This window comes from Schistocerca gregaria, chromosome 4 (genome assembly GCF_023897955.1).
Source record: "Schistocerca gregaria isolate iqSchGreg1 chromosome 4, iqSchGreg1.2, whole genome shotgun sequence".
NCBI classification, from domain to species: Eukaryota; Metazoa; Arthropoda; class Insecta; order Orthoptera; family Acrididae; genus Schistocerca; species Schistocerca gregaria.
In genome coordinates this window covers 671,993,976-672,066,064 of record NC_064923.1, presented here as the reverse complement: position 1 = coordinate 672,066,064, position 72,089 = coordinate 671,993,976, and the positions used below count along the sequence as shown (strand labels likewise).

At 42.0% G+C, this 72,089-nt stretch overlaps 1 protein-coding gene across 1 annotated transcript; it reads left to right on the top strand.

The window, feature by feature from the left end:
• The first annotated feature begins 29,175 nt into the window (after positions 1-29,175).
• LOC126268090 (adhesive plaque matrix protein-like) lies at positions 29,176-62,925 on the top strand. The gene is made up of 2 exons (XM_049973595.1): positions 29,176-29,361; positions 61,320-62,925. Exons 1-2 carry the CDS (start codon positions 29,356-29,358, stop codon positions 61,746-61,748), a joined length of 435 nt encoding a protein of 144 aa, XP_049829552.1. The 5' UTR covers positions 29,176-29,355; the 3' UTR covers positions 61,749-62,925.
• The last annotated feature ends 9,164 nt before the right edge of the window (positions 62,926-72,089 follow it).

The window sequence follows — 72,089 nt, the reverse complement described above, 5'->3', positions numbered from 1 at the left end:
AAAAGCGCATCACCTCTATGGAAGACTGATGAGACAAGAAAGAAAATTTTTCGTCTTTTAAAGGATGATGATGGATATACTCCGGTATATCTCGATAATTATTGCACATGCAGTTGCGTTAAGACAGCATCTCACAGAACTGGTACAACATGAAGGACGTCCGGGTTTCGCAATGAGATAAGTTGCACACACAGTTAGCTACAAAACATTTTTGACAAGAATGGAAAAAGAGTATGCAGTGCAGAAGCAAAATAGTATTACGAAATAGACTGCGAAGGAGGTTATAGAAAATATGGAACAACATAGAGCTCTTTGTGTAAGTGTGCACACATTGCACACAGACTGCAGCATTTTTTTTTAATTTAAAAAAGTAAGAAACTACAGTGTGAGGTACTCCTATTGGAGGTAGCACACATCAAAACTGGAAGAAAAATTCCTGTAATATGTCCGGAAACCTGTATCTGGTGGAGTACGACCTAATCTGTGATTCCCATCTCTCTGTTACATGTAAGCACAGGGTCATCATCATCATCATCATCATTTAAGACTGATTATGCCTTTGCGCGTTCAGCCTGGAGCCTAGCCCCCTTATAAAATTCCTCCATGTTCCCCTATTCAGCGCTAACATTGGTGCCTCTTCTGATGTTAAACCTATTACTTCAAAATCATTCTTACCCGAATCCAGGTACCTTGGTCTGCCCCGACACCTCCTACCCTCTACTGCTGAACCCATGAGTCTCTTGGGTAACCTTGCTTCTCCCATGCGTGTAACATGACCCCACCATCTGAGCCTGTTCGCCGTGACTGCTGCATCTATAGAGTTCATTCCCAGTTTTTCTTTGATTTCCTCATTGTGGACAACTGTAAGGTGTCAGGCAAATCCAACACCTTCCATGAAAACTCTGACATAATAAGAGAATCTAGTAGTATGTCACATAACTCCGAATAAATCGTGACATTAAATTAACCAAAGTAATACGAGTAACGAGTGAGCAAATAGAATACCACAGACTAACACAAGAATGCCTAAATGCATGTCGTACCTTCCCACCGTGAGACCGTCGCAGTTCCGAGGGGAGAAACGAGAACAGAAGCCGAGAGCGGAACCGTGTTAAGCTAGAAGGTCCTACGATAAGGGACGGACGGACACCCACGCCACCAGTCTACCTGTACGACTACCACCCGCACGTTTTAGCGTGAGACTTTTTCGCGTCTCAGGTACGTCAAGGACCACCCCCAGCCCATGTTAAAAGCTAGAGCCCTCCAGAAAAACAGTATAGATCTTACGATACATAAAAAGGGCCACTACCACCAGCAAGTTTTAGCGTGAGACGTTTTCGCGTCTCAAGTACGTCAAGGACCATCCCCCCAGCCCATGTTGAAAGATAGAGCCCTCCAGAAGAACAGTATAGATCTTACGATAACACTAAAAGGACCACACCAGCTGCAGGTTTTAGCGTGACACTTTTTAGAGTCTCTGTTACGTTGCAAACTTTAAAAACATTGCCCCACCACGAAAAGTATAACGTTTCTCATTGGATAGACAGAATTTTTGTAGGCGGAGCTTAAGATTAACATTGAGGCCCTAATTGGTCAGATGAAAACATAGCCAGATAGTTTTTTTTTTAAAACTAACTTCGGTAAATGGTAGTAAGAAGAAGTTAGAGGAGAGTTAGTTCCGAGACGGCGAGCTGGATGGCTGGTGCGCCGGCCGCTGTCGCCCTGACACTGCCTAAACACCGACAAGGTAATGAACGCAAGCGATGCCGCATTTACGACAAGTTAGATAAGTAATTAAAGATAATTGAGGGTTACTGTAGACCATTTTGATAGTTTTCTCTTTTGTGAAACTTAATTTAAACCTAGATTATAGATGTGATATGGCATAGGTCATCCTTCGATCCATTGTAGAACTTGGAAACCCATTCAGGGAATATTCGTTCACATTTTTTTTTTGAACGCAGTTGGTTTTTACCATCCTGTATTAAAACATTTCCTTTTATCAATAGTGCAATTTATAAATGATGTTTTGTGAGTAGAATAAAATTTCCAATGGTAAACTTAACTGCTTTTTCGACGTTATTTTACCAGCTAACTAAAAATAGGAAAGCGTTGAACCCTTTCCACTATATTCAGTTAGTATTCAGATTATTTTACAGGGAGTACAGTGGAGCTGACGCTGAGATCATTTAGTATTTGGTTATATCATCGCTAGTCTCACTGAACTCTTCTGAATTCTACATGTGTGGTCTGGCGTCTCCTTACCAGCAACAGGTCCCAGGTTCAAACTAGTCAATTCCCTAAAAAACACGCTCAGAGCGTCGTTCCGCGAAAGTGGTAGGGAGACACGATATAGAACCAACAGACATCACCATGAATGTTTAGACACCCTCCTGCCATTGTTCCCATCTACTAGTACCTGCAATCATCCTAGCTTCTTTCATATCCGTAACCTCAACGTTGTTGATAAGGTAACCTGAATCCACCCAGCTTTCGCTCCCATACAACAAAGTTGGTCGAAAGATTGAACGGTGCACAGATAACTTAGTCTTGGTACTGACTTCCTTCTTGCAGAATAGAGTAAATCGTAGCTGAGCGCTCACTGCATTGGCTTTGCTATACCTTGCTTCCAGTTCTTTCACTATGTTGCCATCCTGTGAGAATATGCATCGTAAGCACTTGAAACCGTCCACCTGTTCTAACTTTGTTCCTCCTATTTGGCACTCAATGCGTTTATATTTCTTTCCCACTGACTTTACTTTCGTTTTGGAGATGCTAATCTTCATACCATAGTCCTTACATTTCTGATCTAGCTCTGAAATATTACTTTGCAAACTTTCAATCGAATCTGCCATCACAATTAAGTCATCCGCATATGCAAGACTGCTTATTTTGTGTTCACATATCTTAATCTCATCCAGCCAGTCTATTGTTTTCATCATATGATCCATAAATAATATGAACAATAGTGGAGACAGGTTGCAGCCTTGTCTTACCCCTGAAACTACTCTGAACCATGAACTCAATTTACCGTCAACTCTAACTGCTGCCTGACTATCCATGTAAAGACCTTTAATTGCTTGCAAAAGTTTGCCTCCTATTCCATAATCTCGTAAAACAAACAATAACTTCCTCCTAGGAACCCGGTCAGATGCCTTTTCTAGATCTATAAAGCATAGATACAATTCCCTGTTCCACTCATAACACTTCTCCATTATTTGCCATAAGCTAAAGATCTGGTCCTGACAACCTCTAAGAGGCCTAAACCCACACTGATTTTCATCCAATTGGTCCTCAACTAATACTCGCACTTTCTTTTCAACAATACCTGTGAAGATTTTACCCACAATGCTGATTAAAGAGATACCTCTCTAGTTGTTACAATCTTTTCTGTTTCCATGTTTAAAGATTGGTGTGATTACTGCTTTTGTCCAGTCTGGTGGAACCTGTCCCGACTCCCAGGCCATTTCAATTATCCTGTGTAGCCATTTAAGACTTGACATTCCACTGTATTTGATGAGTTCCGACTTAATTTCATCCAACCCATTTGTTTTATTGCACTGCAATCTATTGACCATTTTCTCCACCTCCTCAAACGTGATCCTATTTCCATAATCATTCCTATCCCATTCTACCTCGATTTCTGAAACATTACTGATCGTATTTTCAACTACATTGAGCAACTCTTCAAAATATTCCCTCCATCTACCCAAGGCATCCACATGATTCACCAGCAGTTTTCCTGACCTGTCCAAAATACTTGTCATTTCCTTCTTACCTCCCTTTCGAAGACTGCTTATTACACTCCAGAATGGTTTTCCAGCAGCTTGACCCATAGTCTCCAACCTGTTTCCAAAGTCTTCCCAAGATTTCTTCTTGGATGCTGCAATTATCTGTTTGGTTTTGTTTCTTTCTTCAGCATAACTTTCTCTGTCTACCTGAGTTCTAGTATGTAGCCATTTTCGATACACCTTCTTTTTCCTTTTACAGGCTTCCATGACTGTGTCATTCCACCATGCTGTTTGCTTCATCCTACTTTTACACACTACTGTTCCAAGACATTCTTTAGCCACTTCTAGTACTGTGTCCCTGTACCTTGTCCATTCCTTTTCCAATGACTGTAATTGACTACATTCAACTAACTGGTACCTTTCTGAGATCGCTGTCATGTACTTGTGCCTGATTTCCTTATCCTGAAGTTTCTCCACTCTTATCCTCCTACATAAGGACCTGACCTCCTGCACTTTCGGTCTCACAATCCCAATTTCACTGCAGATTAAATAATGATCAGTGTCATCAAAGAATCCCCTGAATACACGTGTATCCCTCACAGCCTCCCTGAATTCCTGATCTGTTATTATATAGTCAATGACAGATCTGGTTCCCCTGCCTTCCCAAGTACACCGGTGAATGTTCCTATGTTTAAAAAAGGAGTTTGTGATTACTAAGCCCATACTGGCACAGAAATCCAGGAGTTGTTTCCCGTTCCTGTTGGCCTCCATATCCTCTCCAAATTTACCCATAACCTTTTCATACCCTTCTCTTCAGTTTCCAATCCTGGCATTAAAATCACCCATGAGCAGAACACTGTCCTTGTCCTTTACTCTAACAACTACATCACTGAGTGCCTCATAAAAACTATCCACCTTATATTGATCTGTCCCTTCACAATGCGAATATACTGACGCAATCCTAATTTTCTTGCTAGACACTGTCAAATATATCCACATCAGTCGTTCGTTTACATACCTTATTGCAACTACACTGGGTTCCATTTCTTTCCTGATGTAAAGCCCTACACCCCATTGTGCTATTCCTGCTTTGACTCCTGGCAGGTAGACCTTGTATTCTCCCACTTCCCCTTCTTTCTCACCCCTTACCCGAATGTCACTAACAGCTAAAACGTCCAGCGCCATCTTACTTGCAGCCTCTGTCAGCTCTACCTTCTTCCCTGAGTAGCTCCCTTTGATATTAATAGCTTCCCATCTCATTACCATTTGTTTGCCAAGTCGTATCTTAGGAGTCCCTGGTTTGTCAGTTAGAGGTGGGACTCCGTCACCTCCAAAGGTCCGAGGCATTTTGCTCTGATTGTTGCCAGCACCATATTTGAAGTACCAGGGAAACAGGTAGCTAGCCTTACTTGCCCCGAGTCCCATTGGGTTTTACTCCTAACAGTTGAGGGACTAACCGGTGGATTTGGTAGTCTTTGTCGTATGAGCACAAAGGTGACCACGATTCAGAATATGTCCGAGATGCCCAGCCTTCTTCCAAAGTAACTGGTATCCCGACTGTCAGGACCACTTACTTGGCCACCCATACGTTGCCCGTGGTTCATGAACTAGGACGTGACTACAGGAACCCACACCATGAGCCACAGGGTGACGCAGACAAAATTAGGCTTTGTAAGTATAAAGGAAATGCAATTAAATTACCGAAACACAGAGCTAAAATAGACTTAACATATATTTACAATGAAAGTGTAGTGAAAAATACATTTATAGAAGATGATGAATTGACCTCAATAGAGAGCTGTGCACGTCTAAGCATTCACATACACCCGGCGTAAATTTCGGATACCGATATCGGCAACCTCACGGCTGATGTCTTTCAGTTCCTGTGTTATGTGTGGATTCGTTTCTCATAGACCTTGCTCTTCAAGAATCCCTACAGAAAAAAGTACATGTTGTTGGATCCGGCGAAAGTGGTGGCCATAAATGTTTTGTGACAGTTTGTTCCTCAGTGAAGACATCATGCACTCGTTCCAAGAATACCCTACGCCATGGCTTGCCAGCGTGTGGTCCGCAGACCCCTTAGGGGTCCGCCGGCTTTTCCTAGGGGGTCTGAGGCCACTTTCCACCAAATCGTGTAAAATAATGAATAAAATTATTGAATAAAAATGTGAAAATCAAATTCATCACTTTTTTTTCCTACGAAAGGTCAAGTGCTCACATCACATACGAAACTCAGCTGATTTTATCAATAGACTGGGGGATCTTCGTCTTAGCAGTGTAGACTTTCTAGTAAGTTTTGATGTGATTTCACTTTTCACAAAAGTTCCTCTTGCAGATTCTTTGACACTGATTGGTAACATGTTTCCTGTTGATATCACTGTTTTGTTCAGGCACGCTCTTTTCTCAACTTATTTTATGTTTAATCAAGAATATTTTGAACTGACAGACGGTGTCGCCATGGGTAGTCCCCTGTCTCCTTTGGTGGCCAGCCTTTTTATGGAGGATTTTGAAGAGAGAGCGCTTGAATCAGCTGCTCTGAAACCAACAGTTTTTTGGCGGTATGTGGATGACACTTTCATAGTGTGGCCTCTGTGAGAAGATAAATTAATGGAGTTTCTACATCACCTCAACTCCATTCATAGCAGCATCCGGTTCACCATGGAAATAGAGAAGGATGGTTGTCTGCCGTTCTTGGATGTCCTGGTTCTAAAGAAGAATGATGGTTCTCTAGGGCATTCACTTTACCGGAAACCAACACATGCTGATTTGTAAACTGCAAGCATCGAGTTGCGATCACCCATCGCAAACCATGAGTTTAGTCCGGAGCCGTGCGACTGCTACGGTCGCAGGTTCGAATCCTGCCTCGGGCATGGATGTGTGTGATGTCCTTAGGTTAGTTAGGTTTAAGTAGTTCTAAGTTCTAGGGGACTAATGACCACAGCAGTTGAGTCCCATAGTGCTCAGAGCCATTTGAACCAAACCATGAGTTTGCTTAAAACACTTGTTCATATAGCTCATACTGTCTCAGATCTAGATAGCTTACCTCAAGAACTAGCCAATCTAAAGACAGAATTCATCGAAAATGCGTATTCCATCCGGCAGATTAACAGGGCATTAACAGTTAAAATTAAGAAGCAGGAAGTAAATAAATAGGACAACATGCCGGAACAATCCTTGGCTTTTCTTCCTTTCGTTGGCAACACTTCGTTTAAAATAGCAAGAATCCTCCGAAAATTTCAGGTAAAAGTGGTTTTCCGCCCACCATCGAAGATTGCGACCTTGTGGGATCAGTTAAGGACAATCTGTTACTACGTAAGGTCGGAATTTACAAGATACCGTGCCAATGTGGTATGGCTACACCACAAGCACCCTGAAAGAACGCTGCACTGAACATCAACGTTACACCCGCCTTTTGCAGCCAAGCAAGTGCGCTATTGCTGAACATTGTATTTCTACTGGAAACTCAATGGAGTATAAGAAAACAATGATTTTGTCCACAGCAACGTCTTTCTGGGACTCCATTATTAAAGAATCCGTAGAAATACGACTGGCGGAAAATCTGTTAAACCGTGACAGCGGCTACCAGCTGGACAGTGCATGGAATCCCATCATCTCCACGATTTGCTCAAATCGAAGTGGACGGCGTGGCAAACAGCAACGCAGAGGGCGACTGAGTTCCGCCATTCCACCAGCGAGGGCGCTGCCGGCGGGCAGTGTGGTTCATCCATCAAGTTTTCGACGCATGCGCAGAGTAGTTACAGTGCGCTATATATTGCGGAACGGAGGACGTTTTCGCCAGTCTGCGTCGGCTCACCTGAAGATGACTGGCAGGTGCCCAATTGAAATATCGTGCGAAGTATTGAACGACGACCAGCTGCAAGCCCGAAATTGGTTTGAACAATACGGGGGTCGTTTGTGCGCCGGCTCACGGCGCTAGATGCGCTGAAACCTTTTACGCAACTGTGGAGCGAGCTTTGTCGACCAATCACAGCGCTCGCTGGCACATATGCGGCCCCAGGCATCATTAAATGTTAAACTTGCTTTGTCAGTGCACTACCTATTTCATAAGTCGATTTTTGAACAGTTTATTACTTCTAACATGGATTGTGTCTGAATTCAGTATCATTGAAGAAGGGTGCAGTTTCTCCATCGCCTTCTCAACAAGGGAAGTTTCCAGTTGAAATGAATGAGAGGGGAGGACGACCAAAGGAAGAACAATCACAAGAAGCTCCACAGCCGGATTTATTATGTGAAAAGGCTGCAAGTACTCCATTGGCTGCAATATCCTGTGGAAGTGGAATAACCAGAAGGCGTAAGTACTATTTAGAAATGGGCTTTATAGAGGCAAGGGAGGGTAGAGCTCAGTGTGTGATTTGTGCGCGAGTCCTTCCGAAGAGTTCAACAGTTCCAGTTAAATTGCGCCGTAATTTTGAAGGTACTCACCCGGATTTCCAGGTTGTTGTTGTTGTTATTGTGATCTTCAGTCCGGAAACTGGTTTGATGCAGCTCTCCATGCTACTCCATCCTGTGCTAGCTTCTTCATCTCCCAGTACTTACTGCAACCCACATCAATCTGAATCTGCTTAGCGTATTCATCTCTTGGTCTCCCTCTGCGATTTTTACCCTCCACGCTGCCCTCCAATGCTAAATTTGTGATCCCTTGATGCCTGAGAACATGTCCTACCAACCGGTCCCTTCTTCTCATCAAGTTGTGACACAAACTTCTCTTCTTCACATTTCTGTTCAATACCTCCTCATTAGTTATATGATCTACCCATCTACTCTTCATCATTTTTCTGTAGCACCACATTTCGAAAGTTTCTATTCTCTTCTTGTCTAAACTACGTTTCGTCCACGTTTCACTTCCATACATGGCTACACTCCATACAAATACTTTCAGAAACGACTTACTGACACTTAAATCTATACCCGATGTTAAATTTCTCTTCTTCAGAAATGCTTTCCTTGCAATTGCCAGTCTACATTTTATATCCTCTCTACTTCGACCAACATCAGTTATTTTGCTCCCCAAGTAGCAAAACTCCTTTACTACTTTAAGTGTCTCATTTCCTAATCTAATTCCCTCAGCATCACCCGCCTTAATTCTGCTACATTTCATTATCCTTGTTTTGCTTTTGTTGATGTTCCTCTTATATACTCTTCTCAAAACACTGTCCATTCCATTTAACTGCTCTTCCAAGTCTTTTGCTGTCTCTGACAGAATTACAATTTCATCGGCGAACCTCAAAGTTTTTATTTCTTCTACATGGATTTTAATATCTACTCCGAATTTCACCTTTGTTTCCTTCACTGCTTGCTCAATATAGAGATTGAATAACATCAAGGAGAGGCTACAACCCTGTCTCACTCCCTTCCCAACCACTGCTTCCCTTTCATCTCCCTCGACTCCTATAACTGCCCTCTCTTTTCGGTACAAATTGTAAATAGCCTTTCGCTCCCTGTATTTTACACCTGCCACCTTCAGAATTTGAAAGAGTATACCAGTCAACACTTTTAAAAGCTTTCTCTAAGTCTACAAATGCTAGAAATTTAGGTTTGCCTTTCCTTAATGTAGCTTCTAAGATAAGTCATAGGGTCAGTATTGCCTCACGTGTTCCAACAGTTCTACGGAATCCAATCTGACCTTCCCTAAGGTCGGTTTCTACTAGTTGTTCCATTCGCCTGTAAACAATTTGCGTTAGTATTTTGCAGCCATGACTTATTAAACTGAGTGTTCGGTAATTTTCACATGTGTCAACACCTGCTTTCTTTAGGATTGGGATTATTATATTCTTCTTGAAGTCTGAGGGTATTTCGCCTGTCTCACACTTCTTGCTGAGCAGATGGTAGTTTTATCAGGACTGGCTCTCCCAAGACTGTCAGTAGTTCTAATGGAATGTTGTCTACTCCTGGGGCCTTGTTTCGACTCAGGTCTTTCAGTGCTCTGTCAAACCCTTTACACAGTATCATATCCCCCAATTAATCATCTTCACCTACATCCTCTTCCATTTCCATAATACTGTCATCAAGTACAACGCCCTTGTATAGACCCTCTATATACTCCTTCCACCTTTCTGTTTTCCCTTCTTTGCTTAGAACTGGGTTTCCATCTGACCTCTTGATATTCATGCAAGTGGTTCTCTTCTCTCCAAAGGTCTCTTTAATTTTCCTGTAGGCAGTATCTATCTTCCCCTAGTGAGATAAGCCTCTACATCCTTACATTTGTCCTCTAGCCATCCCTGCTAAGCCATTTTGCACTTCCTGTCGATCTCACTTTTGAGACGTTTGTATTCCTTTTTGCCTGCTTCATTTACTGCATTTTTATATTTTCTCCTTTCATCAATTAAGTTCACTATTTCTTCTGTCACCCAAGGATTTCTACTAGCCCTCGTCTTTTTACCTACTTGATCCTCTGCTGCCTTTACTACCTCATCCCTCAAAGCTAACCATTCTTCCTCTACTGTATTTCTTTCCCCCCTCCTTGTCAATTGTTCCCTTATGCTCTCCCTGAAACTCTGTACAACCTCTGCTTCAGTCAGCTTATACAGGTCCCATCTCCTTAAATTAAAACCTTTTTGTAGTTTCTTCACTTTTAATCTACAGTTCATCACCAATAGATTGTCGTCAGAGACAAAATCTGCCCCTGGAAGTGTCTTTAAATTTAAAACCTGGTTCCTAAATCTCTGTCTTACCATTATATAATCTATCTGAAACCTGTCAGTATCTCCAGGATTCTCCCATGTATGCAATCTTTTATGATTCTTGAATCAAGTGTTAGCTATGATTAAGTTGTGCTCTGTGCAAAATTCTACCAGGCGGCTTCCTCTTTCATTTCTTAGCCCCATTCCATATTCAACTACTACGTTTCCTTCTCTCCCTTTTCCTACTACCGAATTCCAGTCACCAATCACTATTAAATTTGCGTCTCCCTTCATTATCTGAATAATTTCTTTTATTTCATCATACAGAGCTTCTTGGCATATAAACCCTTTATTACTGTATAAAGCGTGGGCTTCGTGTCTATCTTGGCCACAACAATGCGTTCACTATGCTGTTGGTAGTAGCTTACCTGCACTCCTATTTTCCTATTCATTATTAAACCTACTCCTGCATTACACCTATTTGATTTTGTGTTTATAACCCTGTAGTCACCTGACCAGAAGTCTTGTTCCTCCTTCCACCGAACTTCACTAATCCCCACTATATCTATCTTTAATCTATCCATTTCCCTTTTTAAATTTTCTAACCTACCTGCCCAATTAAGGGATCTGACATTCCACGCTCCGATCCGTAGAACGCCAGTTTTCTTTCTTCTGATAACGACATCCTCTTGAGTATTCCCCGCCCTGAGATCCGAATAGGGGACTATTTTACCTCCAGAATATTTTACCCAAGAGGACGCCATCATCCTTTAACCATACAGTAAAGCTGCATGTCTTCAGGAAAAATTACGGCTGTAGTTTCCCCTTGCTTTCAGCTATTCGCAGTACCAGCACAGCAAGGCCGTTATGGGTAGTGTTACAAGGCCAGATCAGTCAGTCATCCAGACTTTTGCCCCTGTAACTACTGAAAAGGCTGCTGCCCCTCTTCAGGAACCACAAGTTTGTCTGGCCTCTCAACAGAAACCCTTCCGTTGTAGTTGCACCTGCAGTATGGTCATCTGTATCGCTGAGGCACGCAAGCGTCCCCACCAACGGCAAGGCCCATGGTTTATGGACACTCTTTAGCGGAGTGTGAGCTGATATGAAACTTCCTGGCACATTAAATCTGTGAAAATCTCATTCTGGATAAGAGAGTGTTTGTTTGTTTGTTTTCCTAATTTGTTTACAGTTGAGGCTGACTGCCACGATAGTGTCCAAGAAGTTATCAGCTGTGGCTAAACTGTTGCCATGCCGCCTGCCAGTAGCCAGCTACCAGCTGACAGTACACTGTTGCAAGCTGACAGTACACTGTTGCAACGCCGACTGCTAGCTGCCGGCTATGGACTGACAGCTGCCGTTCAGTTGATACGCAAAGAGCTGTTTACATGGGCACGAAAATCGAATGTGGAACTGGAAAACGGCTTTATAAAAGCAGATTTCCATAATCGATTTTGAAATGTTTACCTGACCAACCAAAAGCGTAACCGGGACATCGGCTTACGAAATTGATGCTTCGGGGCTGGCGGGGGGGGGGGGGGGGGGGGGGGATGGAGGTCATTGGGAACATGGCACTTGCGTTAAGAAGCTTTCAGTTCCCATTTAAAGTTCTGTGCTCTTGACTGACTAGGTGGCTAGGGGTCCGCCATGGATTTTCGACTGAAGAAGGGGTTCTCCAGCTGAAAAGGTTGGGAAGCCCTGCCCTACACGTATGGAATGTTGCCCACCTTGTTGGAAGAAGCAGTATAGTCTTTCATATTCAATGACTTGAACACAAAATATGTAAAAAATTTCGCTGTGCAACCGAGTTCAGGGTATCAAGAAATATCGGCCGAATGTGCGCGTTCCTGTTAAACACACTAAACGCCAATTTTTTCAGCATGGAGTGGTTGCTGAGACATAATGTTACGATTCTCCGTTGCCCAGTACTTTCTGTTCTGTGAAATCATATGACCGGATAGATGAACCCATGCTTCATCGCTAATTATGTAATGCAGAAGGTCTAACTAACCATCGTTGATGTTATTCAAAAGCCACGTGCAGTAATTTATACTTTTCTGACAGTCATTCTCCCATACCTGCTGCACTACCGTCACACGATATGGCCTGAATTTAAGGCTTTTCACTATCTGCTGGCAGCTCCTTCTACTTAAATGCGCCTGTTGGCCCAATTTACGTGTTGACTTCTTTGGGATCTGAATAATTCTTCGGTGAATGTCTCCAATAATTTCTGGTGTGCGAACTGAAGGAATTCTTTGTGTTTTACATTTTGCACAGATCCGTAGGTGCCCCCAATTTATACCGACTCTGTATTACTCTTTTTGCTGGAATTCTATCCGGATATTTAACTCAGAAAGTTTCGTGTTTCCTTAATCGAAAATGTTTTCACAAATTCTTCCACAATTTGAATTATTTATTCCACCGAGAAAGCCGTTTTGCAAACCACAAAGAGAAACGTTTAAGTTCACTGATGAAACGAACTGAAATGCAAACAGAAAAATGCTAAAATCGATTACTGCATAGAACTGTCCATTGTTGTAGCTGTTATCTCTATTTCAAAGGCCAAAATACGGCATTTGCATTCGAAGTGGAGGCGGGCTACTTTTAACTGTGCCACTTTATAGAAACTATAGGCAGTGATTCGTATGGTTACCACACATTCTTCAGCCCCTCTTCGCAGTGAATCACGCATTCTTTCAGATACACCTGGCTCCATTCGAAATGCAATACATGTATCGGTCACACGTTCCTGTAACATCCGCGTACTCGATGGGTTGGGCATACACAAATGCCTTTAAATGTACGCAAAGCCAGTAACGTTGTAGTGATGTACTGTCGCACGATGAGAAGAAAATAAGTTGGTGCCCCGTTGTATATAAACTACAGACATCTTTCTACAGTAGCTCTGCAGAAATCGGTGTTACACGACACCCATCAATCCGTTTGTTAAAGCGTATGGCCCAATTAGTATGTCAGCGACATTTCCTGCCCATATTTCGACTGTGAAGAGATACGGTTGCCTCACCTCCATGATTGCTCATGGATCGACATCTACCAAAACGAGTGTAATGTGCTAATTTACTGGGTCACGTTGTTTGTACTCGGCAACATATGTAAATATAACGCAGGTGTGGACCGAAAATCTTAAGCGCCCCATGTATCAACAGGTATTGGTTTCAGTAACATCATCACAGGAAAATTTCTTCTACTGTGTCTCCAGCACGCACAACTTGAAATGGATCAGCAACTTTTCTAGTGACTACAATATCTTTAGAAATACTGTCTTAAGTTGCACAAAATTTATTTATTGATGACCAGTTTCGAACTGTTTGCCCATCATCAAAGTAGCCATCCAAATGTCCACTTGTATGACTGGTATAACGCAAGGCTTACATTTATAGCTGATTTTATGATGGGCAAAGAATCCGCAACCGGTAATCAGTAAACAAATGTTATGCATGTGTAATGTAAGATGGTTTTAATAATCATTATTGTGATTATGTTTCTTTTGGTTTGGCTAGTGGTTGGTTAGTTGATTCGGGGGGGGGGGGGGGGGGGGAGGGGACCAAACAGCGAGGTCATCGGTGCCATCGGCTTAGGGAAAGATGAGGGAGGAAGTCGGCCGTGCACTTTCAAACGAACCATCCCGGCATTTGTCCGAAGCGATTTAGGGAAATGACGGGAACCTGAATCACGATGACCGCGCGCAGGTTTGAACCTTTGCCCTCCAGAATGCAAGTCCAGTGTGCTAACCACAGCACCACCTCGCTGTGTGGTTTGATTAATGCTACTTATTGTACGAATATGTGATCCCACGTTCACATATTCACATATTCTCGCGCTGAAAAGGAATGCCTTCGAATTTTGTGTGTGAAAACACTAACCACTTACGTAAAACAAACTTTATTAGCGTTCTACATCTTTATTCTTCGTTTCTAAGAATTTGCAGCCTTCTGCTGACAGAGGGCTGCTAATTGTAGCGTGTAACATGATAGAAGTCGGTGCGTGAGAAACAGCCTGTTGTAATCGAGTTTCCGATACCAGGAGTTCACGGCAATGCCATACTCCATACGAGCGCTGCGATATCTGCAACAATCATCGATCATTTTTTCATACAGTTCCGACTTGGTTCCATCAGATTTTCATTTGTTTCCAAAACGTAAAGAGCACCTTTGACGACGTCACTCTGACAGTCATGAAGTGGCGCAAGCAGAGGTGAGGTTGTGGCTCCGCAAACAAATTCAAACATTCTACGGAGACGGTGTGAACAAACTGATCTCTCGTTGTGAGAAATGTGTTAGTCGACAAGGTGACTATGTTGTGACACAAACATGTTGATATTAAGAGTGAAGGTGTAGGATGTTAATAACTGTCGTTTTACTTAAAAAGCTTACAGAGTTCTCACACTAAAAAAAATCAGAAACATTACTTTTCACAAAACCTTCTTTTTTTTACTTTAAACAGTAAACTAATCATTTGAAAAGTGAACCAATCATCAGGAATCATTCAGTGCAGCCAAGTTTGACAAAATGGCGTGGTTCAAATGGCTCTGAGCACTATGCGACTTAACTTCTGCGGTCATCAGTCGCCTAGAACGTAGACCTAATTAAACCTAACTAACCTAAGGACATCACACACTTCCATGCCCGAGGCAGGATTCGAACCTGCGACCATAGCGGTCGCTCGGCTGCAGACTGCAGCGTCTAGAACCGCACGGCCACTCCGGCCGGCTTTGACAAAACAGGAAATTAAAAGTACGTTGCATTACAGTATTATCAAAAACGATTTGCATCTTTATCCTTAAAAACGGCAATCAGTTCTTTACATGTTTGTTTCTGCATTAAGTGGTAATAGAACAATTGTACCCCTATTGTTTTTCGTTTCTTCTGATGAGTCAGAGTAGGCTACATGTAATGTGAACTCACAGAACACACGACATCATGCATCAGGAGTCTGAACATCGGTTACATACTTTTTTACATTCTTCTAAGGATTCCTAGAAAGAGTCGTCTGAGTTATAAAAACAAGTCAGTGATATACTTATCAGTTAATGCAACACAGTTTTGAAATATTGTTACATTACAGAGCGAGTATTACTTATAAAATGACCTTATCATTGTATCAAAAATTTCTGCAAAGGTTTATTCGGACTAGCACATAATTTAATGTCATTCATCATAATCGATGTTTTTGGAAAGGCCGTAACTGTGTTACTCGCGATTTAAATAAAGAACGATTAATCAGTTATGTATTTTCTCATACTTAGCAGGGCGCGTTTTGAGAATTTATTCTCACTGTCAAGTGCAATTGTTTACCTAAGTATTTTCTGTGATGCTTGCATGCGTGTTTTCCTTCATCTCTTGCAGTGCAGTCCTCTTTTTGAGGTTATACTCCAATCGAAAAATCGGACAAAATAAATTTTGGGATGTTTTTATACGCCAATGTTTGAAGCAGTTTACTTTTTCTTTCTGTCAACTTACAGGTACTGTGTCTCCGCATTACTGAAAATACCAGACACATGCAATTCAATAGCGCTGTTTGTTTCTTAAATCAAAACGTGTTATAGATATTTTATGACTATATAGATTTGCAGAGAATTTGGATACAATTCCAGGTGTTACATTTTCTGGAGATTACATTATTTACATAAAACCGTCAATTACACATTTGCTTAACCATTACTGACTTTTAAATTACTGATTATGCTTTATAGTCTGTTTTGTTGCAAATGTTGAGTAGTGTCTACGAAAACATGAACATGTTTATGAAATTTAGTACAGTTATTACACAAACGATAAAAATTCGAAAAAATTTATACGAGTTTCTTTCTTGCCAGTCATTCAGAATATTACCCCTTACTTTTGCTGTGTACAAAAATTTCCGACTTCTCCATTGCATGCGATTTCTGGAAGTCTATATTTCGGGATAGATGGCCAGTTTTTTTTTCATGTATGTTGCTATTGTCGATTTTGTGAGTTGGTCGTGTATGTAACAACAAATGTGTTCAGTGCATCTAGTATCAAACATCCTGTCAGTCTGTCCTGCGTAGTCATCTAAGTGTTACATGTGATTTTGTATATTATTGAATCTTGAAATTTATTCTTTTCATTGTTTAATGTGTGTACTAATTTCTGTCGTTTTTTGTTTGTGGAAAAGCAATTGTTACCTGATGAGACCTAAGTAGATTAGCTGTTTTTTTGAGAAAAGTTACTGACATAACACTGGGCTGGCCAGTATACCCACAGTTTTTATTTTATTACTGATTACTTTTAAAAAGTCAGGAGTTACTTTCTTTTTGCTGTCTGTTTCTGCACTTTGTTCATCAATGAGCTGTGGAAAATTTGTGAAGTTAATGGTCTTTTCGGTGTCACCCTTTATTAAAACTAAGGAAGTAAAAAGGTGAAACCAATGACAACAATAACATCATAGGTTTGTTTAATAAAGTACATTCGAAAGTAAGTTAAGCAGCTGAATACCAAAACAGTAATAATATTACTATTGCTGATTTGTACAAAGAAAATCATAACAGACACAATTACAAGCTATACAGAAGGAAGACAACTTCCAGAAACACAATTCTTGCCGCATCATCTCATCCAAATATCCACAGGAAGGCTGCATACAAAATGACTGTACACAGAGCAAATATAGTTCCATCGAATAAAAAGATAAGGAGAAGGAATTAGGTATCATTAAGCAAACTGCCATGGCTACTGACTTACCTAGCTCAATGATAGACAAAATGCAGAAACGAACAGCAAAAAAAAAAAGAAATTCCTGGCTTTTAAAAAAAGAACCATTAACACAAGAGATGTGTGCCCAGCACCCAAATTTAGGGAAAATTTGTCAATAAATAAGTAACCTACATCGGTCACATAAAGCGAAAGAAGCTATCTCCACAAGCAAAAAACTACAACAGAAATTAAATGCACAGCTTAAATAAAAAAAATAGAAATTCTCTGACTCAGGAATATACAAAATCACATGTAAAACTTGCTCAGGCTACTACATAAAATAAATTGCCAGGAACTTTGATAATGGATACACTGAACACATCATCTGTTACACACAGAACCAGCTCACAAAATTAACAGTAGCAACACACTTAAAAACACTAGCCACCCATTCAAAAGACAGAAGAAGAGCTGAAGATACACTACCATATCAAGAAATGTCGTATGATGGGTTTAATGGAGATGCTAGATTTCATAGTACATCACAAAAAGCAAGGGGAAAAATTTCAGTAACCAACACAGAAGTGAATCAATTTTTTTTCAAATGTTTCTCGTTCATACTGTAAGTTTAGTAAATTCCATAAATCTGTCACTTTTGTCATAGACGTTACTCAATATTTATAACAAACTAGACTATAAATCATAATCAGTAATTTAAAAGTCTGTTATAGTCAGTAAGAGTAAAATAAATTTATAAATATATTATAATCCACAGAAAATGTAACATTAACATCTATGACTGTATGTAAACTCTTCTTAAACCACTCTGCTAAAATATCTATATTTTGATTTTAAAAAAAAGAGTGTGGTTAATGAATTGCATGTGTCTGGTATTCTGTGTAATGGAGGAGACACATTACCTGAAAGTAAGCAGAAGAGGAAACATCCCAAGATATTCCGGTTGCAGAGTAATCTCAAAAAGACGACTATAGGCCCTAATGCAAGGGAGGTAGAAAAACACACATGCAATCGTGACGAAATATACAAATAAATGCACTTATAATGAGAGTAAATTATAGGAAGGCGTCGTGCTAAGCATGAACAAATACGTAACTGATGCACTTATTCAGTTTTTAAAGCATGAAGTATGACATACCTAACAGAAATTTACTATCGGTAAGACATCTAATATGAAATGGGGAGTTGCTAAATGCATATGTGTCAGTGTGTATGATCGGTTCTATACAAACGTTAAGGCATGTGATTTTTATAGAAATTGCTTTCGGTCCGAGTGTATTACATTCCATCTAGAGAAAAAATATAGTGGGAACATCAAAAATGTTCTGTGAGGGAGAAACTGTTGCAAAAATACTAAATTTTTGTAGTGATCTCCAACATAAGACATAATTCTCACAGCATGGCAATGTATTTTTCAAATTAGCTTACTTCTAAAACGATTCCGTAACTCGTTAGGGAGATGTGCAGAATAAACTAGTTGCTTCTATCTACACCTGCATACATACTCTGCAAGCCACCTCACGGTGTATGGCGGAGGGTACCTTGAGTACCTCTATCGGTTCTCCATTCTGTTCCAATCTCGTATTGTTCGTGGAAAGAAGGATTGTCGGTATGATTCTGTGTGGGCTCTAATCTCTCCGATTTTATCGTCATGGTCTCTTCGCGAGATATACGTAGGAGGGAGCAATATACTGCTTGACTCTTCGGTGAAGGTATTTTCTCGAAACTTCAACAAAAGCCCGTACTGAGCTGCTGAGCGCGTCTACTGCAGAGTCTTCCACTGGAGTTTATCATCTCCGTAACGCTTTCGCGATTACTAAATGATCCTATAACGAAGCGCGCTGCTCTCCGTTGGATCTCCTCTATCTCTTCTATCAACCCTATCTGGTACGGATCCCATACTGCTGAGCAGTATGCGAGCAGTGGGCGAACAAGCGTACTGTAACCTACTTCCTTTGTGTTCGGATTGCACCTCCTTAGGATTCTTCCAAAGAATCTAAGTCTGGCATCTGCTTTACCGACTATCAACTTTATATGCTCATTCCATTTTAAATCACTCCTAATGCGTACTTCCAGATAATTTATGGAATTAACTGCTTCCAGTTGCTGACCTGCTATTTTGTAGCCAAATGGTAAGGGACCTATCTTTCTATGTATTCGTGGCACATTACACTTGTCTACATTGATATTCAATTGCCTTTCCCTGCACCATGCGTCAATTCGCTGCAGATCCTCCTGCATTTCAGTACAATTTTCCATTGATACATCCTTTCGATACACCACAGCATCATCTGCAAAAAGCCTCAGTGAACTTCTGATGTCATCCACCAGGTCATTTATGTATATTGTGAATAGCAACGGTCCTATGACACTCCTCTGCGGCACACCTGAAATCACTCTTACTTCGGAAGACTTCTCTCCATTGAGAATGACATGCTGCGTTCTGTTATCTAGGAACTCATCAATCCAATCACACAATTGGTCTGATAGTCCATATGCTCTTACTTTGTTTATTAAACGACTGTGGGGAACTGTATCGAACGCCTTGCGGACGTCAAGAAACACGGAATCTACCTGTAAACCCGCGCCTATGGCCCTCTGAGTCTCGTTGACGAATAGCGCGAGCTGGGTTTCACACGACCTTTTCGAAACTCATGCTGATTCCTATAGAGTAGATTTCTAGCCTCCAGAAAAGTCATTATACTCGAACATAATACGTGTCCCAAAATTCTACAACTGATCGACGTTAGAGATATAGGTCTACAGTTCTGCACATCTGTTCGACGCCGCTTCTTGAAAACGGGCATAGCCTGTGCCCTTTTCCAATCCTTCGGAACGCTACGCTCTTCTAGAGACCTACGGTCTACCGCTGCAGGAAGGGGGCAAGTCCCTTCGCGTACTCTGTGTAAAATCGAACTGGTATCCCATCAGGTACAGCGGCCTTTCCTCTTTTGAGTGATTTTAATTGTTTCTCTAGCCCTCTGTCGTCTATTTCGATATCTACCATTTTGTCATCTGTGCGACAATTGAGAGTAGGAACTACAGTGTAGTCTTCCTCTGTGAAACAGCATTGGAAGAAGACATTTAGTATTTCGGCCTTTAGTCTGTCATCCTCTGTTTCAGTACCATTTTGGTCACAGAAGGTATGGACATTTTGTTTTGATCCACCTACCGCTTTGACATAAGACCAAAATTTCTTAGGATTTTCTGCCAAGTCAGTACATAGAAGTTTACTTTCGAATTCATTGAACGCCTCTCGCATAGCCCTCCTCACACTACATTTCGCTTCGCGTAATTTTTGTTTGTCTGCAAGGCTTTGGCTATGTTTATGTTTGCTGTGAAGTTCCCTTTGCTTCCACAGCAGTTTTTCTAACTCGGTTGTTGTACCACGTTGGCTCTTTTCCATCTCTTACCATCTTGCTTGGCACATACTCATCTAACGCATATTGTACGATGGGTTTGAACTTTGTCCACTGATCCTCAACACTATCTGTACTTGAGACAAAACTTTTGTGTTGAGCCGTCAGGTACTCTGTAATCTGCTTCTTGTCACCTTTGCTAAACAGAAAAATCTTCCTACCTTTTTTAAAACTTATATTTACGGCTGAAATCATCGATGCAGTAACCGCTTTATGATCGCTGATTCCCTGTTCTGCATTAACTGTTTCAAATAATTCAGGTCTGTTTGTCACCAGTAGGTATAATATGTTATCGCCACGAGTCGGTTCTCTGTTTAACTGCTCAAGGTAGTTTTCAGATAAAGCACTTAAATATATTTCACTGGATTCTTTGTCCCTGCCACCCGTTATGAACGTTTGAGTCTCCCAGTCTATATCCGGCAAATTAAAATCTCCACCCAGAACTATAACATGGTGGGGAAATCTACTCGAAATATTTTCCAAATTATTCTTCAGGTGCTCAGCCACAACAGCTGCTGAGTCCGGGGGCCTATAGAGACATCCAATTACCTTGTCTGAGCCTGCTTTAACCGTGACCTTCACCCAAATCATTCCACATTTCGGATCTCCGTCAATTTCCTTCGATGCTATTGCACTTCTTATCGCCATAAACACGCCTTCCCCTTCACTGTCCAGCCTGTCTCTGCGGTATACATCCCAATCTGAGTTTAGGATTTCATTACTGTTTACGTCTGGTTTCAGCCAACTTTCTGTCCCTAGTACTATATGGGCGTTGTGACCGTTTATTAATGAGAGCAGTTCTGGGACCTTTCTATAGACGCTCCTGCAGTTTACTATTAGCACATTAATATTGTTATTCCCTGTTGCATTTTGCCTACTCCTGCCTTGCCGCGTCTCAGGAGGCGTCTTGTCGGGCCTAGGGAGGGAATTCTCTAACCTAAAAAACCCCCATGTGCACTCCACACGTACTCCGCTACCCTTGTAGCCACTTCCGGCGTGTAGTGCACGCCTGACCTATTCAAGGGGACCCTACATTCCTCCACCCAATAGCGAAGGTCGAGAAATTTGCACCCCCGATCTCCGCAGAAACGTCTGAGCCTCTGGTTTAAGCCTTCCACTCGGCTCCAAATCACAGGACCGCGATCGGTTCTGGGAACGATACCACAAATAGTTAGCTCAGATTCCACCCCGCGAGCGAGGCTTTCCGCCTTCACCAACTCCGCCAACCTCCTGTATGAAATGAGGATGACCTCTGAACCCATACGGCAGGAGTCATTGGTGCCGACATGAGCAACGATTTGCAGTCGGGTGCACCCCCAGTGTTCACTATCGCCGCCGGCAGGGCCTTCTCCACATCTCGGATGAGACCCCCAGCAAGCAGACAGGGTGAACACTGGCCTTCTTCCCCAACCTTTCCGCTATTTCCCTAAGGAGCTCCATCACTCGCCTAACGTTGGAGCTCCCAATAACTAATAAACCCGTGTGCCTGCTCGGACCTTGCTGAAGGAGCGGCCACATGTCCACTCACAGGCAGAGCGGGCGATGCCACACGGCCAGCCTCCACATTGACCCTCCGCCTCGTGCGCCGCGAACGCCGCTGAACCCGCCACTCCCCTTGCGGAGAGGGTGGCCCAACCGCGCCCGGTACTCGCGAAGATGTCTCGACAGCAAGGACAGTGGGTGAAGCATGTAACACCTGGGGTGTACCAAGCGAGGCTCCAGACTCCCCACTGCCGCTACACTCAAAGGCAGCAGCCTGAAGATGGCTGACCGCGGCCATCAAAACAGTCAGCTGTTCGCGAACAGTAGCCAGCTCCTCCTGTGTCCGTACACATCAGTCACACATCCTATCCACCTTAAGGAATCAATTTACTGTATAGAGTTAATCAACTTTTAAGTAGAGTGCTAATTCACTAAAGGCGGCTGATTGTTGACTAAACTGTAGTTACTAGACACTTCTTGTAGAAAACAATGAAAATAGCACTACCTGTCTCTGGACTGTATTGAATACAAACACTAGCACTTCTGGCACTATGTTCGACTAAAGGGACTCTCTCTGACTGTATTCAAAACAAACACGAAATCTATGGAACACTATTACTAGCACTCGACAATTAAAGCTTCCTAAAAGCAAAAACACATGGAAGAAGAAGTGACAAGTAAGAAAAATACAGTTAATACTTAAATTAACTTAACTTGCTGCACAGCAGACGTGACACAGACGGCAGTTACGACGACACTGACACTGCCGGCTGAGTGGCCGAGCGGTTCCAGGCGCTACAGTCGAACCGAGCGCCCACTACGGTCACAGGTTCGAATCCTGCCTCGGGCATGGATGTGTGTGATGTCCTTAGGTTAGTTAGGTTTAATTAGTTCTAAGTTCTAGGCGATTGATGACCTCAGAACTTAATTGGCATAGTGCTCAGAGCCATTTGAACCTTTTTTTTACATCACTTATAGTGGAAATAGTGCGAACTGCAAACATTGAAACGACCCTTAGGAAAATTATACATGACTGCTTAAACTGACACAATATTATTTTAGCGCAACGCAATCTGACTTGCAGTAATCCCTACAAGAGAATGGCCTTCACTAACATTAACCTATACGTTTCACAAATCACTTACCTCACAAAAATCTTCATTACTCGAACTACTGCAATACAGCGAGCGCCACTACTGACAGCTAAATAAAAGATTCAAATTACGGAAGGCACTAACTACTGAAAGGGATAGTTAGCAAATGAAAGATTTTAATAGAAAACAAACAATGTATTTACCTTAATAGTCATAATATATATATATGGCAGTTCATGACATCCAGTCTTACAACTTTCAAAACTCCGCCATCTCTCTCCCCACATCCACCACTGCTGGCGACTCACCTCCAACTGCGCAACGCTACGCCCTGTTAACATCCAGCTGCCCAACATTACAATGGCGAGTATTACAATAATGCCAACCAGCCACAGACTGCACACGGCACAGCCAGTGATTTTCATACAGAGCGCTACGTGGCGGCGGCGTTACCAATAAAAAAACCTAAACAGCCTACTTACATAGCCCCCATGCTCCCCACAAAAAATTTAAAAATTGTTTCAGGCACTGGCCTATACTGATTTGATAAATTTTGTTCATAATTACAATAACAAAGAAATGAAATACACACACTTATCGATACAATGTTGGTCAAAAGCTAAAATTTTCTCACAGTCCATAAAAACAGTCTTGATCGTTAATCGCAGTAAAATTCAGTGTTTTTGTTCAATGTCCGAGCAGTAAAAGAAAATGCACATGGAAGTAGTGGATTTCCATGCAGTCGTGAAGAAGTAGTGTTGTCCTTCCAACGGAAAGACATGCTGACAGGTAATGGGCCACAACAGAGCAAACCCACAGCAGAGTCAGTCGAAGTTTTGAAGAATATTGGTAGGTTGGTCATCACAGAGCAGACCCAATGTAGTCCTGGTAGAGATTATGTTATTGGTGGGCCACCATAGGTGCAGACCCACTGCAGTCCTTATAGAAATAATGGTATTGGTGGATCATCAAAGGTGCAGACCCACTGTAGTCATTGTAGAGACGGCCAGCAGCCATCTGTTGCAACTGTGCAGGTGCACAATCACCATTGAAGAGTCTTGCAGAGAATACAGCAAGTCCATGAACCACCACTTGTCCACTCACAAAGAATTTGTTTGAAATGTCCTTAGAACCAGCAATGTGGTTATCCAGTCCCTTGCTGAATTATTAACACACGTGCAAACACTATCAGTCCCTACTTCTCACATATTGTCCATATACTATGACCAACAGAAACGTGTGCAGTGAAATGATACTTAATTTGGAGAACTGGTGTCTATATAATTATAAATTTAAAACCTAAAAATTCAATTACAAAGGCACAAAATACATAATTAAAGAACATAACAATACAGATAACATTTGTAGTAATACAGGCTTTACAGAAGAATCGAAATAACATATACATCAGTGTTACAAAAATTATGACTTAAGTACATACATAAAAGATCAGAATAACTTTTCACCCATAAGCATTAGAACAAAACAGAATAAATAATGTGTAAACATCTTTACAAAGTAAATAACATATTATTAATGCGTCCAACCAAAAACTTCATTCCATAGATCGTCCCTCTTATTTCAACATTTGCTCCAGCAAAAAACAATCCTATCCAAGCATGATTTCTGTATTCTGTTCACATCCTCTTTCAAAAATAGTTTTTCTCCACTACTTTTTTGGCCAAACCATTTTCTTATAGCTTCTCAATGCTTTTCTTCCAATTCATCATAGTTAGTTTCTTATATAGTCTATCCCCTCTTAAGCTAACTTAAACCTACTGAGCTCAGATGCTAAACTAAGGGACCGCGCAATGCAGCAGCACAAAACAATTAATACAAACAGCAATGACAAAAAAAGTTCAAGTAAGCAAAGCAAGCAGTAATAAATGTAATAACTTATATCCAAATATGACAAACCCACAAGCAGAAAAAATAGTACACAAAGACAACAACGCAGAGAAGGGAAATGTCCATTCACATCTTAATGTCTATGTAATTAAAGTGGTGCACCACAAAAACGTATTGTAAAAAAAATATTACCATGTACCTGAAAAGAAAATTAAGTATGCAGTAACTGTTATTAATCCCTTCTTATTGTTCTTTCCTTTCCAAGTGCTCCTTTTTCGATGAATGTGGATCATAAAATGATTATTTAATAAATCTGTTGACAGAAAGTGTTCACTAGCAAATGCATTTAATTTTATTTTATAAAACCAATGCTGCAACACAGCTGGAAACCAGATATCAAATGAAATAAGCAACTATGAGAGGAAAGCACAAAAATATCATTCAATAGTCATGTGACATTTCATAAGTTAGTAAAAATTCTCTTGACCCTCGTAGAAAGACGCTTGTCATTATCAGGTGTGCAGATGTAAGAAAGTATCTTTCCAAGTAATGAGCGTGTCGTTTTTGCGATGCTTTCTGCAAAGGAATGTCAATAGCGAGGATAATGGCCTCCTTTTTTTTTCTCCAGCTGTGGCTCTGAAAGGCACACACTAATGGCTTGTTTCCAGGTGGCTGTCGCCCAGCTGGGTGCCCACGACGCATTACGTGCAGGTGGTTACTTATCTTTCTTACCGAAATAATTAAGACACCAGTTTCCGCTACAGTGGCAGTCTCATATAAAAAAAATTCACAGGTCAAGAATTTGCGTTACAAATCTATAGAAACAAAATCCTTTAAATATAATAGTGCCCAAAAATTTTCGCCAGCATAGTGATACATTCACGCATATACACACATTTCATAACTCTTAAAGTACGATTCTCGGTTTCCAACATCCTTTTTCACAAATCAGAGTCCTTAACCACTACTCATTATTCCTTACCGTATTACACATATACATATTCGTCGACACTTCTTCAATATTTCATCATAACAGATACGTAGCATAACCAAATAACTCATATAGCATCAGCTTAAACATACCTAAGCAGCATAGTTCACATCGTCGTCGTAATAATAACATCATAAGACCTCAGTCAAATCACAAAAGCGTCATAGCTTTCTGCAATAATTTCAAAACCTAAAAAAAAAATTCTCTGTGCATGTGAAAAGTGTCATCTACCTCAAACGTACTTTGAAGATCATGATCTCATACCAAATACATCATTCAGAGCTCTCATAGTATCACAATGGTTCCGAAAAAATATGAACATTTCACAAAGTACAGACAAAATACAATTTCATAAGTGTGAAGTTATCCAACTGTGTAATTACGTAAACATGTCACTGACGTAGCAAAAAAAATTGTTTGTTTCTCTGTTAAATAATCAGATAGCTGTGTAATTCTGTGTTAGAGAAATATGGTACCGTTGTGTAAAATTGTATAAGCAAATACCATATTAGCTAAGGCTCCTTGTGCTTGCCAAACACATGATACACAAAGTAAGAGTGTATCCCCCTGAGGATTAATGTAATTATATCCTCCGGTGTTGCAGATTACAGCAATGGAATGAAATATATCAGGGAAAACCTTTGTATCATTGTACTTCAAATATATTTAAAAATAAATGTTTTAAGTACAAATGTTTCTGATTTTGTTCAAGCGTTATGTCTAACTTTTGAAGCTTTTGTCCCATTTGTTGCATTAATTGTAATAACAATGCACTGGTGTCTGAAACATGTTCCTTAGTGCTATTCGGCAATGCATTTGAACCGGCAATATTCGCAGTTTGAAAAACAGAAAATGTGTCTTGACGTATTTGAGAAAACCGTGAGGACGCAAAATCTGAATCTACAGTATATGTAAGATTGTGTCCTGTCATTTCGGAATCCTGAGGCGAGCTGTTGCCGACCGATCGATCGATAATGCTTCCCTGTTCACTAATTGTTTCACTGCCTACACCATTATTTGCAACCCGCTCCATTTCCCTATGCACAGTTACCAAATTACTACTTTGAACATTAGTTAATTCATTGCATGGTGGCGCTAAAACACTGCTTTCGTCTTCACTGTCATTTCTCAGTTTACTTTGGAGCTTAGTATTACGTTTTTCACAAGCCATTATTGTCACAATATTTAACACGATAACACAGAAAAGCACAATTTGACGAGCAAAATAAGAGAGCACATTAACATAGCACTGAAAATAATATCTAGTTAATTGCAAGCGCAGCTGCTAAATACTTGGTGCAAATTTACATGCGTGCCACACCTGTTTTACTGTACAACAGTGAAAGACTGCAACTACAAAGGAGATTCTCTCTACAATTATGCGCTAGCAATAAACAAAAGCTACACTAATTACACAAACTACAAGAAAAAAAATCAGAAGATTCAGGTGAGGTATCCTCGGCTAAGGGTCGACATATGTAACGTCCCCTTTGAACAATTATACAAGACTGTGCTTAAACTGAGACACGATATTTTTTAGCTCAACGCAATCTGACTTTCAGCAATCCCTACAAGAGAATGGGCCTAACATTAACCTATACGTTTCACAAATCACTTACCTCACAAAAATCTTCGTTACTCGAACTACTGCAATACAGCGAGCGCCACTACTGACAGCTAAATAAAAGATTCAAACTACAGAAGGCACTAACTACTGATAGGGATAATTAGCAAATGAAAGATTTTAATAGAGAATGTAAAGGAACTGAAAATATTGTGATTTAATCGCAGAGGTGCTGAAAAATTGTTCCAGTGACACACCAGAGAAGTATCTGGTAAACTTTTTATCTTTGAGAGACATAGGAACAATTTCGCCCTTCGTTTTTTATTTCTTGTATGAACGACTACTTTTTGTTCTGATGGGCTGGTGGGATGTCGTACTGTCTAATTAGTAGTGTGTGTGTGTGTGGTAAATGAATGAGTTAAAAGACACAAGATGTGTTTTATATTATTTTCATCGCACAACAAGCCTTATTCCCATGCCTATGGAGTATTTATGTTAAGCAGAGAAGGCGAGTTTTATATGGAACCGAAGATCTTCAAAACGGCGCTGCTCAACAATAGAGGTACGTGATTGTGCTCTCTACTTTCCTTTCGTGGCCGCTAAAATTACTTCCGATTCGTTTTGCCGAGACATTCAGAACCTGCAATCTTCTTTTTCTTATAAAAATACTAGTCCGATGCAAAAGAAATACTCTTAGATTTAAATAATTGCCATTCTTTTACCCAGGCCACGGGGAATGATAGAACGTACGTGCCTCTACTCTGAATGTACGTTCGCAATCTCCGAGTGTGTTACGACGAAATTATTTCACAATGAAAATTTCTCATCAGACCGCAACCACTCGCACGCGAATGTACGTACCCTCTGAATGTATCTGGTCAGTCACGCGCGTTGTTCAAAAGCTTTACTCTTAATATTCAGTGGATTACATTTCCGAAATTAATTTTTGTTTATGCTGCAAATCGTACTTCAGCGAAGTATTTATTACGTAAGTTTCAGGCTCAATTCAATAAAAAAAAGAGAGATTCCGAATAATAGAAATAAAGAATAACAATCAAACAAATCAAACCTAAATAAACAGAAAGAGGGAACGTTACAAGAATAAACAATGTATTTACCTTAATAGTCATAATATATATGGCAGTTCATGACATCCAGCCTTACAAATTTCAAAACCCCGCCATTTCTCTCCTCACATCCACCACTGCTGGTGGCTCACCTCCAACTGCGCAACGCTACGCCCTGTTCACATCCAGCTGCCGGTGCCCAACACTACAATGGCAGACAACAATGCAAACCATCCACAGACTGCACGCGGCACAGCCAGTGATTTTCATACAGAGCGCTACGTGGCGGCGGCGTTACCAATAAAAAAAAAACCTAAATCGTAACATTACCTACTCCTCGTATTTCAGTTCTGTGAGGAGCACTGAACAGTATGGCTACCTCACGTCAAAATTTCGCCATAATCCATTTACGTTGGTCTATGCTGTGCAGTTCGGGTTCCATGTCTATTCCGACCACCCTGTAAACATGTCACTGTTCTTCATGCAAAAACTCCGCTGTGTTCCATGACTTGCGACCCCGTAATTATCAATTTCAGACGTAAAAAATTACACCACTTTCCTGAACCGACTCACGTTCGCGTGGTTAGCGTACTATCGGAGAGAAGTGACTACTTTGCTAATGAGTGACCTTCGGAATAACCTTCGCCGGTCATTAATGTCGAGCAAGTTCTCCTTATGCCTGCCTCCCTGCCTGCAGTGTTATCAGCGAGGAGCGTGCTGGGGGTTCGCCTTGGCTGATAAGCTGGTGGTACTTAAAAGAGCGCATGTCTGTCGGGGAAGGATATTTGCTCAACACCGCCGTGAAAGCTGAGAGTGCGAAGCACTCAGTATGCAGGTGAGGAAGACTTTTCCCTCTTTTTGTCCTTTTTTTTCATTGTAGTTGGACTATTCTTCTTCTCTCCGCTTTTTTGACAGGAAGGAATAAATGTGTAACTACTTCTAATAGGAATGTACGAAGTTTATCTCTGTCAGTAACAGCTCTAGTCAGAATTGTAGGGCACATGCCGTCTTTTTGTGTGAGGCCGATTGTACATGGCCTTGTACCCTTATTGTCCCTGGCTGTATGCAGTTTCATTTTCGAGTGGTGGAAAGAAAAAACAATGTCCGGTAAGCATCTTTGTAAGCTCCAGATTCATTTTACTGTCAGTGTGTTAAATACAGCGTAATAATGGAGAAAGTAAAATGGACTGAGGGAAGAAGATAACAACACCATGCAACAAAATGTAAATATAGCACATGGCCAAAGAGGTAGCTGCTACAACTAGAAAGGACGAAGATCAAACAGTTTTGAGTGCAATGGTAACACAGGTGTGTAGTGAGTTAAATCTCTTCAATTATTATTTCATATCTGTTGCTACAGATATGAGGGTGTCAGGTTTAACTAATACTGCACTCGAATAACTCTGCCAGCCTTCACGCGTCAGAAACGTTTATATGAATCACCTGTCACCAGAAGACGTAACATCAAGACTAAAATCTTATGAAACAGCAATTAAAGAATTGATTTGTATGGTTGGTAACAGGTTATTTGCGTAGCTAATCATTTATGACTACAGCGTTTCCCCATTGACTGAAACACGCTAAACGTAAGCTTATGTGCAAGAACGGAGATAAAAATTTCACTTTTGCCACCTCTTTTACAACTATTCATAGAAAATATGTTTAAACAGCTTTTCAATTCTATGTGCATAAATATATCTTCCATATCAAAATTTGGATTTGTAGAACGCTACTTACACGAACAGCTATAAAGTATGTAATTCATTAAATAATAAACTACAGACTGTCGACATTTTCTGTCTATTTTCAGAAGTATTTGACTGCGTAAACCATACTTTCTATAAACTAGAATATTATAGTGCCACAGAACTACTGAAAAATGGCTCACGTCATACCTCTTCAACAGGTATGACGTAAATGCGAAAATCGCACGAACGAGATTTTCGCTCGTCATCCGATTGGGAAGTAATTACGCGTCATACCTCTCCAACAGGAAACAAATTACGTAAATACGAAAACCCCATGAATGAAATTTTCCATCGTCATTCGATTGGGAACTAATTAGCTGTGTTTAAAACCTCACTTGATCTCTTTTCTTGTATGCCAATGTTCCATTTACCAGAGATTTATTTCGATAACATTTATCCTCTTTAATTTTCTAATCAGATTATCGCCAGTGAATACTTCATGACTAACAGATTTTCCCTAGAATAACATACAGCTATACCATGTCACCGTTCAATAATATAAGAAACTTGATGGGATATTATTACAGTGATTCAACATTTCGTGACAAATCAGTGACAGGATCTTATGTAATCCGTAAGACTGCGTGAATTCGTATACAAGATAAACTTTTGAAACTTAGACAAAACAGATTTGCACCATATGTTAATTCTAAAGTGAGATACGTCCCAGTTTCTAGTTATGGCATTCGTAAATCTACACGCTACAGGAGAAACGTTTGATTTTGCTGAACGCTGGTAATATCCTCGAACTTCTTACCTTTCAAAATTACTCCGTCAAGCTTAAACTCAGAAAACCTACAGCAAATTCCTTAGCAAAATCTGTACAAGTGACTAAGTAATTAGAATGTAACTCATTTCTCTCGCTCGTGAAGGATCCAAAGGAACTGAAATATCAAGCTCCTCTCTCCTAGAAGAATTCATTGCATAGTGCTGCTACAATGGAGCATACCATGTGTCTAGAAAATGTTTCAATCATTTAGCGAGGGTAGCATGGAACTTTCACGGAATCACAAGCATAGTGGAGATCAGGGCATAATGATAACCAAAATTTGTAATTATCAAAGGATGCAAAAACTGTAACGCATCTATTTGTTTATTTATCGTGTGGTTATAATTAAAGTGCAGCTACTCACAAAAGTCGATTGCTGGCTGTAATTATTGTATGACAGCGAAACTTCGTAGATATTCTGATGCGTTAATGCGGAACCGATTTACGCTGGAAAAAAAAAATTGGTCCCAATTTTGGTCACCAGCTGCATATCTGGCGCTGTAAATGCAGGAAAAACTTAGAGAAATGTTTCCGTCTGCACTTGATTAGGAACAGAACGTGGGCACAAAACATCAAACAAATGAAATGCATAAAGTCGATTTCATTATTAACCTCCACTTACACGAAATGTCCATTTGATCACCAGAGACATCGACGAGATGTATGGCACCAGAGTTTCACCTGCTGACAAAATTGGAAACAGTTTTTTTCCAGTGTACATCGGCTCCACATTAACACGTTAGTATGCCTAACAAGTCTCGCCGGTACACGATATAATGGCCCACACAGGGACTCTGGCGGGCTAGCTGCACTTTAATTATAATCACGCGCTATCTTAGCAATCAATGCGAATTTTTTCAGTTTTTTAGTTAAAAGGAAAATACAGAGAAAAAGTATGTTTAAATATATTACTAAGGATAACTTTTCCCCTGGTTTATTATTAACAGCTGTAGGTAATTAATTTGGCATTTTATTTTTCTGAGAACAATATGTGCTTTATACAAGTAATTAACATCTTTATGCATCACAAAACTGTGCAAATAAACATAAAACAATACAGTAATCTTGAGCCGAGTTCACAAGTGAAATAACCAGATATTAACATATCGAGATTAGTGACTATTGTGGTGTCACCGCCAGACACCACACTTGCTAGGTGGTAGCCTTTAAATCGGCCGCGGTCCGGTAGCATACGTCGGACCCGCGTGTCGCCACTATCAGTGATTGCAGACCGAGCGCCGCCACAGGGCAGGTCGAGACTTCCTAGCACTCGCCCCAGTTGTACAGCCGACTTTGATAGCCATGGTTTACTGACTTCTACGCTCTCATTTGCCGAAACGATAGTTAGCATAGCCTTCAGTTACGTTATTTGCTACGACCTAGCAAGGCGCCAGTATCCGTACTATTGATATTGTGAATCATGTACCATAAAGAGCGACGTTCTCCACTAATGGATTAAAGTTAAGTATTCCATCAGATACGTCCGTTTTTCTCAATTCTAATTCCCTTGTCATGTTCCAGACCTCACGCCAGCCTCCGTGAGCTAAAACGCGTGCATTTCGGCCTCTTTTAGTTATACGGGTTGGCTCTCCTGCCAACCAGAACAACTATCACTTTGATCTTAAGGCATCCAACGCTGAGGTTCCTCCGACAAGTTGGATATTCGTTTTTATAAAACTCACACTAGAACTTATTGTCATGTTCATCGAGCACCGAAGCGTGTTCACCAGTCCTCCCGATACACATCTGACTAGCAGCTAGTGGTCTCCAGTGTGGTAATATCCAAATTAGGCTAATGATCGCGGAGAAATGAATAAATAGGAGTAATGAAATACATCGCTGCCTCGTGGAGTAAAGATTAGCCGATCTCGGGGAGGAACAAGGTAACGAAGAACGGAAGAATAAAACAAACATCTAAAATGAATTACTGAATAAATAAAGTAAAACAAAGATGGTTTTGTAGGATCACTCCAGAGTATAGTGGTGGTTTTTAAGGATATTTATACTCCAGGTAACTGCACCAAAAGAGGTGCACGCTTTTGGCACACAAATGTTCGCTATTGATTTGAGAGGTACTGAGAGTAGAACAAAAATTTTCAATGCCCACCGGCTTTACATCAACAGTCAATGAAACAACGTTTTTTCTTTGGTGAAATATCGAGGATAGGAACCGACTGAAACTGTTTACCGCACATGTGCTCAGACTCAAGCGGACGTGTTTCACTGGATGATGCTAGAACTATGGGGCAGAAGAGATTTCGCGGACCAACAATGTGAAGCTCGACCCTTTGGCAATGTAGAAAACGATGCATGTTTCATGTCTTCGATAGGGGCCTACTCTGCCACCTATTATGAAGGGTCTTCATAAACAGTATGAAAAGATTGTAAAGGTGTTGCAAAGTCGGTTGTGCTGTGAAGTAATTGCTTAGAAAAAAAAATACGCCATTTCCGATTTAATTAGTATTGACGTAACTCGATCAGGTAGTTGCACGGGCAGATTAAGACAGCCTGCCATAGACAGTGTGATCAGTCGTGTTCTTCGTGTACGCTTGTCAAAAGGAAATTTGCATCGTAATTCAGAATAACGTGGGCAATGCAATATCGTATTTATCCGCCACGCCGGGAAAGCGACATTCAAATAAAATGTCTCACTTTTCCGGGAACATGCATAATGGATGTACGAGTGTAGGTCGTAGAGGGACGGTTGACGACATGTGAAGTTTGGGTTAGGCCGTGAGCCGTGCACGGGTAGCAACATTGTGAGGCAACCTCTCGCGATAAGCGAGTGCCAGTCCGGCACACATTTTCATTGTAATTTCATTCTACAACTGATGGTTGTCCATACTCGCAACTGAGAAAACATTTAATGTTTCCTCAAACTGAATAAACCTAACTTTTGCTCAAAAGTATATTTTAGCTGATAATGAGAATTTCAACAAGAGGTAGCTCACGAACCCACAGTCGTCTATGCATTACCGCATTTTAGTGCGGGCAAGTGCTTGATTTTTCGCACGCAACCACATCAATCCTAAATAAATCGGAAACGGTGCAACGTATCGATTTTCTTAACAATTATTTCTCAGCAGAACCTACCTTGCAACACTCTTAAGAGCTTTTCAGACTGTTTCTGATCGCCCTGTAACCGCCCATCAGTTTATTTCCGTAACCTCCCAATACAAATGTGACTAACCTCTTAATGAAAATGTAACTCATATGTACAACCTTTCAATAATTAACTGACTGACTGTGAATCTAAACTGGTAAATCTGGACGTCAGCAATGCTGCGTCGTGGCCCTGAAAAGTCATTCTGAATAAACTGATGATTCTTACCTCAATGAAGTCACCGGATAACAGATATATATCTGCTGCTTTAAGAAATTTTTCTGGCACAGTCCAGTGCAATGCTGGCCGCTAGATTTTATTATGTATAAAAAAACTGATTTTTCTTTAAGATAGTTGGCATGACTATGGATAGGAGAAATTAGTAAAAACTTTAAATTCAGATCAATGACTGTCAAAAGTTATCTTTATAAGAAAGATTATTATTGAAAAATTATTGAAAAATATTTACATGTGACTTTGATACACAATAGTACAAAATGAGTGGTTGCAAATTACATATGCGCGCGGCAATAAACAATAATAATTTTTGCTTTTACCGTTTACTACATCGCTCAGTCACCGCCAACGTTCTCCACGACCGGCCTTGGTAATTCCATACAGGATATAAGTGCTCTCTGTGAGCTATACAACTAGACAACTGCTCTCTAAGAGCGACCTGACCCAACCGTCCGACTGCGAGCTAAAACTCCCACTGCTGCAGAAACTGCTCTACGGTCTGCCATTCTATTGTAGCATAAATATCGCAGGCAGTGTGTGATCAATCCATCGAAGTTACATCTGCTCGAGTGAGCTAGCAAGAAATTCCTTAGTCATGGAGCTCTTACAACCCTATGTGCGCTAAACGGACTACGTGAACAAATCTGTGTGTGAATCTTCGCGTTCTGAAGTCGGAATTCCCGCAACTTTATTTATCAAAACTCAGTAGGTTGTTCTCATCCGTAGGGAATGTACCGTCGAGTACACTGAAAGCAATATGATACAACTGTAAGTATTCAGTAACGTAAAGACTGAAAGCTCTTTGACATTGTTTGTGGACAACAAACATAGGTGGTGTACTATTAAAATATTGTAGTTATTTGTGGGATTCAAACGTTCGAAGCAAACAGTGACAACTGAATGTCAACGCATTAAAATATAATATACAGTTGGTAAGCAGACGAAACTGTTTAAAACCTTGATTTTCGAAAATTAAGAATGAAAATAAGTATCGCATGTTGAGTCAGTGCCAAATAACATAGCCGGCCGTTGTAGCCGAGCGGTTCTAGGCGCTTCAGTCGGTAACCGTGCTGCTGCTGCGGTCGCAGGTACGAACCCAGCCTCGGGAATGGTTGTGTGTAATGTCCTTAGGTTACTTAGGTTTAAGTACTTCTAAGTCTAGGGGACTGATGATGACTTCAGATGTTAAGTCCCATAGTGCTTAGAACCATTTGAACCACTTGACTACAGCCGTTATGAAACACAGGAAATGTATTTGCAGTTGCGAGTATGGACAACCATAAGCTGTTCAACGGAATGACGACAGTGAAAATTTGTGCCGGGCCAGGACTAGAAACCTGATTCCCGCTTATCGCGGGCGGTCGCCGTATCATTTGGCTATCACAACACCCTCGACGAACAGACCCAAACTTTACGTCGTCAAGCATGTGTCTGCAACTTGCAGTCACACATCCATTATATACAATACTGGCCATTAAAATTGCTGCACCACGAAGATGTGCTACAGACGCGAAATTTAACCGATAGGAAGAAGATGCTGTGATATGCAAATGAGTAGCTTTTCACAGCAATCACACAAGGTTGGCGCCGATGGCGACACCTACAACGTGCTGACATGAGGAAAGTTTCCAACCGATTTCTCATACACAAACAGCAGTTGACCGGCGTTGCCTGGTGAAACGTTGTTGTGGTGCACCGTGTAAGGAGGAGAAATGGATACAAAGTTTCGTACTTTGATAAAGTTCGGATTGTAGCCCATCGCGATTGCGGTTTATCGTATTGCGACATTGCTTCTCGCGTTGGTCGAGATCCAATGACTGTTAGCAGAATATGGAATCGGTGGGTTCAGGAGGGTAATACGGAACGACCAACGGCCTCGCATCACTAGCAGTCGAGATGACAGGCATCTTATCCGCATGGATATAACGGATCGTGCAGCCTCGTCTCGGTCCCAGAGTCAACAGATGGAGACGTTTGCAAGACACCATCTGCACGAACAGTTCGACGACGTTTGCAGCAGCACGGATTATCAGCTCTGAGACCATGGCTGCGGGTACCCTTGACGCTGCATCACAGACAGGACCGCCTGCGATGGTGTACTCAACGACAAACCTGGGTGCACAAATGGCAAAACGTCATTTTTTCGGATGAATCCAGGTCCTGATTTCAGCATTATGATCACGCCGGGTGATACTGGGTATTCATTGGTCAAATATATTATACTAGAACTGACATGTGATTACATTTTCACGCAATTTGGGTGCATAGATCCTGAGAAATAAGTACTCAGAACAACAACCTCTGGCCGTAATATCGGCCTTGATACGCCTGGGCATTGAGTCAAACAGAGCTTGGATGGGGTGTACAGGTACAGCTGCCTATGCAGCTTCAACACGAGTAGTGACTGGCGTATTGTGACGAGACAGTTGCTCGGCCACCATTGACCAGTCGTTTTCAATTGCTGAGAGATCTGGAGAATGTGCTGGCCAATGCAGCAGTCGAACATTTTCTGTATCCAGAAAGGTCCGTACAGGACCTGCAAAATGCAGTCATGCATTATCCTGCTGAAATGGTTTCACAGGGATCGAATAAAGGGTAGAGCCACGGGTCGTAACACATCTGAAATGTAACGTCCACTGTTCAAAGTACAGTCATTGCGAACAAGAGGTGACAGAGACGTTCACGAATGGCACCCCATACCATCACGCCGGGTGATACGCCAGTATGGCGATGACGAATACACGCTTCCAATGTGCGATCACCGCGATGTCGCCAAACACGGATGCGACCATCATAATGCTGAAATCAGGACCTGGATTCATTCGAAAAAATTACGTTTTGCCATTCGTACACCCAGGTTCGTCGTTGTGTACACCATCGCAGGCGCTCCTGTCTGTGACGCAGCGTCAATGGTAACCGCAGCCGTGGTCTCCGAGCTGATAGTGCATGCTGCTGCAAACGTCGTCGAACTGTTCGTGCAGATGATTGTTTTCTTACAAACGTCCCCATCTGCTGACTCAGGGATCGAGACGTGGCTGCACGATCCGTTACAGATATGCGGATAAGATGCCTGTCATCTCGACTGGTAGTGATAGGAGGCCGTTGGGATCCACCGATTCCATATTCTGCTAACAGTCATTGCATCTTAACCAACGCGAACAGCTATGTCGCGATACGATAAACCGCAATCGCGATAGGCTACAGTCTGACCTTTTTCAAAGTCGAAAACGTGATGGTACGCATTTCGCCTCCTTACATGAGGCATCACAATAACGTTTCACCAGGCAACGCCGGTTAACTGCTGTTTGTGTATGAGAAATCGGTTGGAAACTTTCCTCATGTCAGCACGTTGTAGGTGTCGCCACCGGCGCCAATCTTGTGTGAATGCTCTGAAAAGCTAATCATTTGCATATCACAGCATCTTCTTCCTGTCGGTTAAATTTCGTGTCTGTTGCGCGTCATCATCGTGGCGTAGCAATTTTAATGGCTAGTAGTGTAATACGTTGTGGTACTTCATCTACCTCAGCCTTATTTTTTCAGAGCAGTTTATTTTTGCCTAGCTTTCGCTCGCATACAAAGGTATCCATCTGGAGCAGTTTAATGACAGAATATTAGATAATTCTATCTGTGTAAAGTAGATGTAACCCTGTAACTTACTGGAAGTTTCCTAAGGGGTTGTATTTTGTTCACAGAGGACGTGAACACTGAAATCTGTCTCTTGACGTAACTTGTTATTGTATTTGGTGAGATCTCCCAGGTTTTCTCAGAATGACTCATTAATAGTGTGCACCCGAGAGTTACGTCTAGTTGTTACTCCTATTTTATGCGTAGTATGTCGGCGAACGACCCTGCATCTCCTTCACACGCTGCGACTACACTTAATAGCATACCTCGCAATAGGGAAGCAACAACAGGGTTGTTATAATGGTGCTCTTATGAAGTTATTTTTGTGGATGTCCTTGCTGCAATCAATTATGAAAATATGTTAGATCTTTGGGAGCCAAGTCTTTACACATTTGTCGTTGTTCTCTCAAACGCTTGAACCAGTTGGTTCAAAGTAACAATGATCAAGAGCTTACAAACCACTGAAAGCAAAAGAGACTAAATGTTCAGCCACTTTGTACGTGGGAACAGTCTCTCACAAAAGCTTAAAATGTATTGATTTGGGCAAGGAAAAGCTATATTGGCACAAGCGAAAGCGAATAGTTGATCCGGATATCCAGAAATGTATTCTTAGCAGGAAAAATAGCAGAGTCCCCGAGTGGCATACAAACAGTATCGGACAGCGTCTTCAGAAACGGCACTTGTTACAATATAGGCATAAAGTGAACCGAATAGTCCGAATAGGTAGGCTAGAATAAAAATGTCTTTGCTACCTGACCGGCAATCCACGTAGCCTCCAGTAACAGCCATAGCAAAAAAAAAAAAAAAAAATACTGTTGCGAAATCTTCCGCAGAACCTTAAGAAGTTTACGTCATATCTTAAGACGGCCCAAATTAGTGCCACTTACTACGGACAATGAGATCAAAATAAATAACAAAACTAACGTTAATTTGATCAATGGTTTCTTTGGCTGTTAGTTCATAAAGGAGAATAAGAAATGTCGCCGTGGTGGCATACTGCTGCAAACATGAGATACGTAGTAAGCCAACGTGTTGGGAAAGAAAAACTCTGCAGTCACGTCCAGAGGACAGCACGATGCCGACCCGCTATATCCTCTACTATATGGTGCCATTGGAAGGGCTTGGGATCGGTACAATGCTCTGCCAATCGTTATCGGTTTTCCAGACGTTGGAACTGCTAATTCTCATTCAAGTAGCTCCACAGGAAGAATCAAGAGGCTTAGTGCGCCCCATTTCTGTCCTCCCACCAAGGAGAATTCCGATGTATATCGGGAATCGAAACTCGGTCCTCATGTCAATTAGACGCGCAGCGCACTCTGCTATAGAGGCGAACAGTCAAACATACTGCTGTTGAAAAGCAGCGTAAATTGCTGAAATTAAACAACACCTCGCACCTCGCCGGAGCATGTGACAGATTCTATGCAGAATTTGTGAATGAATTACCTCTGCTATCGACTATAATTTACAAAAGATTTGTTAAGCAGAGAACTATTCTTTACTCTATCAAAAAAAGCGTTGGCAACACCCCTCCCCCCTAAAAAAAAAAAAAAAGCAGCGAAACGTACACCCAGAACCACCACTCCACGTGACACACTTTTGACAGCCTCAGGTTTATATAATGAAGTCAAAGTGGTTAACACGCCTCTTCTCTGCACGGGAAGAGCGATGGATTCGGAAAATATTGACCACATTGAACCCAACTTGCGATATTCACGCATTACAGCAGAAGAACGTTTGGTACTGGTAACCAGGACAATTCACTGTTTGTAGTGTCGGAAAACTTCCGATTCTGTGTCACACTGGCTCACGTTAATATGTTCAGATTGGATATACAGCTCGGTTTTGCAACCGACTGAGAACGTCATTTTGGAAGTAATCACCCAATTATTTTGAATGGAAAGTCTTGTGCATAGAAGTGATATTGTGTGTACTCCAGGGAAGTATGAGAGGGTTGTTCATAGGGTACAGTAACGAATTTGTCGGTAGCATCAGTCTCTGCAAAAGTTTTATCCTTTGAAAATTACATTTATTTTAGTAAAATATTGAGTCTGGCAATTAGGTTATAACGCAGAGAAATGCTAGGCAGTGTTTGCGGAACATTCGAGTAAGCTGACCTTGGTGCATAGCGAGGATTTAGGTTGAGCAGTAAACTTGTAGACCACGAAAATATTGAACAACACTAAATAGTCACTTTATTGATCCATGAAAATATTTAACACACTCAGCACGAGTGGATCTATGGACAAAGAGGGTAAACCTCATTAACTAATTTAACATTTCATAACAGGAAGAACACTTCAAATTTCACAAATATGCAGTTCTGGCCACTGGGATTCACCTCTTGGACAAAGATACCACAACTGAAACAAAGAGAAGGTACACTAAAATACCTAAAACACAAAATCTTAGGGCCACGCAGAGTCGGCCACAGATAACCTAAATAGTGAAATTCTAAGGGTCCATTTTAACAACTGAGCAACAAGCTCTTAAATAGAGAAACCTAGATAATAAAAACAAGGAACCTTAAAAGAACTAAGCAACAAGTAAAATTTAAGATTTTTTTTAAAATTATAAAATTAAAGGCTTATGATCTTAGCTGTAGGTAATGAACTCTTTAAGAACGTTTATATAAAACTGACATACTGGGAAACTTCATGAATTTAACTAAGCTAAACTTTACAGCAAACTCAATAACTCTGTTGCTGCTCCACACCAGACAAATGATTTATAGCAAAGAGCTTGCTTATTTAGTGCACAAGAGATCACAGTGAGGTGAACAAGATATTCGAGTTCCACATATTACAGTTCCTGCTAAGATTAGTGTTCAACAACCTTCCGCAAACAGCACCCAGCCAAACGACCCTCCCAGCGGTTTGGGTCAACAGTTTCCGCAAATGACCCCCTCACCTGCGGCCACTACTCTGCAGAGTTTACCGTGTCATATCTCGTCCCAAAATAACCAAAAACGTTCGACTTTCAACTAATGACTCAGCTCTACGAAGACCCCACCGCGTAACGTTAAGTCACAACTGATGCCGGGAATGAGTAGACACAGGCTGCCCATAGACAAGACAGAATGAGTTTCGCCCCTTGCACCTATCAGACTCTGGCATTCACGTTACCACGGTTGCACCTGCACTGTTTACGCACACTACATGCAGGTCCACAGAAACTTCACTGTTTCGCTTCCCGGGCCGACTAAGTGCGAGCGCCTCATCTCACCGTCAAAAGAAGCCTCGCCAAAATCCACGGCGATACTAAAGAGCTGCCGCTGCCAACCTTGGGCGAATGAGAGTACACGTAAAGTCGAATGGACCTCATTCGAGATCGAGCCAGCACCAAACTGGCTCAGACCTAATTGTCTTTTCTTTGGAATCAAACTTTCATTTTTTTTTTCAGATTTGGTCTTATGGTTCATCAGTAGCTATGATATTCAATGAACGCGTTGATACAGAAATCACAGCATAAGAGGTGGAATCTGAACTAAATTACTGCCTGGAAGGCTCTCCGAAGAAACAACGGCCTGCCAAGCTTTTTTCGTGAGCACATTCACAGAATTTGGCTCTATACTTGATCACAGAACGAGTCCTGAACCACCACCGCCGGCACTAAGTCGTTCTTCCAATCAATTCTACTTCAGGTAGAAGAGCCTAGTATACAAGAAGAATTTCATTGGCAGTTGGAGCCGGCCGGAGCGGCCGTGCTGTTCTAGGCGCTACAGTCTGGAACCTCTCGACCGCTACGGTCGCAGGTTCGAATCCTGCCTCGGGCATGTGTGTGTGTGTGATGTCCTTAGGTTAGTTATGTTTAATTAGTTCTAAGTTCTACGCGACTGGTGACCTCTGAAGTTAAGTCGCATAGTGCTCAGAGAGATTTGAACCATTGGCAGTTGTAGAAACCCTCTGCTCTTTCCCCACTGTGATGGCCGTCACTTCCTGGCCCAACCGCGCAACCCCTCCCTCTCGTAAATACTTGGAACCAATACCATCCTGCCTAATCTATTAAATGTAAAGCGACACTCTCACTTACCAAACCGAAACTGTGCCCATTCGACCCAGTGGTAATCTCCACTCAGCTCAAGAACTCCCTCAGCAGAAATTAACACCACGAAAAACAAAATTATGTACGCTGATTCCTACTTTCTCCGTCCGAACAGGCCTTGAAAGGCCCAACGGTACTAACCGACCACTGTATCATCCAAAACCGATAGGCGTACTGAATGCAGACATGGAGGGCATGTGGTCAGCACACCACTCTCCGGGCGTTGTCAGTTTATTTGACTGGAATCCCTATTTCTAGCCAAGTAGCTCCTCAACTGGACTCACAAGAGCTGAGTGCAACCTTCTTGCCAAAAGTGCTCGGCAGACCCTAATGGTCGCCCTCCCAAGTGTTAGCTAGGCCCGACAGCGCTTAACTTCTGTGATCTAACGGGAACAGGTGTTTCGACTGCGTTAACACCGTTGGCTTGGTATCCTGAACTACATTCCAAACATCTCTACAGCGTCCCATGGAGTCAAAGGATGTGTTGCTTTTATTGAGAACAACATTCTCAGCAATCTCTTGATGATATTTTAAGACAAGTGAGAAAGAGGCCTGCACTTGGGTTTCCCCCATTTCCCTTTTCTCAGGCTCCACACTATACACCTAGCCATAGCAGAGATTTATTTTACGATATTTGACATCGCTCACACTTTAAGAAGAAGAGTCTATAGTAAATATAAAGGAAGAAGTCATCTACAGTTAATTGTCTCACTGGAATCACGATAAATCCCAACTGCAATTTGTTCCGAGAAAAGAGTATTAATAAATTTCCGTAATTTATTTTTGTTACATCAGCTAAGTAGCCTTTTATCTACAAACGTACAACAGGCTTTATGTGTAATTTTTGACATTTTTTATCTTTTATCGTCACTTTTCAATCCTCTTGCATAAAAATAGGCAAATCTCATATCTTATTTTATTTTTATTCATCTGTCACATTCCGTCGAACAATACAAGCCTAAGTTATTTGGTCATGCAACGAATCAGAACATATTTTGCTTATCAGAAAATTTATCACCAAAAGAGTTTAGCAGGTAATAAAAAGGAAAATTGTGAGAGAGTATGCGAATAAACAACATGTACTGCGAGGAGTTTCTATACTGAACAGAAGAAGTGGTCCACAAGGAAATCTTTCAACTTGCATTTGAATACTGGGGGCTCATCCCCCAATTCTTTCAGTCCTGCGGGAGTGCTACTGAAAATAAAACCTTCTGAATATTACACACCTTGCCTTACAACGCTCGAAGTGAACCGGTTTACGGTCTAGACTCCATTGAAGGACTCCATTGGAAGGAACACTTAGAAAGTCTTCTGGGGAAGGCTAACCAAAAACTGCGTTATATTGGCAGGACACTTAGAAAATGTAATAGATCTACGAAGGAGACTGCCTACACTACGCTTGTCCGTCCTGTTTTAGTGTGCTTCTGCGCGATGTGGAATCCTTACCAGATACGACTGACGAAGTACACCAAAAATGTTCAAAGAGGGGCAGCACATTTTGTATCGTGAAGTATGGGAGAGATGCCACAGAAATGATACAGGATTTGGGCTGGACATCATTAAAAGAAAGGTGTTCCTCGTAACGACGGAATCTTCTCACGAAATTCCAATAACCAACTTTCTCCTCCGAATTCGAAAATATTTTGTTAACACCTACCTACATAGCGAGAAACGATCACCACGATAAAATAAGGCCGGCATCTGTAGCCGAACGGTTCTAGGCGCTTCAGTCTGGAGTCGCGCGACCGCTACGGTCGCCGCTTCGAATCCTGCCTCGGGTATGGATGTGTGTGATGTCCTTAGGTTATACAGGTTTAAGTAGTTCTAAGTTCTAGGGGACTAATAACCTGAGATGTTACGTCCCATAGTGCTGAGAGTCATTTGAACCATTTTTGATAAAATAAGGGAAATCTGAGCTCGCACGGAAAGACATAGGTGTTCGTTCTTTCCGCTCGCTAGGAGAGACTGGAATAATAAAGAATCGTGGAGGTGGTTCGATGAACCCTCAGCCAGGCACTTAAATGTGATTTGCAGAGTATCCATTTAGATGTAGATGTAAAGTGAATGTTTCAGTGTATTCTGAATGAGTCAGTACTGTTAACAACAAATCTCTTGATGTGCATATAGGGATGGCAGATTCAGAATTCCGGGACCTCTGAACGAACTGACACCGTTAATTAGACTGCCGCCCTTTTCTGGGCTAAGAATATTCTTAGTGATTGCACAGAATTGCCCCAAAAGATCAACTTAAAATCTTTTCTTAACAGTGCACGTCTATCATTTTATTACACAAAATAAAGTGTGAAGAATGAAAATCATAAAAAAAACTGCATGTCTCTGAAATGTGTACCTATGTCCATGACAGTTAATATGCTAAATGTTAAAGCGTTTTCAGTCCCCTATTTCTGCACAATTTCTGGTATAAAGGTGGTTTCTGTTTCGTAATGGACAAAATAACAGCAGTGAGAATTTGAACGACTTTTTACATCTGATGGTGGTGGTGGTGGTGGTTAGTGTTTAACGTCCCGTCGACAACGAGATAATTAGAGACGGTTTTACATCTGAATTCAATCCACCCAAATATCGTTTCATGATGAAGGTCGCAAAGGATGACTCCTTTCCCTTCCACGATGTGGTAGTCAGAAGAGAGGTGGATGGTACTTTGCCACATACTATTTGTAGGAGGCCTACTCACACCGACTTGTATCTGCATGCTGACAGTTGTCACTATCCGGCTCAATGTGAAGGCGTACCTTGTACTTTGGTTCAAAGGGCCCTGTCATCTGTAAGTTTGTCAGCGGAGCTATCCCATGTCAAAGTCACCTTCAGTCAGAACATTAATAGTGAAAGACAGGTTAGATGTGACTTGTGCTACTGAAGAACTGTGACGTGGGTCAATGATGATAATACCGAGATGGCACCACAGTCTACTACCTATTTGCCTTACGCAGCATTTCGAACAGTATTGGTAGTATTTTGAGGAAATATGATTTCAAGTGTCTTTTTTGACTCTCATATAAGAGCGGGATGATCTTGACTTGCGTTAGGTAGGTGTTCAAATGTGTGTGAAATCTTATGGGACTAAACTGCTAAGGTCACCAGTCCCTAAGCTTACACACTATTTAACCTAAATTATCCTAAGGACAAACACACACACTCATGCCCGAGGGAGGACTCGAACCTCCGCCGGGACCAGCCGCACAGCCCATGACTCCAGCGCCTGAGACCGCTCGGCTAATCCCGCGCGGCTAGGCGGGTGTCTACAGTATTCCTTGCAGTTGTGACATGTAACATATGTATCAGACTATCAGGTCTGCTGTGGAACAACGGTGTACTGAGCATAAGCGGCACACACACTTACAACTGCCGAGCAAAATTGCCACTGCAGATCATTGTCTTGACATCGGGCATCCTGCCATTCTGGCATAAACTTCCAGCTACTGGGATAGTGATATAGTACATCTACATCTACATTTATACTCCGCAAGCCACCCAATGGTGTGTGGCGGAGGGCACTTTACGTGTCACTGTCATTATCTCCCTTTTCTGTTCCAGTCGCATATGGTTCGCGGGAAGAACGACTGTCTGAAAGCCTCCGTGCGCACTCAAATCTCTCTAATTTTGCATTCGTGATCTCCTCGGGACGTATAAGTAGGGGGAAGCAATATATTCGATACCTCATCCAGAAACGCACCCTCTCGAAACCTGGACAGCAAGCTACACCGCGGTGCTGAGCGCCTCTCTTGCACAGTCTGCCACTTGAGTTTGCTAAACATCTCCGTAACGGTATCACGCTTACCAAATAACCCTGTGACGAAACGCGCCGCTCTTCTTTGGATCTTCTCTATCTCCTCCGTCAACCCGATCTGGTACGGATCCCACACTGATGAGCAATACTCAAGTATAGGTCGAACGAGTCTTTTGCAAGCCACCTCCTTTGTCGATGGACTATATTTTCTAAGGACTCTCCCAATGAATCTCAACCTGGTACCCGCCTTACCAACTATTAATTTCAGATCATCATTCCACTTCAAATCGTTCCGCACGCATACTCCCAGATATTTTACAGAAGTAACTGCTACCAGTGTTTGTTCCGATATCATATAATCATACAATAAAGGATCCTTCTGTCTATTTATTCGCAATACATTACATTTGCCTATGTTAAGGGTCAGTTTCCACTCCCTGCACCAAGTGCCTATCCGCTGCAGATCTTCCTGCATTTCGCTACAATTTTCTAATGCTGCAACTTCTTTGTACACTACAGCACCATCGGCGAAAAACCGCATGGAACTTCCAACACCATCTACTAGGTCATTTATATATATTGTGAAAAACAATGGTCCCACAACACTCCCCTGTGGCACGCCAGAGGTTACTTTAATGTCTGTAGACGTCTCTCCATTGAGAACAATATGCTGTGTTCTGTTTGCTAAAAACTCTTCAATCCAGCCACACAGCTGGTCTGATATTCCGTAGGTTTTTACTTTGTTTATCAGGCGACAGTGCGGAACTGTATCGAACGCCTTTCGGAAGTCAAGGAAAATAGCATCTACCTGGGAGCCTGTATCTAATATTTTCTGGGTCTCTTGAACAAATAAAACGAGTTGAGTCTCACACGATCGCTGTTTCCGGAATCCATGTTGATTCCTACAAAATAGATTCTGGGTTTCAGAAAACGACATGATACTCGAGCAAAAAACATGTTCTAAAATTCTACAACAGATCGACGTCAGAGATATAGGTCTATAGTTTAGCTTATCTGCTCGACAACCCTTCTTGAAGACTGGGACTACCTGTGCTCTTTTCCAATCATTTGGAACCTTCCGTTCCTCTAGAGACTTCCGGTACACGGCTGTTAGAAGGGGCGCATGTTCTTTCGCGTACTCTGTGTAGGAAACGGTTGAATTAAATTAGCAGGTAGTCTTATAAATAGAGATGGTGGTTTCTGTTCAAATTCTGCGTGGAATCCTGCTCTCATTTGTGAAAAAAACAGAGGGACAGAGTTTATGCTATCTCACCTGTCGATTATTAATTTCACTATCGATAACTTCTGACGTCAGTCATCTTTGGTTTTTGATGGCGTTAGTGTTTACAGTGTATGTTGGTTGGTTGAGTTGGGGGAGGGAACCAAAACCGAGGTCAACGGCCACATCGGATGAGGGAAGTATGGAGAAGGAAATCGGCCGGGCCCTTTCAAAGGAACCATCCCGGAATTTGCCTGAAGCGATTTAGGGAAATTAAGCAAAAACCTCAACAAGGACGGCCGGACGCGGGTTTGAACCGTCATCGTCCAGAATATGGGACCAGTGTGACAACAGTCTGCCTGTATAAGGAAATTGTGTTCTCGTTTGTAACTTTGCTACTGTTATATCACAGTCTGCGACACAGAAAAGGAAATTGTACTTTGGCACGAGTGAGGTACGTTCAGTTTTCTCTGAGTATTAAATCATTACGGTACCAAGTGTATTTTCCTTTCATGTGCTACAAAGCAAATAAATTGAACCTCAACAAACATCTTGTTGTACGAGCTCTTAAGGACACAAGAAACGAATCGTTTGGCGCAAGACATTAATGTTCAATACCCCCATTAAATGTCTGAAACTGGCCCCTGTTGTTGCTGAGTTAACAGTGCGTATGATTTACTTTCTTTTACTGTGTTACACCGCACGTAGGCTAGCAGTTCACAGAGCTCTAAAAAAAATACATTACGAAAACGAATACACGAATTCACTGATATCAGTCATTTTCCACCGACTGAAAAAAGTATTTCAAACCAGAGGTATATACTTAGAAATATAGGTGGTGGCCATGATGTAAAGCCCATTTATCTGTTTCTTTTGTAGCAGTACATTCCTTTTGTAGAGCTGTCTGTTAGTAGTTTTTTTATCTGTGAGTAATGGCAGGCGCTAGTGGAACTTTAAGGCGTAACTGTCAAGTGGTTCATTATCCAAATGACCCTTTCAGTGCTAAAGCGACCCAATTATGGCCAACTCGGGGGGAGACCTTGTTCCCTATCTCCGCCGATTGCGACTCGTAACCTGTCCAGGTTGCGTCAGCAAGGAAAAGAGGTCTGATTTATCAGCTGTCCTTGAATGTTGCACTTGCTGTTCCGTGCACGTGGCGCCCGCGGGAAGTCCAGTGGACGTCATTCTAAGACAGGAAAAAAGTACTTCTAGCCAGTTTATTATTGCTCTTACTTTCCTGTTGCTCATCTGAACCTGTTACTCCGCAATATTTTCTTCGTCGATCTTCCAGAACCATTGCGATGTGTATACTAATTATGTTGTATATAGAGCAATCTCGACGCTGGAAAACCGTAGCAAAATGCCGGACATCTATAGATAACGGAAGCTTGGTACAGGGACTGGCATTTGACATTCGTATGCTTGCGCCATTTCCTGGAAATGGGAACAGTCTCATCCACTGAATATCTGGGAATACCCGTAAGGATCAATTTAAAGTGGAACGATAACATGCAATTAATCGCAGGAAAGGCAAATGGCAGGTTGAGGTTCTATGGAAGACGCCTCAGGAAGCTATGTCTACCCATTGAAGTTGTAGCTTACAAAACCCTCGCTCGACCTACATTTGAGTATTTATCGTCACTCTGGGATGCTTATCACTTAGGATTTACCGAGAAAATTCAGAAAATCGAAAGCAGAGTAGTGCGTTTCGCCATAGGTTCGTTTAGGAAGTGTGGAAGCGTCAGATTGCGTTGAACAGTATTGTGTGGTTTACTGCTAAAATTCGGGGGGCCTACACTCCTAGAACAGTCGAAGAATATATTGCTTCTTCTTACGTGTGCCTCGCGAAAAAGCAGGATGGCAAAAGCAGGTACGACGCGTGTTTTATAAGTAAGTGCCGTTTAAAAATTAAAAATGACGTGCTAAGGTGTCTCAATAATTTTATTTTTACATGAAAGCCTGTACCTTAATCTACGCAATGACGCCATTACAGTCTGATTCTTAATTGTTTATGTTGTGTACTGAGTGTTTAAGATGCCTTCAATAATCCTGAGTCCCGCCAACTGTGAAGTTCGGGCTGTTGTAAGATTTCTTAGTGCTAACGGCCTAAAACCGATCGATATTCATCGTGATATTTGTGCTGTTTACGGAGAAAACGTTATGAGTGATGGAATGGTAAGAAAGTGGGTGAGAGCATTTAAAGATGGCCGCAAAAATGTGCATGATGAACAACGGAGTTGGCGTCCTTCGGACGTTAATGAAAGTTTGGTGCAGAAAGTGGACAATAAGGTGAGAGAAAACAGAGGCTTTACGATTTCCTTCTTGCGGGATGACTTTCCTAATGTTTCCCGTAGTGTTTTGTATGGCATTGTGATTGAGCACTTGAATTACCGAAAATTGTGCGCACGTTGGGTACCAAAAATGTCGACGGATGTGCGCAAAACGAAAACGTTTAGACAGCGCATTTACTTTCCTTGAGCGGTACCACAACGACGGTGATGATTTCTTAAGCTAAATTGTTACGGACGATGAAACATGGGTGGTCTACCTCAGTCCATGGAAGTTGAGCAAGGGCATCGTTTTGCTGCAAGACTATGCCCGTCCGCATGTGGCGAATCAGACCAAAGATCCTATCACATCTTTTCGATGGGAAGCTCTAGATCATCCTCCGTACAGCCCCGATCTTGTGCCCAGTGACTACCCTCTGTTCCTGCACTTGAAGAAACACCTGGGCGGTCAGCGTCTTCAAGACGATGACGAAGTAAAAACAGTGGTGATGCAGTGGTTAACTAGTCAGGCGGTGGCCATGATGTAAAGGGTATTCAAAAACTGGTACAACGTTATGACAAGTGCCTCGATATTGAAGGAAATCACGTAGAAAGGTAGATTAAGGTACAGGCTTTCATGTAAAAATAATATTATTGAGATATCTAAGCACTTTTTTTTAATTTTAAAGCTGTACTTACTTAAAAAAAGAAAAAACACTCCTCATAGTTTGGAAGTTCGAGCTCACACGGAGGCCTGCAAACAATCATTCTTCCCGCTTACAATTCGTAACTGAAACAGGAAATTGGGAATTTGCAGTGGTACAGGCCACCCTCCATAAGGTGTGAGACTTGGTGTATACAGTGTTGAAATAGCTTACGGGAATGTAGCCGATAGACGCCGTCGGAAACCGCCGATATTTCGACGGGTGCTCAGTCCCGTCATTTTCAAAGCAAAACTGCAGCAAGTAAGTACTGTGAAATGAAATTTAATACCTCACTTAGCAGAGCAATTCGGGAGGATAACACATATACACACAATGTAAACACTAGAGCCACCACAAAACTAAAAATTACAAACGTCAGAAGTTATCGATACTGAAAACTAATAACCAAGGTATGAAGTAACTTCAACAATATCCCTCTTTTTGTTTGTTTGTTGTTTTTTTTTTACAAGGAAAGGATGAGGATTCCTCGCAGAATTGAAGAAAAAACCTGCATCTATATTTAGAAGGTGACTTACTAATTTAATTTCAACTGCTTCCTTAGTAACACTATCTCAATAGCTGGAAGAGCAGGCCAGAATCTGCGAGTTGTTGTATTCCACAAGATGACTGGTCCCCAGACAATGTACTGCAATTCCAGAGTTCCTCTGTTGTTATAATTGTTGGGGGTTCGGTTGTTGGCGTGGGAGACCAGACAGTGAGGTCATCGGTCTCATCGGATTATGGAAGCATGGGGAAGGAAGTCGGCCGTGCCCTTGTAAAGGAACCATCCCGGCATTTGCCTGGAGCGATTTAGGTAAATCACGGAAAACCTAAATCAGGATGGCCGGACGCGGGATTGAACCGTCGTCCTCCCGAATGCGAGTCCAGTGTGCTAGCCACTGCGCCACCTCTCCCCGTGTGTTGTAAGTGTATGTAAAGCTTATATTCAGTACACCGGCCCTTTACAGTTCTGATAGCCAGACCAACAGGCTGTGTGACATGCCACAACTGTAAGGAATACAATAGCCGCTGACCTTACGGAAACCAGTGTCATCTTTTACGGAACCTAAAAGGAGCCTAATATTAAATGGAGGTCGGAAATCACGTTTCGTATCTTATTTTCGAAAAAACTACCAAATTTGTTGGAAATGCTTCCTGAGTAAGGCAAAAGTGTCGTACACTTTGGTGCCAACTCCGTATTATCATCCCTCACTCTGATCACCGTTAATCTTCGTTGATCCATTATGGTTCGTGGGACGACGGTTTGCATGAACTTCTTGATGCAATAATTTACCAACAGCCGTGTGATCTGTAGAAGTTTATTTTATTTCGTGAACTTCTATGTGCTAGCAGTTTTGGCATTACATTGATGCCATCTTCAAGCCTCAATCGTCATAGTCGTAAAATCGCTATACACGGAAGGTGTCACCTGGCCACGAAGAGCCATGAAATGAATGAGTTCATGAAATAAGTTCGTGGCTTGTGGAAAATAATTTATGTTAAATCACAGTAGGACTCAGTTTTTACAGTTTCTAACTCACAATTTAACAAGAACCGATATTTTGATCAGACAGAATGGGCATATTATAAGCGAGACGGAATAGTTTTTGGTCCATCGATGCACTACATATCTTGCTTTACTTGAAAGAGGAAACATCGCGAGTCTCTGGGATACACTACGCGTCTCCTATTATGTGCAGTTCAGTTTCAGGGTTGTTTGAGCCCTTGAAGACGCAGCTTTATTTGCCATTATGACTAATGGCCGTTTGCGAGGTACGCGACATTTGTAATCTGGAGTGTTCCTGAAGCCTGACGATGGCCTATTCTTCCGTGACATGGTGGCAAGCATTTGAGATGACGCGTGTTGAGGAATAGCAATCATTTGTGATATATTTTAACATTATACACAGTTTCTGTTTCTACTAGCCTGTAAATTTATGCATTAACGTCTGTGAAAACTACAGCACCAGTGTTACTGAACTGACTTCCAAAGTTTCTTTAGTGGCAGTCCACAAAGGATTCGGGCCGTATAAACGCGCAAGGTGGAAATGTGAAATGATCATGTACTGTAAACAGCGCCTCTAAACGTTGCAGAACCCGAGATATTTTTCTTGAGGAATGTCCATTTACGTGATTTTTGTAAACTATCCTAAAAATCATCAATAATCGATGTGGAAGAATAGCAACGACTAAGTTATTTGCCAATCATATCCTAGATATCTCGTTTTATCCGTTGCTGTCAGTGTTACTTTTGTAAAATAAAGATAACCACCTTCAGTCACAGTCGGGATTTTATTTTAAAGCACGATGCAATTCGAGCCCTGGGAGCTCATCCTCAGGTACTTGAACAGTCTACATCAATTTTCTTTCCAAATTTAGATTAATTATGGTCCCGGTAAGATAACATTGGTATATTAGAACATGGGACACTGTGAATATAAGATTATAAAATTATGAAACATCGAAAAATAACGTACTGTTTTCAGCAAGGTATACATGTTTTGGAAGTACAGCATAAGAAAATATATTTATGTACATGTATATACGCTTTCCATTATTCAGGACAATTATTAACAAAACTTAGAACAACTCAAAGTTAAACATGCAGTATTTCTACAAACATACAAATTTTATTATTTCATAGAATATACGAAAGATGTTATATTATTAATTATACATAGATATCATTTATAAGACTAATATTTGTGAATATGTAAAATGTAACTGTATGTTAGCACTGCTAAATATTTTATTTATTTAGGAAAGATAAAATTTTAAAATAACTGGAAAAACTGTGGCTGCTAGGTATGTTTGATCGTCGACGTCTCAGATGACTTGCATATCACAGGAGTAGTGTTTCCATTTGTTTCCCTACGAAGACTAGAAATTATTCTTACAAGTACCTGAGTACTTACGGTTGAAATATTGCAACTGAAACTGATTGAAGAAAAGTTAGTACTTCGTATTCTAAACTTATATGATGTAACAGCTGATTTTCACATTGCTCTCAAAACATGAGTCGATATACTGGGAGGTTATAACTAAACTTTTCCTATTTAAGACGTTATAACACGGAAACTAAATACCGTTTGAGGACCAAACTTGGTAGCATTAACGTTAAGGACATGGAAAAGAAAAATAACGCAGAATCACTTCAGCTGAAACACTTTTAATGTGCTGCTACGGTACATCATACCATTACATGCCGGTACCCTTACTGCTACAAAAGGGGCTCAATATGGCACCCATATGTTAACAGAAGAATATGAAAGCGCAAGATTGCATTCTGCACAGCAGAACGATGCCTGTTCGTAAGTATACTGGGTCCCTCTCTTGATATGCTGCCCTTCAGGAAGCCCCAAAACCAGAAATCATAGGGAGTGAGATCAGGTGTCGTGCCACCCAAGAATTTCGAAACGATCGGCTGATAATTCGATAGTTTCCAAATGTGTTTCGGAGAAGCAGATGAACTTCACGAGCGATGTACCGTGGGGGGCTCATCTTGCAAACAAACTGCTTCCTATAGGTTGGGTAAAAAATACCCTGCGAAGCATATTGCAGTAACGCTGGCCAGACGTAATGAACGTATTTGGTCCTTGAGCGACAACCTGTTCAAAAAAGAGTGGGCCAGTGATTAACGTAGCCGTGAAGCCACTCCATACGATGACACGTTCACCATGCAGAGGAACTTCATGCATAGTGACTGGAGGTGAAATTCCCCACACTCGGCAGTTCTGTTTGTTCACCTCATCCTTCGTCCGCCCAGATTGTTGAGTGGTCAGCGTGACGGATTACCGTCCTACGGGCCCGGGTTCAAAAATGGTTCAAATGGCTCTAAGCAGTATGGCACTTAACATCTGAGATCATCAGTCCACTAGAACTTAGAACTACTTAAACCTAATATAAGGACATCACACACATCCATGCCCGAGGCAGGATTCGAACCTGCTACCGTAGCAGTCGAGCGGTTCCAGACTGAAGCGCCTAGAACCGCTCGGTCACACCGGCCGGCGGCCCGGTTTCGATTCCCGGCTAGGTCGGGGATTTTCTCCGCTCTGGGACTGGGTGTTGTGCTGTCTTCATCACCTTTTCACCCCCATCTGGGGCGCCTCCCGGCCAAAGGCGCCAAACGCTCATTTCCATTACCTCACCCTTCAGTGAACAAAGAGCTTCCTTCGTCTGTCCACAGGATAGTCCAGTACGAGCCCTCTTCAATCCATGCGAGAAAGTGGAAAGTCAACATATCGTTGTGCGTCCTGCGGTGCAAGCTGCTGTACGATATCGATCTTGTACGGATACCATTTGAGAATAGTCTGAAGCTCCTTCCGTACAGTGGAACACGGGATGTTCAGCTATCGTGATGTAGCACGCGCACTGCCTGACGGTCTGGAGTTATGAGCAGCATTGTCTGCCATAGCAACAGTGATTTTATCAACCACCTGTGGTGCAGCCGGTAGTCGGCCTCTTGCCGGAGCGACGTCCTGTTCTCCTGTGTTGATTCGAGCTTTGTCATCTTGCGCAGCACAGCAGGTGGAGACAAAGGACCCTCTCCTTATCTTTTCAGCTGGCGATATTCTCGAAGTGCAGCTGCATCATTATTGTTGTTTTGATAATAGAGCTTCATCAACAATGTTCCTTTTGTCCAAGCTCACGTTGACACGTCAGCAAGTGCACTGTTCCTGTTCAGGTGGGTGAGGCTGTGAATCACGATGATTTATCACGGTACCTGGTGGCGATAGTTGGATTTGGGTGGCGACGCTGTGACGCGTGGAAATCATGCACCCCATATTCTGTACATTAATGCTACGAAGTTTGGTGCTCGTACGGTAATTAGTTTCCGTGTTATATCATGTTAAATAGTGAAAGTTTAATTATAACCACCAGGTAACTTGTTTATCCACTATCGTCCCAAACCAGAACACCGCGGCAGTCCAAAAATTTTCGATACTGCGTCAATGAAAAATGGAGGGGAAATTAAGATGGGGATTTTAATGGTTTAGTGTTCTATATAGCCTCACCTAAACTGATTACAATGCACAAGTCGTTTATTAAACCATATAAAACTATCATAAACATCATTCTTTGGGATGCTCAGCTCACGTTTCACATGGGCTCGAATGACATCAACGTCGTCAAAGCGTTGACCCTTCATGTCAGTTACTGTACTTTCTCATTTTCCGTAGTTTGTGCTGGTAATACGAGGTCTCCTCACTCTTCATGATGTCTCCCAGGGACAAACCTGTCCGCATTTCGTTTTCAGTCATGTCGTGGTCCGTGCCTAAGAGTCGTCGTTGTGCTGTACAAACCTTGCACACCGTTTCCTATCCTTCAAAAGATTCTAATGAGTATCTTGGACACTTGATTTAGAGACGTTCCTCCATTGCAGTTTGTGACCCAAAAACACACTGCGCCAGCAATCCACTACTTAACACAACCTGTTCACAGCTGACTGATCGAATGCACATCTATTGCTGAGAGCTGTTAGTTCCAGCTATCACCCTTAGTTAATGCGTTGACGTCGCTTAAACGCAAGGAATTAAATCAGTCTCCGAACTTTTTGGATGCCTGACATGCACTGAGTTTGGCAAGCTGTTCCAACGTGCAGGCTTCCAGATCACAGTCGCTGTGCCAGCACCTGACTTCTACACTGCCATCACCGTATAGCAGGCCGACGTAGGACTCGTCCGAAAACACTACGTTTTGCCACTTCACAAGACAGCAGCGGCAATACTGAAACGTTCGTGATTTCTCCACAGTGGAAACCGACGCAACGGGACGTGTTCCACCAGACCTGCCAGCGGCAGATCCTAGCTGTGGACGATAGTCAGGTCTACGTGTCAAAGTGCTTCTAATTGACAACATTATTGAAACCATTTGGCTCCTAACGGCCATAAGTACAATATGTCAGTGATCCTGTCGAGTAGTTAAATAGCATGATCCACTAATTGTTCAGTACCATGTACTGAGGCATTCTGGACTTCTATTCCCCAGTTGGGGCATCCAGATTTAGATTTAGATGTACTTTCCGTATATACTTTAATGCGAATACTGGGATACTTCCTTTGGCGTTAGTACAGTTACTTTCCTTCCCCAGTCAGAGATCGAGCTCCATCTCAGACGACCTCATCATCGATTGGACTTAAGCACCAATTTTCCTTTCTTGACTATGTTTGTCCCTCTTCTAAAAAATACATGCATCACTGTTTCAGCAACGTGCCTTGTACAAGCCATCACAATATGACACTCTGTTCCACTAACCCATTTATTCCGCTCTGTTTGAACCGTCACATCTGCTGATATTGTACCCTTTGCATTCAGAACTATGTTTGTTTTCTGCCATTTAGTCGACGTCCAGTTGGTAGATACCCCAATCAACAACTCTTATGAATATACAAGGACTTTCTGGAAGCCAGCCGGGGTGGCCGAGCGGTTCTAGGCGCTACAGTCTGGAACCACGTGACTGCTAAGGTCGCAGGTTCGAATCCTGCCTCGGGCATGGATGTGTGTGATGTCCTTAGGTTAGTCAGGTCTAGGTAGTTCTAAGTTCTAGGGGACTGATTACCTCAGAAGTTAAGTCCCTTAGTGCTCAGAGCATCCTCCGTACAGCCCCGATCTTGTGCCCAGTGACTACCCTCTGTTCCTGCACTTGAAGAAACACCTGGGCGGTCAGCGTCTTCAAGACGATGACGAAGTAAAAACAGTGGTGATGCAGTGGTTAACTAGTCAGGCGGTGGCCATGATGTAAAGGGTATTCAAAAACTGGTACAACGTTATGACAAGTGCCTCGATATTGACGGAAATCACGTAGAAAGGTAGATTAAGGTACAGGCTTTCATGTAAAAATAATATTATTGAGATATCTAAGCACTTTTTTTTAAATTTTAAAGCTGTACTTACTTTAAAAAAAAGAAAAAACACTCCTCGTAGTTTGGAAGTTCGAGCTCACACGGAGGGCTGCAAACAATCATTCTTCCCGCTTACAACTCGTAACTGAAACAGGAAATTGGGAATTTGTAGTGGTACAGGCCACCCTCCATAAGGTGTGAGACTTGGTGTATACAGTGTTGAAATAGCTTACGGGAATGTAGCCGGTAGACGCCGTCGGAAACCGCCGATATTTCGACGGGTGCTCAGTCCCATCATTTTCAAAGCAAAACTGCAGCAAGTAAGTACTGTGAAATGAAATTTAATACCTCACTTAGCAGAGCAATTCGGGAGGATAATACGTATACACACAATGTAAACACTAGAGCCACCACAAAACTAAAAATTACAAACGTCAGAAGTTATCGATACTGAAAACTAATAACCAAGGTATGAAGTAACTTCAACAATATCCCTCTTTTTGTTTGTTTGTTGTTGGTTTTTTTTTTTTTTTTTTTTTTTACAGGTTCGAATCCTGCCTCGGGCATGGATGTGTGTGATGTCCTTAGGTTAGTCAGGTCTAGGTAGTTCTAAGTTCTAGGGGACTGATTACCTCAGAAGTTAAGTCCCTTAGTGCTCAGAGCCATTTTTGAGCTTTCTGGAATGTAACTTCCACCCTAACGTAAAATGGAAACCACTGTGAAAATCCGATGAAGCTTTGCAGAGTTGTGTTGGGCAGTGTCTCTAGTACGCCCGTCGATCGCGTCACGTCGCTCTTTTCAGTTATGAGTGCACACAAATGACCATGCAAAGATGTCTAGGAAGTAGCGCCTGCCGCCAGGTATGAGGGCCTGGTCAGAGATTTCGCCTGATATCATGCAGCACGAATGACACAACTGTCATGCCGTTCCTTCTTCATGACAACTTTCGGCCACACTGTGCAGCTGCAGTAAAGTTGCTCTTGCAACGTCTTAAGTAGGAAGTGTTTGATCACTCACAAATAGGCTGTAATTGGAAGGCCCCTAGTTTCATCTCTGCTCACATGAAGCGCTGGCTTTGAAGGCAATATTTTGGTATAGTCAACAAGCTGTAGACCAGCGTAGAGTATTGGCGGAAAGGGCAGGCGGTTGCCTTCTATGGCGAGGGGATTGGAAGGTTGGTGCAACGGTACGACAGGTGTCTAAGTCGGAGTGCCGTCTATGAAGTGAAGTGGCTGGAAGGTGTTGCTAACTGTTGTAAATAAAACCTTTTTTATTTTCTCAGTGGCTTCCATTTTGCGAACGATCGGAACTTTCTTTTCCAGTAGTCTTTGTATAACCGTTATCAACGTCGTTTTACCAGGACCAGGGACTCGTTTGATCTCTAAGTGATATTGTTGGCAAATGTGACAGCACCTGAGAAGCAGTTTGAAGTGGTTCAAAGGGCTCTGAGCACTATGGGACTTAACATCTGAGGTCATCAGTCCCCTAGACCTTAGAACTACTTAAACCTACGTAACCGAACACATCCATGTCCGAGGCAGGATTCGAATCTGCGAACGTAGCGGTCGCGCGGTTCCAGACTGAAGCGTCTAGAACCGCTCGGCCACACCGTCCGGCTGAAGCAGTTCTGACTTTTCATGTACTAAAGGAAGTAAGACTTGAGAGAAGATCAAGATTCGTTCGTAGGATTTGTCGACCTGGAAATTGTCAAACGGTACAAGACATTCATAATTTGAGAGAATGGAAGTAAACTATATTATGGAATATACAGTATGCACAAGAACCAAAAGGGTACATTAAGACTGGAAGACCAAGATTGAAGAGCTCGGATTATAAAGAATGTAAGACAATGATGTAGTCTTTCGTCCCTACTCTTCAAACTACATCGAAGTAGCAATGACGGAAAAATTTGAGTGCATTTAGAATTCAGGGTGAGAGAATATGAATGATAAGATTGGCTGATGACGTTACTGTACTCTATGAAACTAAGGAAGAATTTCAGGACGTATTGAACGGAATGAATAGTTTAATAAGTACAGAATACAGTCAGAGTAAATCGAAGACAGACGAATGTAATGAGGAGTAACAGATATGAGGTCAAAACCGCGGACCATTTCTGGTAGACTAGGTTAATGTGTTTTGCTGACTTGGAAGCAGAACAACACACTACGGACGAAGCACATAGGACATAAAAAGCTAATTAGACCAGGCAAAAGGGACATTCCTGAGAATAATAAGTCTGCTAGCACCAGACAAAGGTCTAAATTTGACAAAGAAATTTCTGAGAATGTACATTTGGAGAATAGCATTGTACGGTAGTAAATGATAGACTGTGGCAACAATGGAACAGAAGAAAATCGAAGCATTTGAGATGTGATAGTGTAGAAGGGTGTTGAAAATTTGATGAACAGATTAGTTAAGGAATGAGGAAGTTCTTCCAGAATCGGCGAAAAAAGAAACACATGGAGAACACTGACAAGAAGAAGGTACAGGAAGGTAGGGCATTTCTTAATACATTTGGTACTACAGGGAGCTGTAGAGGGTAAAAACGCTACAGGAAGACAAAGACTGGAATACTTCCAACAAATAATTGAGGACGTAGAGTACAAGTACTGGAGAGGAATTCGAGGAGAAAACATCAAACCAGCCACTACGTTGAGGACTCAAAATATAAATAAATAAACTACGCCAATTTTATGAATGATTCTGGGCAGTATAATAAAAATCTGAGTCCCTCACAAATTCCAGGTGCTATTAGTATGCGGATCATGTTTATAATATGTTAAATACACCTGGTCAGAAGTGCTAAGAAATATGTAAAATAAATCATTACAAAAATAAAAAAGTTAAATAAAATATTGTTATTATGTATATCAAATGATTGTGTTTGGTTAGGAGAGTACGAAACTGAAATCTGATTTTGTCAAGGCAATGTATTTTAAAAATTATTGATGGATTTTTATAAATCTTTCAGTTAGTTAACATTATCGAAACATCCTCTTCTAGGGGAAACTATGTAATTGAACCTATAGTTTCGAAGTCCAGCTCTGGATGAGATAATTCAGTTGCTTCTAACTGATTTTTCAGAAGGTGTCAAAATATAAGTTCAGCTCTTATGTCAGGGTTCATGGAATTAGCTCATGAAAGGTAGGCCCCACAATACAAATAATGTCACAGGTAATGGCAAGTGGTTCTGACTTTCAGTAGAATGGTAATGTTAGACAAATTCTAAAAACGAAACCAAAAACAGAAACTTGAATCACGCAATGAACACCATGTTAGGCGCTCCTGTTTGTGATGCAGCATCAAGGGTAACCGCAGCCATGGTCTCCGAGCTGATAGTGCATGCTGCTGCAAACGCCGTCGAACTGTGCGTGCAGATGGTTGTTGTCTTGCAAACGTCCCCATCTGTTGACTCAGGGATCGAGACGTGGCTGCACGATCCGTTACAGCCATGCGGATAAGATGCCTGTCATCTCGACTACTAATGATACGAGGCCGTTGGGATCCAGCACAGCGTTCCGTATTACCCTCCTCAAACCACTGATTCCATATTTTGCGTATAGTCATTGGATCTCGACTAACGCGAGCAGCAATGTCGCAATACGATAAACCGCTTTCGCGGTAGGCTACAATCCGACCTTTATCAAAGTCGAAAACGTGATGGTACGCATTTCTCCTCCTTACACGAGGCATCACAACACTGTTTCACCAGGCAACGCCGGTCAACTGCTGTTCGTGTATGAGAAATCGGTTGGAAACTATATTCATGTCACCACGTTGTAGGTGTCGCACCGGCGACAACCTTGTGTTAATGCTCTGAAAAGCTAATCATTTGCATTTCACAGCATCTTCTTCGTGTCTATTAAATTTCGTGTCTTTAGCATGTCGTCTTCGTGGTGTAGCAATTTTAGTGGCCAGTAGTGTATATTTCGCTAGTGACATTGCAAAGAAAAATTAAACCATTCACCAAACAAAGCAATTCACTTTCCACACAGATAAACGACTTACTGACTGCTATCAATGTTCTGACCCCCGCAATATGGCGGCTAAGTTAATGCTGGAGTGCCGCAACTCTTGTGTTAGCCACAGGAGCGATCACCGACAAACTGGTAAAATATGGTGTAGCTTTAAGTATTAACAAATAATTTTAAATTAAATGATATTTATTGGTATAGATAGTAAGCTATTTGCACTCTTATTCTCTTGTTAAAATGTATTTGAAATACATTGCAAACTGTATTGCTACATAATTATAAAAAAAGATTAAATCTGTTGGACTAATATATTCGCTGATTTCTGCTGTTATTTTATCCAGTGTAATATGATACTCCATGGGGGAGGGCTATAGCCCCCATAGTCGCCTCCCCCATTGCCACCGTCCCTGGTCAGCTACTCTACGAAATTTAAACTCGTTGATACGAGTTATCCAGCGCATTGTGTGGTCGTGGACTAAATTTGACGGATCGGTGCTGCCACCTGTTGCAGGCGACGGCAGTTGTGTACGTGGCGCTGCTGTTGATGGTGGGACGCTGCACAGCTGTCGATCCTGAGGCGGCGGATGACGCCATGGAGGACCCAGGGGCCGCGCTGGGGGCGCCGGGGGAGGAGCTGGTCAAGGAGAGTCGGCTGGGGGCGAAGGCCTCCCCGCGCAGCCGCTTCCCCGCCGCCATGATCGGCTACAACCGCTACTACCCGGAGTACAGCCCCGATTACTACTACCCTCCGGGCTACCCGAGATATTACCCTTCCTATCCCAACAATTACTATCCCAACTACCCCACAGTTAACTACCCTCCTGTGAACTATCCCACGAGTAACTATTACCCGACGGGCTACCCTCCCTACTATCCCTATGACTATGTACCCTACAGTGGAGGCGTCAACGAATATTCTGCTAGACACGAAAGGGCCTGAGTTGTTGCAGTGTTTGACAATAAAATTTTATTACCATAGTTTTGCTAATTAGGTCCACTTCCAAAGTATTTCCACCAAATGAAATAATATTATTTTCTTATTCGCTCGTTTGTTTATTATTAACTCATATCTTTCCAAGGCACTGTTGCCGCATCTTAGTGACTACTTGTAGCACATACTAATTAGTCTAATTTATTGTTTACTACATTTTACTACTTTTTGCAAAGATTATTCTCCCTACCACGGTGACTGCATTCCGATCCTGTGGTGAAGGGTTATTACCTGTCTTTTGAAGTTCAAACATGACATTCTGTAATACATCAGCATCGTGCTCTAGATTCCTTAATCATCCCCGTCATGTTATCGTGCAATCATCATGTCGCACATATTACTCAATTTTTCCCAAAATTTCTTCTATTCTGATAGGTTGCTCAACACCTATATGAATAAGTGACCAGCTCATTAGTGAGTCTGGCTGATCAGTGAATCAGTTTCGAGATACGCAAATGTTCCAGTAGCATTCATACTGGACATTTCACATTCTTTCGTCATGGGATTATGTTTTGGGAATACTTTCTCCTTAACTAAAAGGCCCCTTAAGTCGAATCATAGTTCATAATATAAGCACGCTGAAAATACCCTAACGGAACGCATATTTAACATAGTCATTCGAGCAGAGGAGAGAAATATTCTTCAGAATGTGGGTATATTGTTTTCCACTTGATAAAAAGATATTATTTATGTGTTTGAGATCTCATTCATTGTTCATATCTGTGACTCCTCTACAAAAAAAAAAAAAAAAAAAAGTAACAGTTTGCTAAAATCAAGTCGTCTTGTACAATGAAGACTAATTACATTTCTTGTTACCTTTCGATCGCTACCAGAATGTCAGTATGAAATTGTCTAATTTGCGGTAGAGCTGAGCTTTTTAAAGAAAGCGTAATTTTTCACATATCACCGGAAACTGTATCTGTAAGCCGTCAAGTTGCAACAATAGACAGCTACTTCCTCTATAAGAATTTTACATTTGGATAATACATGACGTTTTCTTGAATAACTCTGTAACAAATTATGTATCACACCAAGCTAAAATACTTTTACCGCTTTGTAGATATAAACTGCACAAACTATGTGAACCTTTTTTGTATTTTAAAAAATAAAGAGTAATTTTTAAGTAGTCGCTGAAAAGGATGTGGTTAATTTTCGAGTGTGTAGAAGCTATAGTCTTAGTAATGCATTTCTCATCGGTAACTCTTGTTTTGCCACAAGAATTACCTGACAGTCATGATATCACCTCGTTATACACCTTCGCAGCGGTGTTTAAGGGGTTTAAATTCTTTTTTTTTCTTTTTATATCTCTTCGCCATTGACGGAATATTCGTGAAAGACTTCTGTGTCAAGCAGCATAGATAAACCGAGGAAACACACACACAGACACACACACACACACACACACACACACACACACAAACGCACGCATCACGCGCGCGTGCGCACACACACACACACACACACACACACACACACACACACACACACACACACACACACACACACAATGCACGCACGCACACATACACACGCACGCATGCACGCACACATATGCACGCACACATATGCACTCAGGCACGCACACATACGCACGCACTCACGCAAACATACGCACGCACGCACACATACGCACGCACGCACACATACGCACGCACGCACACATACGCACGCACGCACACATAGGCACGCACGCACGCACGCACACATTCATACGCACGCACGCACACATTCATACACACGCACACATTCATACACACGCACACATACATAATTACAGGATGAACCTTAATAAAACCGACAAACTGCAGTGACGGATTCATGACTGGAAATGGAGGCACAAAGGTCCTATAAACATGTGTCCAGCAGTGCATCGTTGCCACGGCAGGCGGCGCTGACGACGACAGCTCCTCTGACCGCGCGCCATGTGTTCCTTGTGTGTTGCAGGCTGTGTGACTGACACAGCATACAGTGAGCAGCAGTATGGTTCGATATTCATGTCTGGGACGAGCAAAGATAGTGTTTGTGTGCGGGCAAACAGATGAAAACGGTCGATAGGCAGCAAGGCCATACCAAAACAAATGCCCTCACTGACACCAACCACATCACACAACATTTCAATCCTTTCTGGGCGTTTGTGTGATTCATGGGTCCTTTCAGACAGACGAAATTACAGGGAGGTGGCGGATTGTGCTTACCTCAGATTTGGAGGACTGGTTTCTACAGAATATTGAGACAAACTCTAGTACAAGCTCCAGGCAAGTGGCCCACCAACATGGGGTGAACGAAAGTAGGATTATGTGTATCCGGCATGACAACCATTTGAAACTTTCCCTTTGAATGTAAAGAAAGACTGTGCTGGTATACTTCTACGTTATTTTACACAGAAACAGCTGAGCAAAACTGAACGTGCTCAGAAAGTTTTCTCTTTACTTATTCTGATCATTTCTAAACTGGCACATAATATTTTAGCGCAATGCAATCTGACTTAATAATCCCTATAAAAGAATAGCCCTGACTATCAATAACCTATACCCTTCATGAATCACTTACGTCACAAAAATCTTCGTTACTCGAACTACTGCAATACAGCACCAGTACTTCCAGCTAAATAAAAGATTCTAAATACTGAAGGCGCTAGCTACTGATAGGCGTTTAGTTAGCAAATGAAAGATTTTGATAGAGAACAAACAATGTATTTACCTTAATAGTGTTCAAAGGTCATTATATATATATATATATATATATATATATATATATATATATATATATATATATATATATATATATTCTTGACATTTTGACAAATTTCCTTTTTCTGACGGACACATGTCCAGATTGTCCACTCATATTAACATGTCAAAACTCTGGCATCTCTCTCTCCACATCCACAAGTTCTGGCGGCTCACCTCCAACTGCCCAACGCTACAGAATGTTCACATGCAACTGCCCGACACTACACAAGCGAATAATCCAACAATGAGTTCAATCAGCCACAGACTGCGCACATCGCAGTCAGCGATTTTAACCCTTGGACGCCTAAGGGGGTGGGGGTGGGGGTGGGGGGGGGGGGGGTTCGTTGAACAAACAATTTTTTTATGTCCCTTGCTTTTGCGCAATTAACTTTCATCATACAACATATTCCCTTTGAGTTATTATTTGTTGGCTATTTTATGAAACGTTAGTGTCAATATATTTTATAGAAAATTCCTGCTTTGAAAGAAATAATAAATAAACTTATTATGGGTCCAACAACCCCTCCCCCCCTTAGGCTTCCATGCTATAGAAGATCCCTTAGTAGGATTTGGTATTTCTCAAATCTACAACAATACAAGTTAGTATCTTGTTGACTGGTATTCTTGATATTCACAACCAATCGGTTTACTTTCAGAGGAAGTGATTGTTGATGTCAGCAAGCTGTTATTTATCTTGTAAACTTGCTGTGAGTTAGTGCAGTTCTCTACTGTTCACACCCAGACTTAGAAATGACTAAAAGAATACGTGACTCGTCTTTAGAAAGAGTTTTGAATGAAATTTTAGATGAAGACTCTGACTCGGGGAGTGAAAGTGAATATGAGCATGGTGTTATGGAGTATGATTCAAATTGGGAAAGTGATGTGGATGTTAGAGAAGATGAAGATAGCGTAGCTTCAGGCAGTGACGATCTGGATGTTATTGTGGCCAAGTCTGGAAGAAGGTACATAACCACACAGCCTAGAATTACTCGGAGGTCTGTTGTTAATATAGTAAGAGAGCAGGCAGGAGCAACTCCAGCTCGTGTTTGGCATTCACCTGGAGAAGCCTTGAAGTTACTACTTACGCCTGACATCATGAATGTTATAGTAAAACATTCAAATGAAGAGGCAGTTAGGCGATATGTTACTTTGACTAATGAGAAAGAATTGTATACCGTTATAGGAATCCTGATACTTATGGGGGCAAATAAGGACAATTCTGTTAGTGTACACGATCTTTGGTCTGACCTAATGGGTCGGCCAGTTTACAAGGGTATTATGGCAAGAGAACGTTTCAAGGAACTTATTGCAATCATAAGGTTTGATGACAAAAGTACCTGCCAGCTAAGAAGGGAAGCAGACAAGTTCACAGCAGTCCCTGATGTTTTCAACAAAGTTAATGATAGGTTTCCACTACTGTATTAACCAGGGGTCCATCTCACCACTGATGAGATGCTCCGCTTGTTTAGAGGGCGCTGCCCCTTCAATGTATTTATGAAGGATAAAGCGGGTGAGTAAGGCATCCTTATACTCATCATGTCCGATGCAGTTGACAGATAGGTCTTGAATATGGAACCCTATGCAGGTAATGTTCAGAATTTGTCGAAAGAAGAACGGGGTTCAGCAGCTGTCGTCAAACGTCTGGTAGCACCTGTGAATAATTCTGGTCGAAATATTACTACAGACCGATACTACACATCGGTGGATTTGGCGGGAGAGTTATACCAAGACTACAAAGTTACTACAGCAGGAACTCTCCAGTCAAACAGGAAGCATATTCCAGGCCTAGTGAAGAACCGGTCAAATCGAGAGCTATATTCATTAACGTTCTTGTTCACAGATTCATCAACAGGTATGCCTCCAGTAAATTTGGTGTCCTATATAGCAAAAACGAAACCAAGTAAAAACTTACGGTTGTTGTCAACAATGCACCAAGATAAAGGCACTGTTGGAGGAGAGGAGAGGAGAATAAAACCGAGATAAATGCATATTATAATTCCACTAGGGAAGGTGGAATTGATACCATTCATCAAATGGCGCGTATGTACACCTGCAACAGGGGAACAAAGAGATGGCCTCATCTGTATTTTACTCTCTAATCGACATTTGTGCTATGAATGCAAAAACCATATTCATCCAGCAACATCAGCCCGCATCTCGTGGTCGTGCGGTAGCGTTCTCGCTTCCTGCGCCCGGGTTCGATTCCCGGTGGGGTCAGGGATTTTCTCTGCCTCATGATAGCTGGGTGTTGTATGTTGTCCTTAGGTTAATTAGGTTTAAGTAGTTCTAAGTTCTAGGGGACTGATGATCATAGATGTTAAGTCCCATAGTGCTCAGAGCCATTTGAACCATTCATCCAGCAACATCCAAGATGGAATGAAAAGAAACACAACAAACGGAAACTTTATCTTCTGCAAGCTGGGGTGGAACTAGTGAAATTGCAGGTAGACGAAAGAAGTGCCAATGCAAGAGGGTTATCCTACCAAATTGTTCAATCAATGGAGACTATTATACAAAAGAAAATCAAAGAAATGACAAGAGAAGCACATCAGCCTCCTGCAGGGAAAGGTTGGTGACATATTTGTGTAAGAGAAGCTAAAAAAAGAAGGAGAAGCGCAACAATCTAAGTAAACCAAAACAGTATTGTGGACAGTGTCAAACATGTGTGTAACACACGTTCAGAAAAAATTGTAAAGTGTGTCTCTTCACTTGAAGTTGAGGACTCAGAGTATTCTATTATATATGAACAGATCTGTATTTTGTATTGTAATATGTCAATTTTTTATTCACTCAATTCAATATTTATAACAATTAACAACATTTATAAACCAATGCCTTAGCTAAAATAGATAAACCATTTTGAAAATTGTAATTTTTCGCCAGTAAACTTATTTAATACCTGTGGGCTCGCCAACCCTTTCCCCCCCCCCCCCCCCCCCCGCCCTTCACTTTAGGCATCCAAGTTAGAAAAAAAAGGCTTGGGCGTCCTAGGGTTAATACAGAGCGCTACGTAGCTTCACCAACATAAAAACCTAAACAGCCTATTTATACATTACTAGCCCAATCAGTTGCAATGAGTGAAAGGATTATCAGGAGCAGATTTCTCTCTACGAGAAGGATGCTTGCACCAGACCATCTCAGTTATAGAATTTATCTCATCAGTTCTCTTTATCGACTTGTGAACACGTGCATTACACCCCATGGAGGCCACTTTCAGCATCTGTTGTGACGCAGATGCTATGCCGTACTGTTTTGCGCGGCCATTTCCAGACACAGAAAATGCGCGGACTATCTCGCCACGCCTCTCGGCCGACCCATGTTCCCCGTCCACCTATCCAAAGTGCTTGTCCATGTCCTCGATACTCGCTACTTTTAGAGTCTCACAGGAGATCGAATGTAATTGTGCATCCGCACTGAAGGCGGTGGATTTATTGTCCAACGAGGTGAGTCATTTACGTGAGTACATGGTCTCTGTTCTTTGGGAAATCTCAAAGAAGCGAGCATGGAGGACACGGACGGGCACTGCACGTAGGCGGCGCTAAGTGGGAAAGTGGATCGGTCGAGAGGCGTGCCCAGCTGGTCCGTGCATTTGTGGTAAACACTGTGTCCGGGTAGCGCAGCGTCCAACGTAACTGCATAGTAAGCAAGAGCTTCGAATTCCAGTCCAGCACAAGTCTTCGCTCGTTCCCACTGCTCTCACATAAAGTCCCGATGCAGCTGACCTCAATAGTTCCTTCCCTTTCATTTCCTTTGTCCCCCTCCACCTTCAGTTTACGTAATACAAGGTGCGTTTCATAAGTAATGCGACCAAATTCATAAAAAAAATCATTTATTGAATATATTCGTCAAATAATCCAAAATTTTCAAAATAGCACCCTCTTGCGGAGGCGATGTTTCCATAGCTGTACGGCATCCTGGAATGCCTTTTCCGGAATGTCCTTTAGAGCTGATGCAACATGCGCCTGGATGCTTTAAATCGTGTCCCAATGTTTTCCTTTCATGACTCCTTTTAACCGAAGAAACAAAACAAGTCAGTGGGAGCCAGGTCAGGGGTTGTAGGGAGCCTGGGGAACCAATGGGGTCTCGTCCCTGGCCAGGAAGTCGTTGAAAATGAAGGCACTGTGAGTCGGCGCGTTGTCGTGGTGAACTTTCCACGTGTCCTTGATGTCGTTTCGGCAGCCCGAGACCCTTCTTTTCAGTCTTTTGAGCACTTCCAAGCAGAAAGCTCAGTTCGCTGTAGTCCCGGTAGGTACGAATTCGTAGTGGACAATGCCTCAGACGTCAAAGAAGACAATAAGCACGGTTTTGATCCTGGACTTGCTCATGTGTGCCTTCTTTGGATGGGGCGACGATGGGGTGTGCCACTCTGAACTCTGCCTTTTTGTCTCAGGGTCGTACTCAAAAATCAACCTCTCTTCACCGTAACTTAGTTTAAAAAATGAGGATCATTTTCACACATTTCCAACATTTCTCGGCACCGAAGCACTCGCATGTGCTTGTGTTCGTCGATCAACGCTTTTGGGACGAGTTTGCCACACAACTTTCTCATGTTCAAATCGTCGGTCGCAGTGAATAAAACGGTCGTTTTTGACATGTTTAGAGTTTGTGCTATCAATTGAAGGCTCAACCGTCTATCAGAGTTCAAACAACCGCGCACACGCGCCACATTTTTGTCGAATCGTGAGGTTGATGGTCGTCCACTGCGAGGTTCGACGGTGATCTCCTCTCGGCCCTCCATGAACGGCTTGCGCAATTGGAAAACTTTTGATTTGGACAAGCAATCATTCCCAAAGGGATGCTGAAGTAATGGAAACGTTTCGGCGGCGGACTTCCCAAGTTTAACGCAAAATTTGATAGCGTTCCGTTACTCTACAGAATTATCCATTGGGCCGTGTTACATAAACGCGAAACGGGGTTGACGGAAACGCACATCCTGACTCTCCGGTAGCTTGCAGCCGAATGAGACAAACAGCGATTTGAATCTAACACTCCCCTCCATTTAGCCCAGCCGGTTACAACACGCTGTGCTGTACCGTTGCGTCCGAAAAAAAAAAAATGGTCGCGTTACTTATGGAACGCACTCTGTATTCGTCACAGCTGTGAATTCCAAGCGGTGTCCGTTCTTTCGCACATGTGTGAAAGAAGAGACACGATGCATTCATGTAATATCCTGATAGTTAAAGTACAAAGTAAGGTACTGACAACTCAAAACTGAAATGACCCCTAAACGCGACACGCCATTTTGAGCCAAGTCGGAGAAAGCGAATGCATACCTAGATATTACTTCATCTGACATGTTCCAAACTGCAGCAATAACGCCCGCATCTCGTGGTCGTGCGGTAGCGTTCTCGCTTCCCGCGCCCGGGTTCCCGGGGTCAGGGATTTTCTCTGCCTCGTGATGTCTGGCTGTTGTGTGTTGTCCTTATGTTAGTTAGGTTTAAGTAGTTCTAAGTTCTAGGGGACTGATGACCATAGCTGTTAAGTCCCATAGTGCTCAGAGCCATTTTTTTTGCAGCAGTAACATTCCGAGATCAGACGACCACACCAGCACGGCCAAGTCAACAAACACATCCGAGTCAACCAACACTTGACAGAGTAGTTTCCGCCAACAACACAAACTTTGGATACCGGGGAGTCGCCTTTACACATGTACTCAGAAAATAAATGTGCATTCTGTGGCAAATATCACAAACAAAACTGCCCCTTCTCATAGTTTCGAAAACTTACACAGTCGCTAGTGAATATTTGAACAGGCCTAAGAGCTAAAAATGGTCGTGAAGAATGGGGCAAATGTTGTTAGTATCCAATAAAAAAAGTAATAATTTGTCGAGATGTTCATGTGAAGTATGCATTGTCTGTGGAAGCTAGATGCTATTGATGACGGACAGCGGTAAAAAAGGGGTGAAATGTGGCTCTGGAGAAGGCTAATGCGGACCAGCAGAACAGAAAGATACTCAAATGAAGATGTTTGGGCAAATCGCAGATGCCTCCGTAAGTGAAGAATTGCTGCGATTACTCCAGGCAACGTAAGACCGCGTTATGCAGCTTGGACCCCAACTGAATATCATAGAAACTTACTTGGGACAGTTCCCACAGCTGCAATGCTGCATATCAACAGCCGAAATTTACACAAGGTAGAGACATTCTGATAATTCGGGTTGCAACTACGAAGTGATTACAGCATCAGGAGTAACGAAAGAACTAGAGTAGTAGCAGAATGGTTGCGATGATGTAAACTCAGCTTCGTGTTATGTGACAGACAAATGCCAGATACACGATCTTTACATAATATGGCATCCGACGTACAAAAGTAACCACTCAGCGAAATGTCTTTCTCTGCAAGATCGTATCCTCTCTTCCATAATAAATATTCCTGTTCTTGATCATCTTACCAACGACAGTATTTAACAGCGATTCTGTATACCATCCATTGAAAGGATATACGCCCTGGGTTCTTCTAGTATGACAGATCTTCGGAATACGTGCCTATTTTCGGCTACATATATCAACATGTCCCAAACGACAAAACAGCGTTATCGCGAAACAAATTGTAGACGGCTAGCCCAATCGTGGCATGATCGCTTTTCGGACAGGCGAGATAAAAGATCACGTAGTCGTGAGCGTGGAGTGACTATCGCTGATATTCACTCCACAGATGTTCACTACAAGTCAGCAGATGAGACCTACAGAACCGCGCTGGCTCGGTGTTGGTAGACTGTAGGACCTTAGAACACCATGGAAATCTATTAAGTGTTAATGAGGTGATAAGAAGACAGGAGAATTGTGCCAAGAGTGAAACGGGCGCAGTAAATGTGCGAAACGCGACGTATAAGCCGCCATTCGCACCACGGTAAATGATTTACCGGTTATCATTGTTTTGAATACTTGCGTGCATCTGAGTGCCGTATTCGTAGAATTAGTGAGCAGGAACAAGTTTCAAAACTTAGAGTAAGTGGACGCAAAATTCTTGGAGCCTTAAGCCCAAGATTTTAGCCCATCAAGCTCGAGGCATTGCTGCAGGTCAAGTTAGGGGAAATGTGATCTGCACACACGTTCGTCGTTGTGGACGATTTAACAATCGAATACAAAGCAGGCAGTGATTTTTGGTCGACAGGGACATAATAGACCTCTCCGTCGCAAACAGCATGTAAGAGCAGGTTGTGATTACGTTACCTTGGACCTGATAAATACTGCCAAGGAATAAAAATTCGATTTGTTGGGGAGTTCATCAGTCAAGCCTGCGCTGCAAATGACAAAATGACAATGGTTCAAAATGGTTCAAATGGCTCTGAGCACTATGGGACTTAACATCTGTGGTCATCAGTCCCCTAGAACTTAGAACTACTTAAACTTAACTAACCTAAGGACATCACACACATCCATGGCCGAGGCAGGATTCGAACCTGCGACCGTAGCAGTCACGCGGTTCCGGACTGAGCGCCTACAATCGCGAGACCACCGCAGTTGGCGACAAAATGACAATCAATGTGCCCTAGCATGAAAACTCATATGTAGAATAATGTAAGAGTCGGAGTATCTTCATGCTTGCCAGTAAGCT